We start from the raw sequence: 58,597 nt of genomic DNA, 5'->3' as shown, positions 1-58,597 counted from the left end.
AAGCAGTGGTATCAACGCAGAGTACTGATTACGCTGCGGACAATGTGTATGGTATACCGCTCGTGAATAAAAAAGTACCTGGTCTAATGAAAGATGAAAATAACGGTGTGATTATGACCGAATTTGTAGGGCTAGAAGCAAAAATGTATGCCTTGCGAGTGGATGGCAAGAAAGATACAAAAAAGGTTTAAAGGTGTCAAGAGTGACGTTGTCGCGAGAACGATAATGTTTGATGATTATACGCGGTGTTTGAATGAAGAGATGTAATGACACGTAGTCAGTCGTGTATAAGAAATTGCATGAAGTATACACCATTCGCGAGACAAAAAATTGCTCTAAGTCCTCACGATGACAAGCGGTATATCATACCTGAAACCACTGATACATTACGATGGGGACATTATAAAATACCTTTGTAAATAATATTTGTTGTAATATATATATATATTTTTTATATAAATATGTATATTATATGTATATTTGTATTTATAAAATTATTAGATAAATATATTGTAAAATAAACAGTGTACAGATATTTTAAATAAATGTTTATAATACATTATTTTTATGAATCCATGAGTTGTGAGATTTATCCAGTCCCAACCATTTCACATAAACATCATCGCCTTTTTTCTGCAAAATCTTTTCCACGAGATATACATCGGGATTTGCAACATGATGTAACTCGTACTCGTAGAATCCTCCGGCGACGGAATTTCCGCGCGAATCTTCAAGTATATATGTCGCAGGATTAGTTTTCTGCACTTTGATAATTTTAAATATTTCGGTAGTCCAATTTGGTGTAAAACCTTTTTCGAAGATGATCTTGAATTTACTCACGCGTACCTGACAGCCTACTTTGAATCTTGCCGGAGCAGCAATTTTTACGTTACTGTATATCGTATTTAAAAGTTTTTCGGCAATCTCCGGAGTAACATTGATAGATTTCATGCCGATAGTGCGATGTTTTTGCGCATTGTACTCTGCAACGAGTCGCGACAGCGCGTCGATCCACTTGTAATTGCCATTAAGTGTAAACATTTTCCACATATTGTTCTTTAAAGTACGATTAAATCGTTCCACCACTGAGGCTTTCATAACAGAATACGTCGAGTAATGATTGATGTTGTGTTTTTTTACGAGTTTCTGCACATTTGCATTGTAAAATTCTTTTCCTCTATCGGTTTGTATGTTTCTCGGACATCTCTTGCCATCTCGAATTATCTCGGCGATAGCGTCAGCTGTTTCGCGTCCGCTCTTATTCTTGAGCGGCACGGCCCATGCATACTTGCTCAACACATCGATGACGGTGAGTATGTAATTGTATCCTTTGTTGACTCTTGCATAAGGACGCATCTCGACGTCAGCTTGCCACAGGTCGTCGTATCCACGTACTATGACGCGTCTACGCGGAAAATTTCTTCTCGCTGGAGCGTGCAATTCCTCCATAAACATGTTTTGGAGATGTCGAGTATGTACATGCCGACATAGATTGGTTTGTAAAATTTTACTTCGAGTTTACGTAATTCTACAGCAATAAGATTTTCCGAAAAGATGCTTCTACTGTGGAAATTTGGTTTCGCAATCATTGCCTCTGCACCGTATCTTCCTTCCCAATGTGTGATAAGTTTTACATCAATCCGATTACGCACATTTTCCATCGTTTTGCCGAATACTGCATTATTCATCAATTTATATAAATTTTTTTCAAAATCATTTTTCGCGTGCGTTCTAAATTGCGTATTAAGTTCGATATAATTTCGAAGCCATGGAGATTGCGCGAATTGTAATATGCGATGTATTTTTGCAACGCGAAGGCCGTGACGCGTACATTGCTGCAGGTTGCGGTAGTGTATCACATATCGCTTCTTATCATATAGCGTTGCGAGAAGCTTATCTTCCCGCTTGCCTGGCGGCTTGTCTGATCGAGGCATATTTGTAATAATGTGATATAATTTTCACGTACAGTTCTTTATGTATCTTTTGATGTAGTCTGCGTTACAGCCATTTTATCCAGCGTTAATAATAGCGCCTGCATATTCCTTTCAAGCCTGATTATTTTTTTCTCAATTTCTTTCTGTTGATCTCTCAAAAGCTTGACACTCGCTTCGACATATCGTTTGTTGGCTGCATAATTATCATCTTCCGGTTGCGCTACACGTCGTATCTTGCGCGACCTTGCGTCATAGCCGGAGGCTGTTAGACACAGAGTGTTAACGCGCACGTAATTTCTTAGTAATCCATTCCATTGATAATATGAATTATTATTCGACGTTCCAAGTGATAATCCAAATTTATTAATCGACATTTCGATACCACTAATATTGACAGACTGACTCGTATCGTGGATGTATAACTTATTTTATAATAATACCAGCTTCGTAAAGTTCCTCGATAATCGATAATATTTCATTGCCGTGGGCGTTGTTGCCGGGTTGACGTGAAGCTTCGAGCAATCGCAGACGATCTACCAACTCGTTGGGATCATTCCAATGCACGTAATCAATCTTATTATTGTTTAAGGTCATAGCATGCGGTATACCTTTTCCAGATTTTTTATCAGAGAATAATGGTGCGATTATATATTTATATTTGTATCCCTTGTTACCTAATACTGGATGATTCACATTACCATTTCGTCTGTGCGCATTTGTTCTTATTAATATACTTTTGTAGTTTTGCAAGTCATTTGCAGTATATATTTCATCGTCGGGAATTCTCTTGAAAACCAGCTCGTAAAGACCTGCTGTTCCAACGTATTTTGATCCATCGATAATTATATTATCATTTTTATCCACATCGAAATTTTTATTACCGAGCATCATTCCTTTGTCGATAAATTTAACACCGTATACGTAATCCATCTTGGAATTTTTATCTTGACTCAATATAGCTGCCACATATTTTTGAGCAAGTGGACCCAGGTGATTTCGCAATGAATTTTGACCCTCAGATGTTTGTAATGAATGTTGAATCGATGTTACAAGCGATTCAGGTGAAGTCTCGAAAATTTCCTCGATAGATGTCTTATCATGTAATAATTGTCTTGGTTGTACATCTTGTATCGGAGTAGAAGTAGTTGCATCCAATAATTGTTGCATTCGCCTGCTTTTGATTCGCTTCGGAGTAGAAGTTATACCGCTCAATGATATATTTGATCGCTTTGTTTTAAACTCTTTTTTCTCTCCGAGCATACTCGATGGTTCAATCTTTTCTTCACCAGACTCAACACCGACTGTATTTTCAACAAGCTGTTTCAGAGGTTCAGAGATTGGTTTAAAATGCCTCTCCAATGCATCGTCCTCCTCCATTTTACCAGTTTTCAAGAAACGATATTTTTTGCGGATTGAATCGCTCGTTTTCGCAATCTCTTTCACGATCGTTATTCATCATGTTGCAATTTAGACGTTGCTCGATCAATGTGTCGAAAGCGACTAATTGCTTTGCGGTATTGCAAATTCATTAAATCCTTTTCTATATCGTCCATTAGTCAGCGGACTGTCCTTGTCAATCGTCGCGAATCCATATTTATGTTGCCAACATTTCTGGCAAAAAGCGCGAAAATTATCGTAAGACATATCTGTATTTACGTGATCGTTGTACACATGTTTCAAGTTTGTCCCATCTTGTTTAAATAAAATTAATAAGTTTGCATTGTCACGTATAAGATGCTTGGGTATCTTGGCATACGTTTGACAAAGATAGAAACAGTCGACGCTCGAGTGTCGTCCCATTGCAAAGTACTCTCTTATCATATCTTGCTTGTCGCATGCCACATCATCAAAGATAAAAATAGAATTCGGAAGCGCCTCACTCGGTGGAATGACATCGCTATTATTAGAGAATGTAAAATAACCAATTTCTTCTATCGGTGATAGCAAATTTTCCAAATATTGATATTTCGGTTGTTAAAGCGATTTCGAGTAAACGTACATGTTCTCGAAGCGAACACCATACGGGCTTTCTATCAAACTAATCAACGTGTTAGTTTTACCGCAATTCGAGGGGCCGCAGATGATACCGCGTATAGTATTTGGTAGCATGTTTCCATGTCTGCGTATTTCTTTATCCAACATTAACCGTGTTTTATCGTCGAAATTTGTAACTTTGTAACTTTGATTATCGTCGATTGCTGAACGAACCGCATGTTTTCTCTCGAATGAATAAATGAGTCATGGAGAGCCTATTTATAGCTGCGCGGAACCATGAATCGCTCAGTATCGAAAAAATGTTTGTTCTGCTAACAAATGCTTCCGATATTCACGGTTTAAGCGCCGAACAGCTGCAATTTGTGCCGAAAGCATTTTTATTGCGATACGAAAATCACATCCACTACGTGTGGGACAAGCTTCCGGAACACATAAAGGCGGATCCAGAGATTCAGACCTGTCGCCGCTGTTTCAAACATTATAATCGATCGTGGCAGCAAACGCACATCGACGGTCCAGCGCCGATGATAAAGGATTGCAGCGAATGTCAACGAAAATAGGTAGTGATCTCTTTAATCGCGCGATAAACGCACTTCCGATCGAATTCCATATCCCCGGCTATCAGTTTTGCGGTCCGGGGACTCATTGGAAAAGCGATTGGCTAGAGGTGATAATCGAGGCAATCAAATAATATTACCCATTGAAACATGGAAATCTCTAATGCGGAAACGAGCAGACATTGAGCAGCTAACTGAAACTCCACTATGGATTAGTGATCTGATACTCGAAGCGATTAACATGTATACTTCAAAAATTATAAAAATTACATTATCTGATAATTCTTTGTACATGAAACCATCAACGTTACTACATTTATTCGATTTCGACAAATGTATTGATCATATGTATTCCTGGCTGTGTGAGAATACTCATAGTGTTAATGAAAAATTTAAGCAATTTGTAAATGTATTACAACGCAATAATATCCGCGATGTGAGCAATGCCGCAAAGGCGATACGTGATAGTAATATGTTTAATAGCGAATCACTTATAGATTGTGAATTGATAACTTGTGCTATAAATGAAATTATTTATAATGCTTGCAACAAATAAATTATTTTACTGTTAAACTGTGTTTAATTATTTCTTTCCCGCCCCTGTTCTATATGTATATGAATAGTATGATGTGCACATGCATTATCAGCAAAACTCTTCAAAAAATGATGAGCTAGATGATACTCCAGTTAGAACAGAGAGATGAAGAGAGATGTAGAATTAAAATCAAGAGGGGAGCAACATTATAATATATGTGTCGTGTCATAGAGTAGCAGACTTATACTCGCATGCTCGTGCTGTGCGGTTGCATGAAACTGTATGATATACTCTAATTGAAGGGAAAACGTGTTGCAAACGTGTAGATGCTCCCTAAATCAGATTTTATCGTGCAGTGTGTCCTATTTGCACATATTAAACTGTTAAAAATTAAAACACTTAAAGTGTGAATTCTGCAAGTGCTGTGAAGATGGCAACTCTGATGAAATATATTGCATCACTGGAAAAAGATGTGTTAGAAATTGCTGCTGTGATGGAAAGAAAAAATTTAGCAGTGCGTCCGACTGAAAGTGGTAAAGTGAGTTATCTGTTCTGGGAGTTAGATTGTGATGAATGTATCGACTTGTTAGAAGGACAATGCTCACAAGAACTTTTGACATTTGTAGACCTGACAATAAACTCGAAAAACTTTTTAATTAAAAATTTGCAATCACGGACAGCTCGAATCGCGCGACTTGAAAGAGAAAGAAAATTTCTATGCAAATGTTACTTAAGCATAGATACCAGTGTTCCTGCGCTCCGGTGAATTCAATCGTCCAGATGATACATGGACGAGAAATAGGTTTGAGAAAACGTCATACAGCTACTCTACAAATTCAAATATCTAATAATTTCCTAAAACCCACATAACCCTAAGTTCCGTCTCCGCGGAACCAGGATATCTCCTTGGAGATTTCCCCTGTGATATAAAAAAAAAATTTTAAAAAAAATTAAAAAAAAGATATCGCAATTTCCTTGTGAGCATGGCGACTTCTTTGAGAAGGAATAAATGTAGTAAGTATCTCTTTAAATTTATAATAAATAAAAAATTTTAAAGATTATTAATATTTTTTGTGTTATACAGGAGTCCCGCCCAGCCGTCGCCTCCGCTTGCTGCTTCAAACATCATCACCTCATCATCACCATCACCATCGCTCAACACCGCCCCACATACCCCTATACATTTTATATTTTTATATTATTATTGTATTATTATATTTCATATTTTAAATTTTATATACTTTTTTACATTTTATATTAATTTATATTTTATATTTTATATATTTTATATTTTAAATTCACACACACACAAAATTGTATCATTGCACACACACACCTATTTTATAAATAAACATTTTAAATATTAAATAAATGTATTTATTTTAGAATAAGTCCTCTCTCCCCTTCCTCCTATTAAAAATATTAATTTAAAAAAAATATTATAAAAAAAAGAAATATTTAAAAAATTCTCTCTTACGAACGCCTCTCTCTTTGCGTTCTCCTTCGCTGCATCAGCTCTCGCGCTCTCCTTCGCGTCATCTCGCTACCTCTCATCATCTCGCGCTATCTCTCTCGCTCTTGCGTCATCTCTCTCGCGTGCGCCTCGCGCTCTCCTTCGCGTCATCTCGCTACCTAGCCATCTCGCACTATCTCTCTCGCTCTTGCATATACGCCTCGCTTGCGTTATCTCTCTCACGTGTGCCTCGCGCTCTCCTTCGCGTTCCTCTCTCCCCGCGGACCCCTCATCTAAAAAAAACTTCATGCGGTCTTTCGCGGATTCCTCTCTCCCCGCGGATCCCTCGCGGACCCTAAAATCGCGGACGCTCCCCCTCCCCGCGGACCCCTCGCGGAACCGGTACCAAAATCGCGGACGCTTCCCCCTCCCCGCGGACCTCTCGCGGACCCGGCACCAAAATCGCGGACGCTCCCCCTCCCCGCGGACCCCTCGCGGACCCGGCACCAAAATCGCGGACGCTCCCCCTCCCCGCGGACCCCTCGCGGTACATCGCGGACGCTTCCCGCGTGACGTCATTCCCCCTCCCCGCGTGACGTCATTCCCCCTCCCCGCGTGACGTCATTCCCCCTCCCCGCGTGACGTCATTCCCCCGCGCGCTGGGTTCCCCTCACCCCAACCCCCCATCCTCCTCATTGCCCCTGAGTTAGAACCGGCCTTATATCACTACTGCTCTCCTGAGCGTTACGCGAGAGAGCGGCCTATAAAATCCCACATACCGGCATCGCGCGCTCGACCCCGCCGCGCGCCACAGACAGCATACGGAAATCCGATCTGCGATATATGTAACGCTCTCCCGAGCGTTACGTGAGAGAGCGGCCTATAACCCGCATACCAGCACCAAGCCCTCGACCCCGCCGCGTTCCACCTCACGCGCCGTCGACATCCTCGCACGTCAATATAATCGGGATTTAAAGACCCGGCCTTTTAAATTTGATCAACACGCGACACGAGACAAATATTGCGCATTCCACAAGTCGAAATTTACACGACACCGAAACTCATTTCTAACGGACAATTGTATAAGCGACCAAACACACATACACGCATACATGTACGCACACATTATATGGATACAAATCCGCACACATTAACACAAATTCTCGACCATACACACACACACACACACAGCTGTACTCACGTTAAACATACAATAAACTTTGTTTTTTTTACTTTACGTAAATCACGCCTTGTGCTTTCATGCCGAATTTCCCCCCCCCCCCCTCTCTCCATCTCTCTCTCCTTTCTTATAGGTATATATATATTATGTATATATTTATACTTGACTTTAATTTAATAAATTAAATTTTATATCATCGTTTCTTTGATTAAACTAGGGAATATTTATTTGATGCAATAATTAAGCATTATGACGAAGAGATAAATATATGTATTATAGTCAAAGATCAACTAAAAAGAAATAATAGTTTCATAAGGAGAAAAAACAATATAATTTAAATTAAAAAAGAAATGTTAAAACTTTTCCCTGATGGAAAGGAAAAATAAGCAAAAAAAAATGAGCAGTATATCGTTGTTGGAATCAAAAGGACAAATTATTATAAATCTATTTCATTTAGCTTGTGCATTACATGTTCATATGAATTTATATTGTAGGCATTTTTTATATTTTATTATTTATGTGTTATATTTGTGTATTATATTATATCATTTGAAATATTGTATATTCAAAGAGAGCGAGACGTTAGCCGATGTTTTATTAGGTGACTTTACTTTGTATTATTTTTGGTCTTTGTTTTGATTGTTATTTATTCTTACGACCGTGAATCGAGAGAACCTTCGAAGGTAAAAGCGACAAGTACTCTGCGTTGATACCACTGCTTTAAAAGAATGATTTGATTGGTTTACCACTTAGGAGTAGGGCGCAATCGAGAAGTCCGGATATAAAAATCGCGACTTTCTGAGAAACGACACACACACATTCTCGGATCAATAGATAGGCAACACATCGAAAGGCTCACTCTCTACATCGAAGAACTCGCAATAAACATATATATATAGATATATCACTTGTGATATACTTTAATTTAAAAACATGTTGGCACCCGATTCCTCTATCCTGACAATAATCATATAACCGCACGAGAGTTGTCACCCGCTCCCGTCGAGACAAGTCTACAGTTTCTCAGACGTGGGATACGGAGTCCGCCCTGGCGTTGAGAGAAAAATTTGGCAAGGTAAGCCATTATCTTTTCCGGAGCGCGGTGTCGGGAGTGCGGAGCGCGTAAATATATATGTTGAATTACCGCTGGATATCGGGGGCGTGTTTCGAGAAACTTTACGCGAGCGTTAATTTTTGTGAACGCGTCGGCGTGCAGCGGTTTCGTTCGATTGTTCGGTTCCGGAGAGACATTCAAAATGGAATGGGGAAACGAGATGACGGTAATCGAATTGAAAGACGCTCTTCGTCAACGAGGGTTAATAACGAGTGGAGCAAAAGCCGAGTTAATTAAACGGTTGAATGATCACGATCCGAACGTGTGGAGAGAATTGGAGGCGTCGCGAGAGAGTGCTCAGCGGGAAGTCGAGCCGAGTCCTGGGTGTTCGCGTCGGTCAACGGAGGATGACGGAGCGCCGGCGGCGAGCGTGGAGGCTCGTGCACCAGGGGACAGGAGCTTCACGGCGATGGGCTTGGAGGAACGCGTTGACGCAATGAGACGGGAGTTAGAGTTATTCCGGCGTGAGAAAGAGTGCTGGCAGCGAGAGCAAGATTTGCTGCGGCGGGAGCTAGAGATTGCGAGAGGTTCCCCCGCGACGAGAAGCGCGGCGTCGGAGGGCAGCACAGCATTTACATCGGGTGGCGTTCGGAATATCAAAGAGTTACTCCCGGAGTTCGACGGAACAAACAACACCTTCTGGAGATGGAAACAGCAGCTACGATTATTGATCCATACATATATAACTTGGATGAAAACGCCACCCGAATATTAGTCAGCTCGCGATTGAAAGGACGCGCGCTGGCATGGTTCTACTCAAGGGCAGAATACCTGGTGTTGAGCACTGAAGAATTGCTCAAGTAAATGGAACAGATGTTTGACTTACGTCCGGGCAAGCTTACAATGAGAAGGGAATTCGAGTCTCGGAGTTCGAAGTCAGGTGAATCATTTTATGATTACTATCATGATAAAATGATCCTGGCAAATCAAGTACCGATCGCCGCAGACGAAATCCTGAACTACATAATCGAGGGCGTGACGGATCAACAGTTACAAAACCAAGCCCGCATGCTAAATTGCAAGGCGGGAGCCGATTTACTGAGGGCGTTCGAAAAGATCCAGCTCGAAGGAGGGAAAGGCGAGGCTAAGAGGAAGGATGTGTCGAGAGCTACGAGCGGCAGGAAGGCGGAGACATCGGCAATCGGCAGGACGAAAGAATGTTATCGGTGCGGCGAGGCGGGGCATGTCGCGGCCCACTGTAAACGAGCGGCGACGAATAATAAGAGAGCGTGTTATGTTTGCGAATCGACGGAACACATGGCGCGAGAATGCCCTAAACGTGGTCGGCCTTCGGAGGCATCTGGGAGCGCTGCGCGAGCCGCTACTGCGAACGTCGTACACCCGGTGGATGTATATACGGCCGAAGCCGTATATGATACGCGTGAAAATTACTCCCGAGAGTACAGGGGATAGATGCGCGCACATGGTCGACGCGATGATCGACTCCGGGTCGCCGATCAGTTTGGTGCGTGGCGACGTGATTCCGTGCGAATTTAAGAGCGAGAATAATGAACGTCCGTTTTGCGGAATCAATAGTTCACGGTTGAGGGTCGACGGCGCGTTTGACGGGTGGTTGGACGTCGGCGGCGTGCGTATCAAAATGAAATTTTATGTGGTGCCCGATGGCATGATGGCATTTGACGTTCTCCTCGGGAGAAACTTTTTAAATAATCCACAGATACACGTGACGTTCGGTGAATCGATTAGAATAGCGGGTGTCGAGGAGATGCATGCAATTAATTCATTGATGCATATCAATTGCAGCGACGACATTGTTCGGTCGAGCGATGAATTACAGATCAATCCGGCGATCGGTGAGGGGGCATCGGCGCGAATTCGTGAGAGTTACAAGTCGCATTATCTAGAGAAAAGACAAACGGAGAAAGATACGCCTAATTACGAAATGATCATCGCGCTCAAACACGAGCAACCAATAAGTTCGCGACCTCGAAGATTGTCGTTCGCGGACAAAGAGATACTGCGTAAAATTTTAGATGACTTGTTGGAGAGATCGATTATCCGCCCGAGTGTCTCTCCGTACGCGAGCCCGATTGTCCTTGTCAGAAAAAAAGACGGCTCTTGCCGACTATGTATAGACTACCGCGAGTTAAACAAAATTACCGTACGCGATAATTTTCCGACGGAATTGATTGACGACAATATCGATCGCTTGCGGGGAAAAGAGTACTTTTCGATTCTCGATTTAAGGGACGGGTTCCATCACGGGAAGATGCACGAATCGTCCGTAAAGTATACTTCGTTTGTAACGCCGCTCGGGCAATTCGAATATCTGCGTATGCCATTCGGTCTGGCTAACGCGCCTCGCGTCTTTCAGAGATTCGCGCACACAGTTTTTGATTCGTTGATCCGCGAGAATAGAATAGTGGTTTGTCTCGATGACTTATTGACCGCGACAAAAGATTTAGACGAACATATTGAAACCTTGTCAAGGGTGTTCGAGATAGCCGGTAGAAATCATTTAGAATTCAAACTCGATAAGTGTCATTTTGCTCGGATCGAAATTAAGTACTTGGGATATTGCGTAAACCGGTGCGGTATTCGGCCGAGCGACGAGAACATTACCTCGGCGATTGAGTATCCGATGCCGCGGAATGTAAAAGAGGTACACCGATTTGTTGGGCTGGCAAGTTCTTTCCGCCGATTTATTCCGAATTTTTCATCACTGGCGAAGCCCTTGTACGATTTAATAAAAAAGAATGCGGAATTCAAATTTGAGTCTGTCGAAATTGCGGCGTTCGAGACGCTCAAGCGTCACCTGTCCAGCGGGTCGGTGCTTGCGATTTATTCGCCGCGGACAGAAACCGAGCTGCATTGTGATGCGAGTGCGAGCGGATTCGGCGGCATCCTGTTGCAAAAACAGAGCGATAATTTATGGCGACCAATTTCTTTTTGGAGTCAGCGGACCACATCCGCCAGATCAAAGTATCATAGTTTTGAGTTGGAGTGTCTCGCGGCCGTGTACGCTCTTAAAAGATTTTATATATATCTGACAGGACGAAAGTTTAAAATAATTACTGATTGTGATAGTTTTCGGCTGACTCTAAATAAGAAAGATATTAATCCTCGGATCTCGCGCTGGGCGTTATTTTTACAAAATTATGATTACGAAATAGTTCACCGTCCGGGAAAAGAGAATGAGCCACGTCGACGCTCTTAGCCGCGGCCACAGTGTACTTGTCCTCGAGGGCAGTACACTGGAAAAGACGCTATCCGTTTGCCAGGATAGAGACATCGAGATCCGAGGGATATAAAAGAAACTTGGAAAAAGCGATGCAAAATATTTGAATGCGGCCCTATATGCGCGTATAATTATTAATTATGACTATGACTGTAATTTCTGTGACTAGCGTTAAATTACGTGATAAGAGTTTGTTGACCGGGTCGGTCAATTGTCAGAATGGCCGAGCTGTAGGCATTTTTTATATTTTATTATTTATGTATTATATTATATCATTTGAAATATTGTATATTCAAAGAGAGCGAGACGTTAGCCGATGTTTTATTAGGTGACTTTACTTTGTATTATTTTGGTCTTTGTTTTTGATTGTTATTTATTCTTACGACCGTGAAATCGAGAGAACCTTCGAAGGTAAAAGTGACACCTATCTCTGCCGTGGATTGTCAAAGAATGATTTGATTGGTTTACCACTTAGGAGTAGGGCGCAATCGAGAAGTCCGGATATAAAAATCGCGACTTTCTGAGAAACGACACACACACATTCTCGGATCAATAGATAGGCAACACATCGAAAGGCTCACTCTCTACATCGAAGAACTCGCAATAAACATATATATATAGATATATCACTTGTGATATACTTTAATTTAAAAACACGTTGGCACCTGATTCCTCTATCCTGACAATAATCATATAACCGCATGAGAGTTGTCACCCGCTCCCGTCGAGACAAGTCTACAATATAATATTAGTAATATTTATTTATATTTAATTTATATAATTTTATATTGAATTTATTATATAATATTTAATCCTCTTATTTTTTTCTCTAGATTTTCGACATACAAAAGCAAAGAGAGATTGTTTAACTATCTTTCCATAAAGATTCTATTACACAGTTATTTTAGGTTCTGGCTTTCATAGACATTCCAATTTTATTTTTGGTGACAAATAATGAATTAGCTTCGTGGAACATTGCTTTAGCGAAGAATGAAAAGAATATAAGAAAAAGTCGAATGGATATTAAATATAATAGGAGTACTCCTTTATTTGGTCTAAATGCATTCAGCAATGATATACGAATACCTAACAGTCAAAAGCTAGATGCTAATGTATCCAGTTTACAAATCAACGATGTATGCAGATAACACTCAATTCCATTTATATCATGAGTAAATATTAGACAAACAAGACAGGTGAAAATTCTGAAATACTAGAATTATTAGCAGTTATTAAATTATTACTAAATCCGAATACAAAGCTATATATTTCTATAAATTTTATAGAATTTGTCACAGTTGACAATTAATGATTTATCAATCTATCAATATATTTAACAATTTATCAATATATTTAAACTCATTAATCACAATATTTCAGAAATATAGAGATTATGAAATAATTTAAAATGCAATTTTGTGTGTGTGTGTAAACGTGTATATAATAGTAACAGCAAAATAATGTAAATATATGAACAAAAAAAAAGACAGTTTCCGATGCATTTATGTTCGTTATTGCAATCTAAAATATATGTGATAATATTATATAGTTATATATATATACAAAAACTTAAAAAAAAGAAAAAAGCTAATTTAATATATAATGCAATATAGATTACAATAAAATATATATAGAAATTAGTACGTATATCTAGAATATTTGTAATGACGAAATGTATATGTGTCGTAATACTGTGTTTTACTGCTTATTATATGTATATGCTCAAGTTTACGTTAATGAAATGTTAATTTAAATGTTTGTGAATATTTCATTAAAATTAATATTTGTTTAAATGTATTATTTAAGGCTAAAGAAGAGATGAAGAATAGGCAATAGAAAGAAATAGAAAGAAGAAAAGAAATAAAAGGAAAAATGAAAGAAAAATGAAAAAAGATTTGAAATCAGAAAAGGTATAAAGAATAAAAAAAAGAAAAAAGAAAAAAAAGAGAGGGGGGAAGAAGAAAGAAGAAGCAAATAATATTTAATATTAAGTAATAATATTATCTAATATCATATTAAAATCAGCTGATTTCTGTCAAAAACATTAATCGAGTTTAAAGAATTATAACATAGCATATTATTTAAAACATTATTATTTTAATTTTTATACCATATTATTTTAAAATTAATTAGCAAATTAACACTTTAATCAGCTGATATTTGTCAAAAAATATTAATAAAGTAAAAATTTGAAAACTAAATTTTAAAATAATTATATATTATAAAAATTGAAATAGAAATATGTTGTAAATAATATGTTATAATACCTTATCTGCGATTAATATTTTTTGATAAAAATTAGCTGATAACTATCAAAAATATTAATCGAGTTTAAAGTATTATATTATATTTTATTTAAAACACATTATTATTTTAAATTTTATATCATATTATTATATTATCATATCAATATTATTATTATTATTGATAGGCGTATCATATAAATTGAATGGAGTTAAATTTTTGATGAACATGCTCTCAAACAAGCACAGAGATGAAGTAAACTAACAGATTCATTCCAAAATAATTATCATAATTTTTAGCTAATTAAGGATGAATAATAATTAAGCGAAAAGTTTCTCTATTTAAATTATTTAATAGGTATGCCTTTCGAGTTATCAATTTATATAAAAATATCATTTTTTTATGATGGATTAATTTTAAAACATAATGCGATTTGACATGACCCAAATATTATTTAAAATAAATTCCCCCTTAATTAATAATCCTGCTTAATTAATATCTTCACTTAATTTTTCAATTAAGTATGATGAATGATATATAGGATAAATCTAATTTAAATAACTTCATTTTTGGACATGTCTGACAATGAGTGCATCTTCATCAAAAATTACGTTCCAGCTTAATTATTACTTTATTTAAATTATGTGATATGCCTATAAATCTATGGATTTTTATATAAATAAAAACTTTTTTTACGATGGATCAATTTTAAGATTTAAAGCAATTTGAGAAAACTCAACCAAACTCAAAAAAATTTCAAATTAATTCTATCTCTCTTACTTAATATTACCCTTAATTAGCTGATTAATTATTATATTTGATTTAGGAGAAACAAATATGATCTATTTAACTTCATCTTTGTGCATGTTTGAGTGCATTTTTACCAAAAATTTAACTCCAGTTTGATTATTTTGTTATTCAAGTTATATCAGATTCATCTTAAAACAATTATCAAAGATTACAGCTAATTAATAAAGAATAATATTTAAGCGAAATGGGATTGATTTTAAATTATTTTTGGGCATGGTCAGATACTATCAAATCGCATTAAGTCTTAAAATTAATCCATCGTTTAAAAAATTTTTTATTTCTATATAGGACGATAGATCGATAGACGAATCATATAATTTGAATAACGAAATAATCAAGCAAGAGTTAAATTTTTGTTAAAAATTATCTCAAACATGCACAATGATGAAGTTAAATTGACTAGATTGATCCCAAATCAATTATTACAATTAACCAAAAAATTAAGGGTGAATATTAATAAGCAATAAGTTTCTCTATTTAAATTTTGTGATATAGATATTAATTAAGCATGGGATTGATTTGATTTTATTTTTGGGCGTAGTTAAATGTTTGAATATTTCATTAAAATTTATATTTTTTTAAATGTTTTATTTAAGGCTAAAGAAGGGATGAAGAATAGGCAATCCAAAGAGAAAGAAAGAAAAAAAAATAAAAGGAAAAATGAAGAAAAAAATGAAAGATTTGAAATCAGAAAAGGTGAAATATAGGAAAAAGAAAATAAGAGAAGGAAGAGAGAGGAGAGCGAGAAGGAGAGAGAGAGAGAGAGAGAGAGAGAGAGAGAAGAAAAAAGAAAGAATAGATATTATAGTATTTGGTAATAATAATATTGTTATAAATTTATAATTTAATAATAATATTATATTTAAGTCTATAAAATATGTATATATATATTTTTTAAATGTTTAAATATTATTAAAGTTAATAATTATTTAAATGTTTTATTTAAAGCTAAAGAAGAAGAAAAAAAGAAGGAAGTTTTAAAATTAGAGAAGACGAAAAATGAAAGAGATTGAGAGAGATAGAAAAAAGAAAAAAATGAATAATTATATTAGGTAATAATATTATTTAAAATCATATATGTATAAACATATAGAATATATATACAGTGTGTTCCAAAATTACCGAACACTCTGGAATATTTCTAAGGTTATTTGGAGGCGATTTTTCTTTCGCGAAAATGTCGAAGCACTAATAACTTTTTAATTATAAGCAATTAAAAATAAAAAATTTTTCGCAAACTAAACCTTATAAAAATAAAATACTAACAAAATCACATTTTTCAGTTAATTTCAGGTAGAGTTTACTTTTATAGAATTTTAATTTAAGACTTAGTTATAAAGATACATGTTGGTAAAAATTGGGAACATGCAAAAATCGTCTCCAATAGAGTGTTCGGTAATTTTGGAACACTGTATATATATTTTATATTATAAATTATATATATATATATGTATATATAAAATATTAATCGAGTTTAAAGTATTGTAACATATTATCTAAAATATTAATTGCAGATAAGGTATTATAATTTTTTATAACATATTATTATTTCAAAATTTAATTATCAAATTTTCGTTTTATTAATATTTTTTGACAGAAATCAGCTGATAACTGTGAAAAATATTAATCAAGTTTAAAGTATTATAACATATGATTTAAACATATTGCTATTATAAAACATTACTATTTCAATTTTTATAAAAATGAACTCAATATTTTTATAAAAATGTACTCAATTTTTATAAAAATGCACAAATATGTAAAAAAGATGAAATTAAATTGATCAAATTCATCCCAAATCAATTAGCATAATTAATCAGCTAATTAAGGGTAAATATTAATTAAGCGAGAAGTTTTTCTATTTAAATTATATGATATGCTCACCGATCTATCGATTTATATAAAAATAAAAACACTTTTTTTGACGATGGATTAATTATAATGCCTAATGCGATTTAACATAACCAAATCACGCCCAAAAATTATTTTATATCAATCACATCCCGATTAATTAATTAATATCCTCACTTAATTAGTCAAATAAGTATGGTAAATAATTTGGGATAAATCTAATCAAAATAACTTAATCTTTGGACATATATCTGAGTCCATCTTATTCATCAAAAATTAAGTTTCAGTTTGATTATTTCGTTATTTAAGTTTTACGATAAGCTTATCTATCTATCATTCTATATAGAAATATAAACATTTCTTTGTAACGATGGATCAATTTCAAGATGAAATGCTATTTGATAAAATCTAACCAAGCTAGAAAACAATTTTAAATCAATCTCATTTCGTTTAATTAATATTCACTTTTAATTAGCTGATTAATAATATTATTATTATTATTATTATTATTATTATTATATTATATAATTATTATAATTAATTTGGAATAAATCTGATCAATTTAACTTCATTTTTGTGCATGTTTGAGTGCATTTTCATTAAAAATTCAAATCCAGTTTTATTATTTCGTTATTCAAGTTATATCATATTTATCTTGAAACAATTGTCATAATCTTCAGCTAATTAAGGGTAAATTTTAATTAAACAAGATGGGATTAATTAAAAAATATTTTTGGGCATGATTAATTAACATCAAATCGCAATAAATGTTAAAATTGATCCATCGTCAAAAAGAAATGTTTCTATTTTCATATACGACAAGATAGATCGATATGCCTATCATATAAATTTTATAACAAAATAATCAAGCTAGAGTTAAATTTTTGATGAAAATGCACTCAAACAAGCACAAAGATGAAGTTAAATTGATTAGGTTGAACCCAAATCAATTAGAATAGATTATCACTATTCGTTTACTGACCATTTGATTTTGTTTGATTTTTTATATTATTCAAGTAATGATCGAAGAAAGCGCGCACGTTAGCGCGCGCTGCATGCTAGTTCATAATAAAAAAGGAGCTGTAGACCTGATTATTCAAGTAATGATCGAAGAAAGCGCGCACGTTAGCGCGCGCTGCGCGCTAGTCCATAATAAAAAAGGAGCTGTAGACCTGAAAAGTGCGCGTTTGGAGTCGATATGTATTGCATCTATTATTGACTCTTTTCCGCGTATGTGATTGGCGGTCGTGAGAGAAAGGTGTGAACGTAATCCATAATAAAAAAGGAATTGTAGCCCTGAGAAGTGCGCGTTTGGAGTCGATATGTAATATGTATCGCATCTATTATTATTGATTTTTTTCTGCGTATGTGATTGGCGGTCTTGAGAGAAAGGTGTGGACGTAATCGCCGAATCTGTAATTCGGTGACAGTTTGGTGACATTTCGTGACACATTGTGAGTGGGGTTAATCTTACTTGCAATTTTATTTTTATAAGGGTCATGCTATAGCTGTTATTTCGGGAGAAATTGTTAATTATAAACGAAAAGTTTGGCCGACTTTTTATTTGACATATTTTAATGGTGCATATTGTGAAATGAGACGCAGCATATTAGTTCGTGAAACAAGCATGATATCACCTCTAACAGTATTACTATTTAATCAAGGAGAAACTCAATGTTATGAGGTGATTAAATAATTATACAATTAAATTATGTATATATACGTACACATATATGTACACACATATACATATGAATGTATGTAATAGATAATAATAATTACACAATTTATAATTTGTTCTGGATTTCAGAGAAATAATGGCAAAATAGATATTTTGTAATTAAGATCAATCAACGACATACTTTAAAATTTTCTTGTAATAAAGAGTAAGTATTTATATGTATGTCTTTATATTTTTTCTTTAGTGTGTGTGTATTCCAATTTATTTAAATCATCTATTCCTTTTTAGAACTCTTATTAAGTCTTGTATTTATTTTCTTTTAGGACTGCCGATGTGCTCTTAGAATTTAGGAATATTATGTGGTTACACTCATTGGAGAAGCCAGGAGTTAGCGAACGCGGTGGTGATCTTAATTCAAAACAGATATTTGAATATATATACGTTAAGTCACATGTTTTTTAATATTTTTTATAATAAAACGGAGAGCCATTTTTTTGTTTTTCTATATTTTTAAATGCGTTTTCTCATTTAATGTTCTAATCATTAACGGCGATAATTTGTGATTTTTTAAATCTTAGGGTCAAGTCCAATATATGTATCTTATATTATATTCGTGTTTTTTCAATATTTTTATTACTTCTCGTGGGACTATTTCATTATTTTCGATATTATTTCGATATTCGATAGTATTTTGATATTATTAAATCCGCTTTTTCATTTTTTAATAAGTTTTCATCATTATCGGCAATAATTAATTTTACAATATTTTAGGGTCGCGATTTAGATACCATAACGTTAAGTTTTATCGTGTCTTTTTTAAATGTTTTATTATCGACCTGAGCATTATTTTATTAATGTTTTCTTATATTTTTAAACGCATTCTTTAACATTATAATAGATTTTAATCAACAATAACAATAATGAAATTTTTCGAAATTTTAGGGTCGCGATTTACATATCATTAAGTAAAGTCTTTATATAATATATATATTATATAAGAAAAGTTGCAGGCTTTTATGATTTTAATATACAAAGATTATTTACAGATTATTTTTATACCAAACACAGTAGTAAGTAAGACACACTATGGGGCGTCAAAACAAACCCCCACCACTCACCCTCTGGCGCCAGTGACGTCACTAAACCAGCGGGGGTGCCGTCTCATCATAGGTCATTAACCCAGCGGGGGTCTCGACCACGGTCCCATCACAGGTTAAAGTTGAGGGAGACGAGCCCCGCTCGCGTGCCAGGTAACAATATTAATGTTAGTGACAATGAGAGAAAAGTCGAACATTAGGACGACTGAGACGAATAAAAAAAAGACATTATCGCACTGATTATGATGTAATTTTAATTTTTAGAGGAAACCAAAGTTTGTGTTTCGCAGTAAAAAGGGAAAAGGGAAATGATGGGAAGAAAATACTAAATAATTTTAATGAGAAAAAGTTCACATTTATTTAAATTGGTTTTTTACATAAAACAATATTACTTTATTATATGTATATAAAGTTCAAAATATTTTAAGCACGTTTTTCGCAAAGAAAAATTTTATTTTTTTATTGTTAATATTGAGCGCTTCATGACATCTTCGAGCGTTAATTTTACACGTCCGCGACCGTTACATTAAAAACGCGTATATTAAATTGTTGCACGATATCGAGTCCCCCGGCACTCTGCGCTACCGAACGTACGAGTCGCCAAATATCCTAGCTCGTCAAGTCACGCACTGGACGAAACGATAAACCCGCGGGACCATGCGTCAAATTCGGTGAATCGAATGATATTCCTACGTAATGGTCAGATTCGCACGTTCGTATAGCGTACGCGTAAATTTCGCGGAACGCGATTTCTGGCGCGCGATATATATCTTCGTCTTCAGATAACTGTCATATCGCAAAACTCGCTTCTCTTCCGATTACGCCAAAATTTTTTAATCGTCGTGTATTCTCCGACAACAAATTTATGTATCGAAAATCACCGACCTGATGTTGTTGTTGATTCTCCAGCTGATCTTCTTCGCCTTCTTGAGCTATTGTTGCGTTGACGTGTCGATTCTCCATTTCTTCTTCAGCTTCTTCAGTCTCCGACGTGGTGTTAAGGCAATTTTCCACTTCGGCTTCCTCTACGTTCTCTTCTCTCTCATCTCTTTCCTCGTTATCAGGAAGCTGCGACACTTGTAAGATATCTGCTACATCAAGTATTACTCGTGAGTATTCCCCATCTTTCAATTTTTATCTCGTTTCTAGCCTTCCGGAGAAAAGTAAGGCGTGTAACAGATTTCTAATAAAAACAATTTACATTCGTTTAAAAATTTTAAATTAAAAGTTTTAAAATATTAAATTCGCGCATAAAATGACGAGAAATAAGATAACATTGTTACCTTCATTCACTACATACACCCGGTAGTCGTCATCGCTGTTCTCCACATTATCCATCGTAACGTGTTGTTCTTCTTCTTCCTGCTCTTCTTCTTCTTCTTCCTCCTGCTCTTCTTCTTCTTGCTCTTCTTCTTCTTTCTGCACTTCTTCTTCTTGCACTTCTTCTTCTTGCACTTCTTCCTGCACTTCTTCCTGCTCTTCTTTTTCCTGCATTCTATTTATAAGCCCACCAATCATTGGGAAAGCTAATAAAATCATAAAGATGATATTAATATTTTTCTAAATTTTTACATTTTACTTCCTCATGTGAAACGTTTAAATTTATTTTAAAATATTAACTTACTGGGTAAAAATATTTCAGGATCGGCTGTGCTCACGGTGACTATACTCGCGTTATCATCGTCATCATCAATATCGCTATCTAAAAATAATATAAATATACATATTTCGTAAAATTTTTACATTTTTACTTTTTGCGTTATTTTCTTAAAATTGAAGCTTACTTGATGATAGCGAAATAACTGGAATCGACTCACGTGCATTTTCGTTTAATCGTACTCTCCCTAAAATTTATCATGTTATCTTGGTAAAGAAATTGTGAAATTTCTTAAAAATTAATATTTTATTTATACAAACTTACGTGCAGGTGGTGCCTCGAGCACTTCTTCTGCCCGACGTCTTCGGCCCATTGCAGGAACTATACGCGCAACATTCGCGGGGATATTGTTATCTACAAATTATTGATTTGAAAATTTAGAAAAATTAACAAGTTCTGAGAGTAGTTTTATTGTATTTTTTAAAAAGCACATTTCAATTACCTGCTAAACATCTTCGATAATTCAATAGCAAGAAGCTAATATGTCCTCCTACATCTTCTTCCTCGATCAAATGCTTCGCGCATTCCCATCACTTCACCCGCGAAACGTAATAATCTTTCATCTCCGTTAAAATGTCCCAATCTATATAAAATTGTTAGTACAGTATTTGTACTAGCACACGCGAAACGTTGAAAAATCGCGTAATTTGTCTCCGCCGACTCATCCGACAATTCGGTTAAATATTGCTCGCTGTTAAACCCCGGTACCAAATTTGCTGTTAAATTTACACACTTTGTCACTGTAGCTTTAATCCCCGACATTTTTACACTTAAAGCAAAAATTAACTTTGATTTTTGCCAAAATTGAAACGAGTCACAACGTGTCAAAAACAAGTTGCTCAACGCGACAACGAACTTAGAAAACCATTTTCTCTTTCGCTTCGTAGAATTTATACTCTTTTCCCTACTCCACGAAATAGGGAGAAATTTTCGTTAATATATTATTTGTCCATCTGTATAACATATATTTTAGAGGAAAAAGGCCAATATTCCTCAATATTTTTTCATTCCTGCGTATCTCATTTCTTTTAGAAACTTTTTATTTGTTGCACTATTGAAAATATTTTCTAGTTGAAGATTTATCACAGGATAAATTGTTCAATATTATCTACTTTTATCCTTTAAAATTTATTACTGTTCAATATTATTTTGAAATTGAAAATTAGAAACAGAATTTCATGCTTTCCATCTTACATCATCTCTGCGTCAACATTCCAAGTTAATTTTTTGTATATTGTTTAATTTTTTGTATATTGGTTTCTTTTTTGCGTTTATTGTTATTGTTATTGATTTATTTCTTTTTAAAAGAATTGTTATTTGAAAAACTTTGTTAGTTTTTCTATTAAAAATATTTCCTAAAACCGAGACAACGTAAATAACTGACCAATATTATATATATATTTTTTCTTTTTTTTTTTGCTTCAGGGATTTCTTTTATTTTCGAAGGAAAATTTTAAAAGTCACAAAAAAAAGCAAACATTTATCAAGAAAATTCTCATATACAACAATTACTTTTACTTTTTACAAATCAATATTATCCTAACGTCAGCTTTAACGTTGTCTGATTTCTTTGTACAAATATTTATTACCCTTGACAAATTTTTATAAATTTTTTTGCTCCAGGAGTTTCTTTTATTTTCAAAGAAAAATTTTAAAAGTCATAAAAAAGTAAACATTTATCAAATAAATTTTTTTATACAAAAATTACTTTTACTTTTTACAATTCAATATTGTAACTACAGCTTTAAACTTATCTTATTTCTTTGTACAAATATTTATTACCCTTGACAAATCTTTATAAATTACTATTACTCCGCGTTAACCAGCTGAACGCGACGCGGTACTCTTTGCTCGTACACGTGTAGAAAAACGCAAGCGCGAGTATGCGGTCGCCGCGGGTGTGCTTCCCCCCGGAACGCGGAATAAGCTTATGACCAAGTCAAGCTTTATTTTTAAAAAATATACGCAACACATGTATATATACGAGGGTAAGTCAAAAAGTAAAGGGACAAATAAAGAAAAACACATTTATTTTAATCTATGTGGAAAATTTTTTCCTCGTAGTGCTTCTTTTAATAAACCGAGAAGATGAAAAGATGAAAAGAAAAAAGAAAAAAAAAGAAAAGAAATACTACGAGAAAAAAAATTTTCTTTGGATGAGAAGGTCATTGCAGTGGTGCATAACTGGCTACGCATCCAATCCAAATCTTTCTTCCAGGATGAAATACAGAAGCTTATTAAGTAGTGGATCAAATGTATCGATGTTGGTGGGGATTATGTCAAAAAATGATATGTAAATTTTCCACATAGGTTAAAATAAATGTGTTTTTCTTTATTTGTCCCTTTACTATTTGATTTACTCTCGTACGTTTTTACTCACATTCAATACGCACGCGCACATAATTGTTACTAAATATGTTATGCGATGACTTCTTCATTTATCAACTCGTGAGTAGCATCTAAATTAATCATTACGTGAAATGGACGTACGCTGGAAACATCCGTGGATGTCGATCGTCTGCGGACCTACGGGTTGCAGGAAAACAATTTTCGTGAAAACTTTTCTTAGACAATAAATTCTTTAAATATCGCTAGTAAATTAATCAAAGGATCAATATTGAAAATAATCGACCAAACTAGCACAAATTTTTTACACTTTATTAAAAGTTACGACGTTTCGACCATATGGTTGTGGTCCTTTTCAAGTATACAGTTATAAATGTGAATCTTAGACAAGCATGTTCAAATAAAAGATTCGCTCACACATGTTGTCAATATTAAAGGCGAGAACGTTAAGTCAGTAAGAAACCTTGTCAATAACTGTTTTTTCTTAGACATTTATCCGACACATGTCCGATGTTCGATTCGAAAGAATTTTATTTTATTACGCCGAATGGCAAGATTCGTATCATCGGCTGCAATGTGACACTAGTGAAAGTAAAGAAGTAGAAAAAAGCGAAGCACGTAAGAACGAATGTAATATTTTGCTAAAAACGAAGAAAAATATAATCGAATTTCACGAAGGATTACCACGTCCGGAAGATTATTCCAACGATCCGTTGACTCCAAAATTGGTGATCCACAATTGACGATCTTATGAGGGAATCGTCTTCGTATGATGCTATCGTAGATCTGTTTACCAAAGGAAGTCATCATAAGAATCTCAGTGTTGTACTTATTTCGCAAAATCTTTTCCATCAGGGTCGCGGACAACGTGACATATCTCTCAACGCAAATTACATAGTAGTTTTCAAAAATCCACGTGATCGGGCTCAAATTCGACATCTCTCACGTCAAGTATATCCCGACGATCCGAAATTTCTAGAAGAAGCATACTACGAAGCTACCATGCGACCTCACGGCTATTTATTGCTTGATCTAAAACAATCGACTCCTGACGAATATATCGATTTTGCACGTGCATCTTTCCCGATGACGAATTGCATTACGCCTACATTCCTCGTAGATCGAGTAGTAGGGGAGGGGGAATATAAAAGTGGTATTTGTGTTCACATTTCGTCAGTCTCACAATTTTGTCATAATGGTGACACGTGGTAAGAATATCAAAGCGACTTCGACGACGTCGAAAAATTTTTTCGACAGCGCAATAAAGATCGCTAGACGTTCCATTGGTGAGAGAAACGCTTGTCTTTTAAAAGCTTTGTGTTATTTGAATAAAAATCAGAGAGCAACGTTCTTACGTAACGCCGACAATAAACTCATAAAGTGTATTCAAGAGTGCGTTTTCAACACGCTCAAAGGTAACGTTCCACTTGCTAGTAGCGAAAAGAAAGGTTTAGCCAAACATAAAGCAATCCTACGGCGTATCGCAGTAAAACGCGATAATTTGAAGGCTAAAAGAAAGTTGTTGATACAACGGGGTGGATTTTTACCCTATCTTATCGGACCTATACTCGGTGCTATATTATCATGGATTATAGGAGAGTGAAAAAGAAAAATACAACTTTATATATTTTTTCAAAAAAATACTAATTATAAAAGAAATAACAAATGTGAAAAATAACTATTACACTTGTCACACCAAATAATGGAGAAGGCAAAAAACATGGTTTTGATTTCTACGGAAAATCTCGAAAAAATGCAACGAATGCAGCATCATCAGCAACCGGAAATAACATCGAATCTATCGAATCGAAGGAGAAAAATATGGAGATATCAGATGGAAATAATAATAACTCTGTACGGACTCCGGGAACTCATTTATTCGCGTCTCGACGCGGAGATGTGGCGTATTCTCAATCTCGTGACTCCTACCGACGAAGGCGAGAGATGGAAATTGTATAAGGAAACACTTCGACGTTATCTTCACTTTGTTCGGGAAGCGAAACGATCTCGCAACGATTCGCGCAATGATACGCAAGGCAACGTCGATGTCGGAGATGGCGAGCAGAACGAAGACATCGATATGACGTTATTAAACGAAGATCTCCCGGAAATGGGAACTTCAATTAGCAGTGAAGGAAACATTAGCGAAAGTAGTTTTGAAAAGAAACGTGCTTAAACAGCGGAAATGATTAAAGAAATACTCAACAATGTACCTAAAACTTATCTCGTCAAAGCACACTCACTATTAAAATATTTGCTTAAAATTCCGTCATCTAAGAGATTAGCTGGGATAAACGCAGACTCGTCACTATAGACAATGAAGTTGTAACGGGGTCGAATATTACTGAACTTATAAACGACGCTGTACGCGAGAGAAAAACGGTGAAAGCAACCGGGAGAATTCAGTTTGCGAGATTACTTCGCGACATAAATACGCTTTTCAATCTCATAGAAAATCGCGATTTATTGACTATGTTTGCACGTAAATCTCAGCGTATTAAAAATACGTTGCCGTACGGGAGCTCAACTCCGAAAATTCCGCTCTCACATTCAAAGTTATACAGACGAAAATTAGACGAAACTGAAGAAGACACGGTGTTTTTATCCGTCACTGACGATAGCGATGACGGTAAAACATTAATAAGCAACGAGGATTCACTGACAAAAAGGAAGAAAGGTTTATTTCATTGGAGCAAACTCGAATAATGGAACTCGAAAAATTGTATTACGATCCCTCGCACTACGCAGGCTATTCCGCGGAGAATTTATCTAGAGCTGCTAAACCACATTTTACGCGTAACGACGTCATTGAATGGCTTAAATCGCAAGATACGTACACGCTACATCGTACGACGAAAATTTCCGCGTTTATATTATAACGTGACAAATATCGACGATTTATGGGAGGCAGATTTAATCGATCTTCGTAATCTCAAAAGTTATAATGACGGATGTTCCTATCTGCTGACAATTATTGACGTGCTTAGTAAATTTGTTTGGGAGAACCATTACGTGACAAAACAGCTACCTGCGTGACAAAAGCCTTTCAACGTGTGCTTTTGAGAAACAATAAACGAATACCTGTATACTTGTAAACGGATAAAGGTAAAGAATTTATAGCTAGTCCTGTACAAAAATTCTTTAAGAAAAAGGCATACGTTTTCTGTAGCAATCCCGATATTAAAGCAGCTGTTGTAGAACGATTTAATAGAACGCTCAAGGAGCGGATGTGGCGTTATTTTACACATAAAAATACGCGACGTTACATTGATATTTTACAGGATATCGTTCACGCTTACAATCATACTCGTCATTCTTCTATTAAAATGCAGCCTGCAGTCGTTACGCGGGAAAATGCTCGTATCGCGCGTGAAAATATTAATCGTCGTTGGAACGGTAATGACATCGACAACGTCAACAAGAAGAAAAAGTATCGCGAACGCAAAAAGTTAAATATAACGCTGGTGATCTCGTGCGCGTCGGTAGAGCAAAAGTAGCCTTTGAGAAAGGATACGAGGCAAAGTGGAGCGAAGCAATATTTCGAATTCACCGTGTTCTCGAATGGAGGAAACCCTGCGTATACGAATTAAGTGATTTAGAGAGCGAAATTACGGAATTTTTTACGAACAAGAATTAACACCGGTCAATAAAGACTTACAAGGGGAAGAATTTATCATCGACCGCGTGATAAAAAGCAAAGGACGCGGAAACAATAAACAATTGTTAGTTAGCTGGCAAGATTATCCTTTAAAATTCAATTTTTGGATTCTTGCAGTTTAAGATCTTTGAGTCACAATGAAGGAGGAGCAATTTTACATGATTCTTCCGAGCAATAGTAGTATGAGTTACTTTCCGGAAAATAAAACCACGTGTTTTACCACTGAATTACCTCAACGTATAGAGTTACAGGGGCGATGGAAAGTAGCGCTTGCTGAGATTCAGTTTCCATATTGTTTTTTACATATACGATCAGACGAGAAAGGAATAATCAGGTTTATTGATATTAGTGAGAAGGAAGCAGTAATTAAGGCTGAGAAATCACAACTACCGACGGGAGTTTACTCGAATATGCAAGATATTATAGATGCCTTAAATTTCGCAGCCAAATCTGTTGAATCGCTATAATTTGGCAATTCGATGCTAGCAAAGGTGGTAAAACTTTCATGAAACTTTCCTGTGAAAAAAAGAAATGTTCTATGGTTCATTATGTAAATTTTTCCGAAAAAATTCACAGCATACTCGGATTTGATATACCAGTTACCCAGCGAGAAATGATTGGTCGAATCGACGTCAATTCAACATCAATTCGACCAAATTGACGTTGATTCGACGTCGAATCGACATCGATTCGACCACCATTTCTCACTGGGTAAACGTATTAGGGATCTTGATCAACAGAAAAGTGATTCTGCTATAGCAACTTCTTTGCCGGCAAGATTTTATAATGAAATCAGCAAAGGTATACACAGTAAAGAGAATCTCGATAAACTCATAAGTGGTTCAATTATCCTAGACCTTATGTTGCCTTCATGGGTTTATGATGAAGAAATTTATTCGTTGCAATTTTACAAGCTCTCGCGCAATTATCCGATCATATCCACTAAACCAGCTAGTTTGTTGCGTGCCATTCCCGACAAGCTCTTTGTCTATTGTGACATTTGCGAACCTTACATTATAGGCGATGTACAAGCTCCACTTCTTCGCGTAGTCGCACTCGATGCACGAAATAATTACGCGTTTGCATCCAGTCAAGTAAGACTTTTCTCGCACATGTATTACATTGCATTGCGACGTGTTTTACGTACGATCGAAATAGATATAAGAGATCAACTTGGAAAGAGTATACCATTTGAATTTGAAACGTTGACGGTGACATTACACTTTAGGCGAGTCGATTAAATATTATAAAAATACTCAACAGCTACGATAGAAAAAATAAAAAGAGAAAAAAGCAAATTAATTCCTATTAATGGATCACTATTCGGAATATTACGAGCAATTATAGAACGGGGCTAGTCGTGGCGGCGGAATTCCGCGAATTTTTGTCGGATCAGCCTATCAACGTGGTCACGGTATCGGAAGTTTTCTCGGAGGATTATTCAAACGCGTGCTGCCTTATCTAAGTAAGGGTGTACGGGCGGTAGGAAAAGAAGCTTTACGTGCCGGTGTTAATATAATCGAAGATGTTGAAAATAATACTCCGTTAAAGTAGCAATAAAACATTGTTTTGAAGAATCACGCGACAATCTCAAAAGAAAAGCTAAATAAAAAATAGGTAGTCTGATGAAAGGTTTAGGATATAAATTGGATGCAAAAATGCATGTAGCTCAGTTTCCATTTGGGGCGCTTGATGCGCACATCGTTAAATCAGCGACAACAACGGGACGTAAACGACGACGTACGAAAAGTTCGTCGAAAATCAAGACGCGCGGGAAAAAAAGAACAAAATTATCGAAGAACAAGAAAAAGAAGAAAAACACACGACAGTGAAAAGACTCAAGTCTGCGAAACGACAGAAAATTGGCAAGAAACGCACCGTATCCGATATATTTTCTTAAACATTATTATTTTAAACTCAGCAACAAAAAAATTCTAGAAAATAAGTATGTCTTTTCTTCACACACACTCGAGCGAGTGTTTAAAAAGCAAACTCGATCTCTTTTCTTTACCGCCTACGCAAACTAGTATCGAAAGTTTGCAATGGATTTATTACAATTTACAAGCTTGTGACCTCTCTCTCGGACGACTCACCAATAGAATTCGTCATCCCCGGTCACGGAGAAGAATATCTAGATCTCACACACCCAATACTGAGTCTTCGTATACGCGTAGACCCGTTCGACGTTTCAACGAGAGGAACTACAGGAACAAGCAGCAGCAGCGCCAGCAGCGAAAGCAACGTAGGCCCCGTAAATCATTTACTTCATTCAATTTTCAATCAGATCGACGTATATTTCAATCAAAAGCTCGTGTCGCCTCCAAACAACGCTTACGCGTACCGCGCGTACATCGAGGCATTGTTAAATTATTCTTCACTCGCAAAAACTTCCCATCTAACTTCATGCTTGTGGGACGCGGATACACCCGATCACGTGGACGAATTGTTGGAATTGAAAACAGCCAATCCTGCACTCGTGAGACGCGCTCAATACATCCGCGGCGGTCGAACGCTAGATCTTATGGGTCATCTTCATTGCGATGTTTTCAATCAAGACAAATTCTTGATTAATGGTGTGGAAGTACGACTGAGACTCGTCCGCTTGAAAGATTTGTTTTGTCTTATGGAAAGTAATGGCTCCTCAAAAATTCATATTCTCGATGCCAGTTTGCTTATAAGAAGGACAAAAATTAGCTCCGGAGTATTACTAGCACACGCTAGAATGCTGAGTGAAGTTACAGCCAAGTATCCGCTCACGAAAGTCGAGGTTAAATCATTCACGATTCACAGCAGTTTGTGGGTGAATCTTTAGATAACGTAATACTCGGACAACTACCGAAACGTATAATTGTCGGTTTCGTAAATAATAGAGTGTTTAATGGTGATATAAAATTAAATCCGTTTAAGGTGATGCTGGAGTGACGGCCGAACTCCGATAGGTTAGCACCACACATATCCAAACATATACACGTATACACATATACACACGATAGGTTAGCACCACACATATCCAAACATATGCACGTATACGCATATACACACATATGCGTGAAAATGTTTTTAATATATAATTTTTTTATTAGACTTGCAATCTCACTTTTTATTGTTTACTAATATTTCTTCATGTTAACCCTATCGCGTATACTATATTTTATGCACAGATAAACTGCAGAACTATTTTTATTAAATAAGTATTGTTACGAGCTGATATGAAAGAAGCCGATAACAAAACTGTAATTTTTGATTTTTATATGATTTATATATGGAATTATAGCTAACGCGGTCCGTTTTTATAAGTACTTTAATCGTGGAAAAGGATTTATTGATCTGTATAGTCAATAAAAAGATATCCCAAAATAATCTCTATATTCGCATTCAGTCGGTAAAAACATACCTCCAGCATCCCCTTAACTTCAAAAATTACGGAATAAATTTCTTCTCGCTGTACGTCGACGGCTCACAAATTCCTAATAGACCGTTACAGTCAATTTTCTCGTCGGAAGAATCTCTTTACGTCGAAGCTTATCAAACTCTCTTTTCGGGAACGGGTATCCATTTTTTAAACGAAGGAAATTCTATAGTAGTAGTAGAGATGATTATTCTATAGAAGTAGAGATGATTATTCCAAGGGATATACACTTTTTGCTTTTGATCTTACGCCTGATTTGTCAGCTAATTGCGCCGGACACTGGAATCTCGTGAGACACGGAAGTTTACGATTAGAAGTACGATTCGAAAAAGCTCTCACCGAAACCATTAATTGTATTGTCTACGCAGAATTTGATAACGTGATAGAAATTGACTCGTCAAGTTATCGTTGATTTTTCCGGCTAGATTTTACGTCACTCAAAATAATACTCCGTTAAAAATTTTTTCTCGCATTTTTCTCATCATTCAAAATATCATCATCACTGACATATGTACATTGTAAAAAACATGTAATGAAAAAAGAAACATGTAATGAAAAAGAATTCAGTTTTTTTCGAGACACGAACGTCGTCGGTTCGCAAAAAAAGCACCTCCGCATTATGGATATAGTCGTCGACATACAAGGCTTCCGTGATATTAACGGTGAATTCATTACTAAGGAAGTAGCCGTTGTTGCGATTAACACTGCAATCGTCAGTCATTGGCTAATATTGCCACCGCATCCGTTTGGTGAATTACCCGAAAGAGTAAGACGAGAAAATAATTGGCTCACAAGAAATTATCACGGCATCGAATGGTTCGACGGCGACGTTGATCTAAAATATTTTGCAACGCATCTGCGCGACATTACAAGACACGTGCGTTACATTTATGTTAGAGAAAACGAAAAAGCACGATATCTACAGAATCTACTTTCCAGATATATAAATAATTTAGAAGGCGTATCGCCGGCATTCAAAAATCTATTGCTAGAGGAAGAATACAGACGACATTGTAATCATCACGGATTTCAAAATTTCGTCAACTTTCATTGTGCATTACGCAACGCGTACAAATTAAAATCTTGGTTAGTCGAGCAAAATAATCTTGATACTGACGTCACGTACTACAAATGTCATCCTATTTGTAGTACCCCCGAAAATTGGGAAATAATCACCGACAACAACACCAAGGATTGTACTTTCAACATTGAACCTTTCGAACTAAACCCGAATATTAAAGTACAATCTGATATTGAAAAAGTAGAAGAACAACTCGACTCTGACAAAAACGCAACAAAACAGTCGAAATCAAAGCTTTTGAAAAATATTTGCTTGTTCTTTTCATCAAAAAGAAAAAAATGAACTCACGTGAGATACTACATGCATTGCGTCAACTCAATGTCAATCATGTGGGTGTCTATCCTGCGGACAGAGTTCCAAGAGTATGGACAAGATCAACTGCCATCATTGCTAATACAGACGATCATAATCGACCTGGAGAACATTGGATTGCTTTCTTCCTCGACAAAGACCATACAGCTACATACTTTGATAGTTACGGATTGCCACCTTTGGATCCCAGATTTCTGGTACGGCTTCGTCGAAACTCTATCATCCATCGTTGGAATAATCAACAATTACAATGAACTTTCTCTCTAACTTGCGGACAATACAGCTGTGTATTTTTATATTACATGAGTAATGGTTACGATCTCAATCAGTTTCTTACTCTTTTTATCGAAAATTATGAACAAAATGATCGAATAATCTTACAATTATTTCGTAAAATTTTTCTTCGCGAAAAACGTGCTTAAAAAATATCTTGAACTTTATATACATATAATAAAGTAATATTGTCTTATGTAAAAAACCAATTTGAATAAATGTAAACTTTTTCTCATTAAAATTATTTAGTATTTTCTTCCCATTATTTCCCTTTTCCCTTTTTACTGTGAAACACTCACGTTTTTTCTCTAAAAATTAAAATTACATCATAATCAGTGCGATAATGTCTTTTCTTTATTCGTCTCTGTTGTCCTAATGTTCGACTTTTCTCTTATTGTCACTAACATTAATATTGTTACCTGGCACGCGAGCGGGGCCCATCTCCCTCAACTTTAACCTGTGGTGGAACCGTGGTCGGGACCCCCGCTGGGTTAATGGCCTATGACGAGACGACACTCCCCGCTGGTTTAGTGACGTCACCGGTGCCAGACGCAGTGGTGCCACAAACGGGCCTCGGTAGTATGCGGTAGCATTGGAGGGGATGACGCGCCAACTACAATGCTACGTAACGATACATCCGAGATCGAGTCTCGGCTCGCTCTTTAATTTTTTAAAATGTTCTTTGCTTATATTTTAATATTTTTTTTCTTTTTATATATATATATATATATATATATATGTACAAATATAAAAAATAATAAAATCCATCCACTCTTGGCCAAATATTTTTTTTTATTTAATATATTTTAATAAAATATTTATTTTTAAAAGACATGTACATGTTGGCCAAGAGTGGGTGGATTTTATTATTTTTTATATTTGTTACATATATGTATAAAAAGAAAAAAATATTAAAATATAAGCAAAAAACATTTTAACAAATTAAAGAGCGAGCCGAGACTCGATCTCGGATGTATCGTTACGTAGCATTGTAGTTGGCGCGTCATCCCCTCCAATGCTACCGCATGCTATCGAGGCCCGTTTGTGGCACCACTGGCCAGAGGGTGAGGGTGGGGTTTGTTTTGACCCCACATAGTGTATTACTTACTACTTCAAACGAATACAAGTCTACAAACTTTTCTATTTAATATACATAATATAAGAATGTGTGCGTGTGCGTGTGCGTGTGCGTGTGCGTGTGCGTGTGCGTGTGCGTGTGCGTGTGCGTGTGCGTGTGCGTGTGCGTGTGCGTGCGTGTGCGTGTGCGTGTGCGTGTGCGTGTGCGTGTGCGTGTGCGTGTGTGTGCGCGCGCGCGCCGCATAGTGACCGCGGCGACAGTGTCTATATTTAATATTTAAATACTATCCAAAAATTCATCGCTCGTATATTTCGATGGATTTTTGGCTAATTTTAAAATGTTAAATGTTGATACAATGGTCCATATTCTGGATCTTGTTTTATCGATAAAAGAAAATTCAGAATATGGGTGTATGTCCTATGTCGCCGCAGACCCTATGCGGCGCATTAATTCTTATATCATGTATATTTAATAAAAGAATTTGTACGCTGGTGTCTGCATGGTACCAAAATTTTCTGTAAACAATACACTATCGAAATATATAATGGATGAATTTTTTGGCTCGCCTTTAAGTATTAAAAATCGATACTTTGTTGCTGCGGACCCTATACTGCGAATAAATAAATTATGTATATTTAGTAAAAGAATTTGTACGCTGGTGTCTGCATAATGCCAAAGTATTCTGTAAACAATGTAATATCGAAATATATAAGCGTTGAATTTTTGGCTCGTATTAAAATATTAAAAATCGACACTATTTCGCCGCGGACACTAAGCGTCGCATTTTTATATTATGTATATTAAATAAAAGAATTTTTACGCTGGTGTCTGCATGCAACTAAAATATTCTGCAAACAATGTACAGTCGAAATATACAAGAGATGAATTTTTGGCTCGTCTTAAAAGTAGACAATATGTTGCCGCGGACTCTATACTGCGCATACATAAATCATGTATATTTAATGAAAAAATTTGTACGCTGGTGTCTGCTTGGTACCAAAATTTTCTGTAAACAATGTACTATTAAAATATATAATCGATGAAATTTTGCCTCGCCTTTAAATATTAAAAATCAATACTTTGTTGCCGCGGACTCTATAGGGCGTAGACTTCTACTATGTGTATTAAATAAAAGAATTTGCAGACTTGTATTTGTTTAATAAAAAGAGCCAACAATTCATCACTTATTTTTTTCACTATTACATTGTTTGCATATTATTTTTGTACCGTATAGATACGAGCTTGCAAATTCAATCCGTTAGTAAAATTAATTATTAATAATAAATAAGCAAATAAATTAATAAAAATATAAATAAATTTTAATATGATTTTTTATAACTTAATAATAATTTAAAATTATATCTCAAAGATTAAATGTTAATAACAACTTAAAAATAAAATTAATTTATTTTGACATAAATGAGTGCTTAATAATTGAATTTTGTATTAAAAAGTATATTATTGAGATTTTAGTAATTTAGTTAGTAAACTGAAGAAGCCGCGCGCGCTGCGTGCTAGCCCCTTTCTAAAAAAAGGCATGTTATTGACATTGTTGTTTCCACGATGCTGATTGGCAATCTCTATTCTCGTTGTGCGTTATATTCATAGCATCAAACAGCTGTCGTCAGCTAAGGATTAACAGTTTCACAGTTTTGTTTAAAATAAAGTTAAATAAAATTATAATTATTAAAAATATTAATTATTACATAAAATCGGATAATGGCGCGCGCAAAGCGCGCGTTTGTCTTGTCTAGTAATATATAAATTAGAAGTGTATTGTAGAAATTAGCTGTGTGTGACTTACAAATAGGTCATTGACAAATTATCAAATAGCTTTTAATTATATGTATTTATTTAAACTTAAGGAGTTTTTTCTAAGTCGCTGAATACGAATGAGAGAGCAGAAGAGAGAAAGAGCGAGAGAGAGAGAGAGAGAGAGAGGGGTGGAAGAGAGGGGGGAAGAGAGGGAGGGAGGAAGAGAGAGGGAGGGGAAGAGAGAGAGAGAGAGAGAGAGAGAGAGAGAGAGAGAGAGAGAGAGAGAGAGAGAGAGAGAGAGAGAGAGAGAGAGAGAGAGAAGGAGAAAGAGCAAACGGGACAGAGTTTAGTTAAATATGTAATTAAAATTTTAATTATTTATGTAATAAATAATTATCTAATTTAAGTCGGGTTTAGTGTCATCTTAATCGTAGAAATCTCATTAATCCATTAAAATTATTTTTAAACTGACAATATTAAATTTAGTTTCTATTTTATTAAATGTTTATCTTCTCGACGCGCTAGAACAGCTCAGAGAGATCAGCTAACTCGAGAATCATATCGATTGCGAGAGCAAGAACAAGACCGTTAGTGAAGAACGTGTGCGCGTGTATGCGTGAGCGCGTGGACTCGTATGTGCGTGCGTGTGTGTGTGTGTGTGTGTGTGTGTGTGTGTGTGAGCGCAGATATCAGTTTAATGAACACACGCGAATATATGTGTGCGTGAACGCTTGTGCGTGTATGTATATGCGGATTGTATGCGCGAGCGAAATATACATACAATGTATGTGTATGTACGTATACAAGTACACGGTTAAATATAGGTCGTATGCATGAACGGCCGAGTACAATATATTCGAATGCACGCAAATGCGAGTGTATATGCGAATATATGAGTGCACGGATATATGTGAATCGTATGCATGAACGGATAAATTCAGATGCACACAAAAATATGTGTACGTGAGCGCTTGTGCGCATATACAAGGTATCAGTAACAGGCAGGACAAAATTTCAGGGTGATTCTACATGATAAAACAAAAATCAAGAATCACCCCTTAAATTTTGTCCCATCCGTTGCCGAACATCTGTATATGCGAACGCGTGAGCGGCGGAATACAATATATTCGAATACGCATAATTAATCGTGATCCTGGGTGTTAGGGAATATGCCGAGAGACGAAATCCTCGTCCAAAGCGGAGAATTCTTCCACTTTGAGTTTTAATCGGCGTTGTGAACCGTTGAATAAGGTCCGTATTTATAGTCGTTTTTCAAATCTCAAGAGCGTCTATTAGGTTAAATACTCAGATTTTATGTCTTGAGATACAGACGGTTCAATAATTACATTTTGATTAAAAATTAACTGAAATTTTGAACTGAAATTTTCTCTTGAGTATCTCTACTGAATCGAGGTTACAAACGAAATCAAATTGATTTTAAAAATTCATCTATTAAATCATATCATGTCTCAAATCTGAGATGAGATTTGAGAAACGACTATAAATACGGACCTAATGAAGCCGCGTTTCCACGTTTATTATTAGATATTGGTTTGATGTGCGATATTCGTAAACGATTTAGGATGTACTATGCGGCTGTTTCTCTTTATTTTGATATTTACATTATTTTTATTTAATATCTCTAAAATTTCATGAGGTCCGGTATACTGGTCTCCGAATTTACCTGGTTTCGGTCCTTTTAACAAGAATACCTGATCTCCAGGTTTAAAGGTCTAAGGGTTTATTTTTTTGTCGTAATATTTTTTTGATTTGACTTTTGCTGTTACAATGTTTTCGCGCGCATTATGTTGAATCGTGTGAAGTTGTGTGACAAGATTTATTAAATAGTCTTCATAATTTGCTAATTTATCTTCAGGTGGGAGAAGTTCATTTGACGGAACTCGTGCTATTTTTCCGAAAACTAGTTCGTACGGAGTGTGTTTTGTGGCTTCGTGTACGCTAGTATTATAATTGAACATAGCTAATCCGATCCATCTGTCCCATTGTTTTTGCTCGTTTGCGTATTGTTTTAAGTATTCGCTGAGTGCGTGATGTGATCTCTCCAATGATCCGTTTGATTGAAGATGAAAAGCTGTTGTGCGAAATTTTCGTATTTTGAATAATTTGGCAATTTTCTTCATTAAATCGCTAATAAAATTTCTTCCTTGATCTGTAAGTATAGCTTTCGGCGCTCTGAGCACGCAAATAAAACGGTCTACAAAGGCTTCCGCAATGGTTTCTGAGGTTTGGTCAGGTAGCGGTATCCCCATACAATATTTTGTTAGCTGATCTTGTAGTGTTAAGATATATTCGTTGCCTCTTTCGGTCTTAGGTAGTGGGCCTACGATATCCATAGTTACTTTATCAAGCGAAGTGCCAGGCGTATCTGTGATTATCATTGGTTGTTTTGTCTTAACTCGAACGAGTTTTTTCAGTTGACATTGTAAACATTGTTGTATGTGTTTTTGAACGTCCGATTTCAAATTTTCCCAATAATAATTGTGTTTAATTTTATTATATGTTTTGGTTACTCCGCGGTGTCCTCCTGTTGGTGAGCAATGCATTTCGTCGATTATGACAGAACGCAAATCCTTCGGTGGATATTTAATTTGTCCATTGCAAATAATTATTTTCGTAGTTGAGTTAATAAATATCAATTGTAGTTGTACCTTGATATTGTTCCAGGGAACGTTATTAATGAAATCGGTTTTTGCAATGCTAATTGTTTCTAATTTTAAATTTTTGATAACGTTATTTAAATATTTCAAGGTTTTTAAGATGTGATCTAGAGTTGCCGTAAGGCTTACTCGTTAACAGGTAGCGCGATATGATACTAGTGTTTGTATTTTATGGCCTTGGCTTCGCCCAAGGTAAGAGATCCTAAATTTGGTAGTTCGTTTCGCTCGGAAAGTTTCTGAGATCCTGAGTCTAAAGGATTTCCTTGGGTGTCGACAAAATATGCTACGTTATCTTTTCGTAGGAATAATAATTCGCGAGAATCTATGATGTTGCTTTTAATTATTTTATTTTCGATAATTCTGGGTTTCGCTTTCCTTGCTTTTAGATTTTGATTAATAATGTCTTCTTCGTCTTCTTCTTTCTCTTCGGCGTCGAGGTCCTTGTCTGATGTGTCGTTTTTTTCTTTGTTTTGTTCAATATTATCTTCTTCCTTAGCGGTTTTTTGTTTATTACCTTGTCCTGCAGTGGCTTCTTGTCTGTATTCTGTCTTGTTTAGGTGGATCGTGTATTAATACTTTTTCTGTAGTTTGTATTACGATCGGTTCATTTATTTCTTCGAGTGTAAAAGGTATAGAATCGTTATTGTTTTCGACAAAATTAGCTTCAAATATGGGTTCTTCGTTATCTGAGAGATATAAATGAAAATCGTCTTCCTCTTTTTCTTCTTCGCTATCTGATTCTTCTAACATTTTTGAAATTATTTCTGCATCTTCGGGGTTGTTTGGATTTAAGGTTTTTCTTTCTTTTATTAGTTTACAATCGATTTCTTCAAGATTTATTGGATTTTTTGATAATGCGTCTGCATTTACGTTAGTTATTCCTGCCTTATATATGACATCGTATTCGTATTCGGTTAATTTTAGTCTCCAGCGTAATATTCGCACGTTTGCGTCTTGAGCATTTTTAAACCATAATAATGGTTTATGATCAGTGACTAAGGTAAATTTTCTCCCATATAAATACGGAAAATGTTTGACGCAATATACTATGGCTAAAGCTTCCTTTTCGTATGTGTCATATTTTATTTCGTTATCGGTGAGGGTTCTAGAAGCGTACGCGATCGGTCGGTCTTTATTTATTTCTCCCTGTGATAATATTCCTCCTACTGCTATTCCTGATGCGTCTGTGGTTAAGATAAATGGTTTCGAAAAGTCAGGATATTGCAATACAGGTTCTTCACATAATTTTTGTTTTAAAATTTCGAATGATTCTTCTTGTACGGCTGTCCATTCAAAGCGGGTGTCGTTTTTCAGTAAAGAAGTAAGTGGTTTTGCAAATTTAGAAAAGTTCGGTATGAATCGTCTATAATAACCTGCAAGTCCCAAAAATTGTTTAATGTTCTTCGGTGTTTTGGGTCTCGGAAATTGTTGTACTGCTTCTAATTTTTTTTGATCAGGTTTCACTCCATCTTTGCTAATTACGTATCCTAAATATGTTACTTCATTTTTTAGAAATTCACATTTGTCTGGTTGTAATTTTAAGTTGGCTTTACGAAGTCGCTCTATTAATGCGTTATATTTTCGTTCATGTTCTTCTAGAGAAGTAGCATAAATAACAATATCGTCCATATAGACAAATAATTCCTCGCCTTGTAATCCAGTCAATACTAGGTCCATTAATCGTTGAAAGGTAGCAGGTGCATTTTTTAATCCGAAAGGCATTCGATCGAATTCATAATGACCGAAAGGAGTGGTAAATGCTGTTTTATGACTGTCGGCAGGATCCATTTTTATTTGATGGAATCCGGAAGCTAGATCACATACTGAGAAGTACTGTGCTCCTCCTAATTGATCCAATATATCTACGATGTTGGGTAATGGATAAGCGTCATCGATAGTTTTGTCGTTTAACGCTCGAAAATCGAGAACCATTCTCCAGCGTTTGTTTCCCTTCGAGTCTTCTTTCTTTGGCACGATCCATATGAGCGTATTATAAGGTGATTGAGACGGTTTTACGATGCTTCCTTCTAACAGTTCTTCTACCTGCTTGTTTATTTCTTCTTTGTGTAATTGCGGGAATCTATACTGACGAGTGTTAATCGGTCGAGCGTCTATAATGGTTATTTGATGTTGTAAAACATGAGTAGCGGTCAGTTTTTCTCCAGGAACATGAAATCGATCTTGACTGTTTGTTATTAATTTTAATATGTTCTGTTGTTCTTCTTTATTTAGATGTTCTAACCGCAGTAATTCCATAATTTGAGTAAATCGAGTTTCCTTTGGTTGTTCGGAAACTACTAGGCAATTATGTAAATTGAAATTTTCTACATTAACTCGTTGTTTTTCTTTGTGTTTTGACTCTCTTCTTCGTGGAAAATTTTTTATAATTTCTTGAGACCTGTCAAATAAGGATGCTGAAATTTTTTCAGACGGTTTATGTTTATTCTCAAATGTTTTATTATTTATTTTTTCAATATTTTTGTTATATTCTTGAGTTTCTCTTAGAAGATTTTCCATTGTAACTTGAGAGGTTTCTAATTCATTTTCATTATTTCTAACAGATAATCCAGTTTTCGGAAATGTAAGTTTTGGAAGGGATAAACGATCCTTTGAATTTTTGGAAAAAGGTTGTGTCGAATTATGAAATGAGGTTTGGTAACTTCCCTCTTCGGAATCGACGGAGCTAGAATTTTCTGACAAGGTTTGACATTTTTCCTTCGAAATTCTAGGAATTTTTTCTTTTGGGAGATTTTTATAACTTTCTTCTCCAATAATTTCTGGATTATCAAAATTTTGAGAAGAGGTTTGGTAACTTCCCTCTTCAAGGATTTCTGGATCATTATAATTTTCAGGAGAGGTTTGGTAACTTTCCTCTCCAAGGATTTTTGATTTATCATAATTTTCAGGAGAGGTTTGGTAACTTCCCTCTTCAAGGATTTTTTATTTATTATAATTTTCAGGAGAGGTTTGGTAACTTCCCTCTCCAAGGATTTTTGATTTATTATAATTTTCAGGAGAGGTTTGGTAACTTCTCTCTTCAAAGATTTTCGATTTATTATAATTTTCAGGAGAGGTTTGGTAACTTCCCTCTCCAAGGATTTTCGATTTATTATAATTTTCAGGAGAGGTTTGGTAACTTCCCTCTCCAAGGATTTTTGATTTATCATAATTTTCAGGAGAGGAGGTTTGGTAACTTCCCTCTCCAAGGATTTCCGATTTATTATAATTTTCAGGAGAGGTTTGGTAACTTCCCTCTCCAAGGATTTCTGGATCATTATAATTTTCAGGAGAGGTTTGGTAACTTCCCTCTCCAAGGATTTTTGAATTATTATAATTTTCGTTTAAATAATTTTTATTCCCTCTCTTACTTTTAATTTTATTCTTTCCTTGAATCATTATTGAAAATTCATCCTCATTGTCTCTAAATATCATCGTATCTTTATCTTCATGGTCCGTGTTAACGTTAGTCTGGTCGTTATCTGACCCCTCTTTCTTGTTATCGATAATTTCGATATCGTCGTCAAATAGTTCGTTCAGTGGTTTTAAACGGAGTGTCGGTACGCGAACTTCTATTTCTTCATCTAGAGTGCTTATGACATTTAGATATGCTTTCCAGAAATATTTTCTACGATAGTATCTCCTAGGAAAATTCCATGTTCTATTTTTAATTTCGGTATATATCCTATTTTAATCTCAGAGTTCTCTATCCTCACAAAAAATAGCGATTCTGATCTTGGAGATACTATTATGGTTTCCGGGGAGAAAAAGGGCACATTAATTCCGGAAATATCTAAATGTCCTTGAGCGTAATCTATTTTTGAAAAAGTTTGTTTGAAGAAATCGTTTCCTAATATTCCGGATTGTGGAATCGGAAAATCATTGGCAACGATATAAAATAATACCGGTAATTCAAAAAGTGTTAGTGTAATTTCTCCTAGGGTATAAACAGGATAATTGTTTATGCCATTTAATTTTAAAATATTCGAATAATTAATACTTGTATTTTCGGGCACAAAATTTTCTTTAATTATATTCGGTCCGGATCCCGTGTCTAACATAAAGATTATTTGAATGGTAATTTTATCGATTTCGACCTGTACCGTAGGCGCGACTATGTTTGTCGAGGCTTACAGTTACGGGCCTGATTTCGAGTTCGTAGTTATTTACTTGGCTTGCCGCTGCACGGATGGGTGTGATGTTCGCTCGGCCCCCGATTTTACACCCGATGTCGAGGGTCCGTTGTAGTTTCCCTGCTCTTTTTCTTTGCGGCGATTGTTACTCGTAATTCGTAATTGACATGTATCGAGAAGATGGCCTTGTTCTTTGCAATATCGGCAGAATAAATTGTATTTATGTGTTGGTATTGGATTGATTTTAGAGCGGCAATTTCTAGAGATATGGCCATAATTGTTACAAGTTTGACACACGATATTAGTATTGCGTTCATTTTGTTTCTTCCAACAATTATTAGCCGAATGACCGGATTTATCGCACCATTGGCAAATTACTGAAGATTTATTTGTTTGTTGATTAAAGTTATTCTGTCGACATGATTTTGCATTATGACCAATCTTAGAGCATAATTGACAAGTAATGACCTTTTCCTGAATTACGTTAATTGATTGTCGAGATCGTGGGTCGCGTAACCGACATTTATCTGCGCTATGCCCGCGTTTTTTACAAATTTGACAGATTAAAATATCCGTTCCGGTGTTTCCGAAAGGATTTTGATTTTGTGGTGAAAGTTGAGTGAGTTTTCGACAACTACTTGCGGCATGCCCTTCTTTATAACAGATTTGGCAGACTTCTCGAGATAGATTAACGGGTAGCGGTGAATTTTGACTTGATTTAGCGCCTTGTCGTAAATCTGTCATTTGTTGAAGCTCTCTTTCTATTTTTAACGCGTCGGCCACGGTTTCCTGTACGTTTAGGTCTCGCGCTATTCTTTGTTCTATTTCGGGTTTTAGTCCTCTAATAAAGCATTTACACATATCTGTTTCTATAATTGCTTTTATATCTTGTTCAGGCATAGCGTTCCCTGAGCTTCGAAATGCCTCTAGTATTTGTTTTCCGAGAAGTTTAACCCGATTCGCGTAAGTGACGACATCTTCATTATTTTTCTGATAAACGCAACCTAATTCTCCTTGTAATTGGTAGAAGTTTTTGGAGGGACCGTAAATTTTTTTCAAATACGTTGTTAATGCAGCTACGGTATTAAAATCTTGATAGTAAAATCTGTATAGTACGACGCGCTTCCCCCACTATTCGCGTTCTTATAATTTTAGCGAATTGACACTCTGCCTCTTTAGGGAGCATAGATTTTGCTTCCTCGCATCCCTCAATAAAATAATTTAGTGGGGTGTTACTACCGTCGAAAAAGGGAACGGCTTCGACCGCGTTAACGTTAGCCATGTTTATTGGTGGACCTCCGGATTCGCCGTTAGAATTATCGATATTAATTTTGAAAATCTGATTTTTTGAGTCAATAAATTCGACTTGGTCGGATTCGTCGGGTAATTCACTTATTTCGGTTAAATTAGAATCTCCTAAAAAATGTACGTGTCGAGGCGTAGATCCTGTGAATTTTGATTTAGATTCACGTGTTCTGTGTGATGTTTCTAACGCGGTCTTGTAAAGTTCATCTATTTCGTCTTTGTCCGTTGTGCTTCTAGTCCCTTTACTCATTCCTATTCCCAAAGATCGCACATTTCAATCCCGGACGAGCCCCCAATTAAACGTATGTTACGTCCTGGCCTGCACGAAGGAAAGGCCGCTCGAAGGTCGTAACAGCGTTTTCCCGAAATCGGAGTGATTTCGGGTCGAACGGACTGTCTGGCTCTTTTGCAGGTCAACGACTGGATAGTCGCTTTTACCTGGCTTATCTCAGGGGTCCGTTCGTCGGTCCTTTTCGGTAAGGGAATTAAATCACTTTTACGCGGGATAGGACCTTGTGCGATCTCGGGGGATATATGAAGGAACGCAGGGGTTTAAATAAGACTTTAAATTCGCGTAATGTAAATAATTATCATTTATTCAAAAAAATAAAATCTTAATAATATTCGGAGAATTAGACATTTGAATTTGTGGACATGTATAAACAATTATATATGAGTGTGTGTGTAACGTTGATGTGCTATGAGGCGGTTGAGGATTCGCGTTGGCTTTTGATCGTCCCGTTTCAATCGGAGAGCGCGTTTCAATGCTCGACGGGCAGCGATTTCCACTACTTATTAAGTTTAGTCGCGATTCCGGGGATTTATTCACTTCCGTGTGGGCGAAGGTGTAGGTTGACTAGTAGCTGGTTGTTGAGTCCCGATGGTCACAATATATGTTTAATGCGAGGATCCAGTATGAAGTGCGTAACTGCCACGACGTAGGCGGAATTAAAGAGAGCATTCTTGGAAGATTCGCTGCTTTTATACTATTCGTCTGCCCTTCTTATAGGGCAAAAGGCGTCTTCTTTTCTTGTGACTCATAGTCATACGTTCGGTGTTTAATCCCTTTTGCGCAACGTATTGCTCTCTTGTATGAAGGGTTCTTTCCTAATTCTGATCTTTGGTCCGCTGATAGCGTGTGTCGATCGTGATATTTCAACATTACCTATGACTTATTGATCAAAGTGTAGGTTTCGTAATCTCACCGGTCGAGTTGTTTCACAATTGTCTTTCTCCGTTTAATTCTTATAACTAATTTCGGTCTTATAATTAATATGTTCGCGGAACGCGAATCTGCGTAAATCGGGGAGGAGAAAAGAATCGTGCAGTCCACAGGACGTAACACAGGAAAGGGGTTTCGTGAAACACAAAACGCGGATATTTAAACATATACTCGTCAAAAAAATTATCGCACATTATACACACACACACACACACACACACGATGGGCAAAATCCGACCAGCAACTTCCCCCTAGTGCCCATCGGATAATGCTAATGTTGGCGGTAATTGAATATATAGGCAAAAATGCATAGGTAACTTTGATACGCCGTAACTTCGCGAAAAAAAATCGTACGGTATTCAATTTTTTTTTAATTTGTAGAGAAAAGTCCATATTTTACGATAGTAATGATGATATTTGCGAAAAAAATTTAGTACACTCCGTAGAGTTCGTCAAACTATGCAATTTTTTGAAAAAAAACACGTTCCTCCTTTTAAAGGGATGGAGAAAGGGGGAGAGAATAAAATCAAAATCGAACGAAAGTTCCTTAAAGTAGAGACTTTACCCTTTAAAACAAAAAAAAATTTTTTGAAATACGACAATTTTTCGCAGAGATACGCTTATTTGAATTTATGCTAAATTTTGATATTAATTACACTGACAAGGGACATGTCACAACTGTCCGGAACCGATTCGATTCTTCTTCAAATATGTTGTTAAATACACAAATCTAAAAGACACGTATTTTTTTAATATCTGGTAAACTATAAGAGGTAGAAAAAAAAGACGTACAACAAATTTTAATGGCTTGAAGAGTATTTTAAAGTTATATGAACAAAATTTTTTTATTTTTATTTTTTTTTTAATACCCCCACCACTTAATTTTTTTTTTCAAATTTAAAAAAATTTTTTTAACTAATTTAAAGCTTATTTTTTTCCAAATTCAACCATGTGTAATAAAGTTATGTTACGAAATATCATTTTCGAAAATTAATTATAAACGCTCCCGTATATACACTCATCCGTGCTATGTGCGTAAGTAATTACCGTCGAACAATAAGATATATAAAAAATGTTTATGTATAATTTTTATTTATGTTTTCTATGTATTTATAACTGCGTATTGTGTATATTTAGATTTAAAAAAATATATATTTGCATTTTATATTATTCACTCATTATATACATTACAATAATGATATTCGACAAAAAAATGTTTCAAGCGTAATGACTTCTTGCACCAAGAACATTTTACTACAGCTATATTATTGCAACCTTCGATTTCACATTTTGTTGACGTTTCGTCTAAACTAAAGTGTACTGGATTTTTAAATTCGTCTGGTCTTTCATTCGTATAACCACTTTTAAACCACGAATATTTAAATAAGTTTTGATATCGTGGGGATGACAATTGATTATGTATCAAAGATTGCAATTTTATTATATTATTTCGTTCATGTAAATTTATATTACTTTCCAACAGTAAAACCGTATCTGAAAATCTTTTAGCAAAATTTTTCCAAATTCTGAATCCATAAACATCTAATGGTTGTATTTTCCCTGTAGTTCCTTTCGGTATTATCATAGTAGTAATATGTGTTCCTGGAGGTGTTAAATCCGAAATAGTATTGGGGCAATGTCCAGTCCATGAATCAATAAGAAGAACGCTATTAGGATCAATGTTTGCAAAATAAGCTTCTTCTAACCACATTTTAAAATGATCTGTATAAAATATAAATGTTAATTTAATAATTTTTTATGACTCTTATTAAATTGTTAAATGAAATAAGTTTGTTAAAGAAAGTAATTATAAAAGGAAAATACCTGATGTCATTTTACCAGATTTCGATGCTTTTACAATAACATTTTCTGGTTTAAATAAATTTTCTTCTACTCTTGGTCCAAATTTACCATTAGCTTCTTTTAATACAATAAATAAAGGTGACAACAAATTGCCATTACAGGATATTATTGGTTGTATCGTATATGAATGGGTTGTTGATGATATGGATTGCACGACACGTTCTACTTTTTTTTCTCTCTGGTTAGGCAATGATCTTCCAGAATGAATTTCTAATTGGAAACCACTTTGATCTGAATTGTAAATATTTTCAGATCCAAACTGTTCAATAAGAGGTTTTACTATTTCCAGAAAATCATCAGCTGATTTTTGCAAATCAACAGAATCTTCTAATGTTCTTCTAGTGACAAACTTCGTAACTTTTCTTGAAACAATTCGGTGAGACTTCTTGCTATCCAACTGTGAGATGCTTTAAATATAGGATTTAAATTTCCTATTTCTTCTTGAGCTTGTAAAGCACATCTTTTTAGATCAATATCATGAACCATGAATCCTGATTCAACAGCTGCAGTAAATTTATCATGTGTAAATTTGGAGATGTAAGATAATTTTTCTATACGACTTCCACCTGATTGTATTTGTTCTTCCCATCGCCTTAACTGACGTTCAGATGAAACTCTTCTAAATTTACTTTGTACTACTTTTAGAGGACGATTCCTTTTTTTGTCATTACTGTTTTCATCAGTGTCCCGATGTCGCCAATACTCAATAGCTCGTCTTTTATAAGAACTATCAAAATTTGTATCATCATTTGAACAATGAGGATGAGAATTTAAATTATCTTCCATGCTTCTTCGTCATCTTCAATTATTTCAAAACTGTAATTTATAAGGTTCTTCATAATCGAGATATATTTCTTCCGTTACTTCCACCCCATTATAATGAAAAACGCTATCCAGCAATATCTTTTTTATGTTTTCCTTTAATTCCACTTCTGCTTCAGTTACTGGCGTTTCTGTTAGATATATTGAATTTATTGACATTAATAAAAGTCTAACAACGTTAAGCGGATTGATAATCATATTCAAAGATGTTAAATTTTGCTTTTTATTGCAATAGAAAAACAGTTTACACAGATATTATTACAACGACTACATTGACTGTGAGAATTATGCTGCTACATGAACAATTTATATTAACTTATCAGAAACACGTAATCACATAATCTTATGATTCATTTAACGTAAGATATAAAATTTGTTTATGCCAAATATTGCGACATCTATTTATTTGCAAAGATTTAATTGTAAAAATTATAACTTATCTGGAACACGTACACATAATCTTATCTTATGATTCATTTAACGTAAGATATAAAATTTGTTTATGCCAAATATTGCGACATCTATTTATTTGCAAAGATTCAATTGTAAAATAATTTTATTATAGAATAAAATTGTTTTTAATTTTTATAGAAGAAATTAAATATTAAAGAAATAATAAAATAACTGGAGGTATATTTAAAATAATTCTTATTAATTATATTTAAAAATGTTTTTAAAAATTTAAATATACACAAGACGCAGTTATAAATACATAGAAAACATAAATAAAAATTATACATAAACATTTTTTATATATCTTATTGTTCGACGGTAATTACTTACGCACATAGCACGGATGAACGTATATACGGGAGCGTTTATAATTAATTTTCGAAAATGATATTTCGTAACATAACTTTATTACACATGGTTGAATTTGGAAAAAATAAGCTTTAAATTAGGTAAAAAAATGTTTTTAATTTTGAAAAAAAAAAAATTAAGTGGTGAGGGTATTTAAAAAAAAATAAAAATAAAAAAATTTTGTTCATATAACTTTAAAGTACTCTTCAAGCCATTAAAATTTGTTGTACGTCTTTTTTTCTACCTCTTATAGTTTACCAGATATTCGATCCAAAAGAAAAATACCGTTTTTCTTTAAAGGGGTGTTTCACCCCTTAAAACTCAATATCCGCACATATAAAAAAATACGTGTCTTTTAGATTTGTGTATTTAAAAACATATTTGAAGAAGAATCAAATCGGTTCCGGACAGTTGTGACATGTCCCTTGTGAGAAAAAAATACTGTTGACTCAACAACATTTTTGTAGTTAAATTTTATTTTATTAATTCAATGATATTATTGTTGATAATAATATCATTGAATTAATAAAATAAAATTTAACTACAAAAATATCAATGATATTTTTTATTACAAAAACGTTGTTGATTCAACAGTATTTTTTTCTCAGTGTACACGCACCGGCATTAATGGTGTGCGGCGTTAGATGTGTGCGAATACGTATATGACAGCCGAAAGTCATAACACGTATGTCGCGTTACGTATGTGTGCGTATGACTTTCGGCTGTCATACACGTATTCGCACACATCTAACGCCGGACACCATTAATGCCGGTGCGTGTACGTGTTGCGATAATTTTTTTGACGAGTGTAGATAAGTTTATTCAAAAACAATAGAGAAATCGAATACAATTGGAACCGCGTTCATATAAATATTGATATGTGTGCTTATGCGGATCGCTGCATATGTCGGCGTATATTTTCGATGTTTGATACGTAAACACACATTCGATGCGTGCGTCTAAGCCGTGATGTTTTCGGTCCTTAAATCATCGGGCTTTTAAATGCCTCCCTCGCACGCGATTGTTTTGTTGTTGTTTTGACGCGTGATAACGACGCGTGTCTAAAGCCGCGCGGTCGATTGCGCGGTGAATCTGCAGCGTGTATCGCATGGATCCTTCTTAAACGTATTAACGACTTTCGCTCCTTCCGTTGTTGCCCATCGCAGACGACCACCGCGTCGTGGAACCATGAATGATTCGCGGTGACGTGCGGCTCTCTATCTTTCGTCTCGTGGCGTCATCGCTTCTATCAACGGCACGCGATTGTGGTAAATGCACACGAACATGTGTTGTCTTCGTTCATTTAGACCAAAGTTTCCCAAACTTTTTTGGCTCATCGCCCCTTCTTCAAACAATATTTTCAGTGCTTCCCTCGGAAAATCTTTATCTCAATCTTAACTAATAATAAAATTGTAAGCGTAGTTGAAATAAAACAATTTGGAACTAAATAAGTGTTAAAGGTATGTATTAAAATAAAATAACAAAGAAATTGCAAAATAAAATAACAAAAAAATTGCACATAAACATGTAAGATTGCTCACTATTATTAGTAATTTCATCAAATATTAAGTAAATCTGTAAATATTAATAAAATTAAAAATAATTATTAATGAAAAGGATGAACCTGGTGTGTTACCAATTTGTTTATGTTTGGCTCTATATTTGAGCTACTGCTCGTTACACAATTCAGAACCAGTCTAATAGTGAATTAAGATTTCTCACGTATTTATAGTATTGTACAGTGAACTTGATATAACATGCACAGTTTCCTCTCGCTGTGCACTGGATTTGTAAGAACCTGCGTAAGTCGAAAGTGCGCACAATTACATACATGCTAGCGCTCGTTTGTTAAGACCTATCGTCTTGTTTTTTAGACCAATCGGTTAAAACTTGTATTTTGTACGTTTTCTTGTAAAATAAAGCATGCCTGACATTATACAACTGTTGTTGTCAATATGTATTAATAGTTGTTACATATGATTCTTGTGATACATAATTGTATGTTTATATAATCAAGTGGATAAGAGTTTGCTTATGCCCTATCTACATCTAAGGATGATCCTACTCGTGGCTCATCCGACTGCTTCCGGTCGTCTATGGCTACGGTCGAGAATACACTACGAATGCTTTGAAACATCATTCTATCTTTGTTCTACATTCCAGAAGAATAAAGATAGAATAATGTTTCAAAGCATTTGTAGTGTATTCTCGACCGCAGCCATAGACGGGCGAAAGCAGTCGGATAAGCCACGAGTGAGATCATCCTTAGGTGTAGATAGGATATTAAAAAAATACTTCAACGCCTCCGTACTGCCCCTAAAGCGAACAAAACTCCCTCAGATCCCTCCAGCGTCCACAGGAGGGCGGTAGCGCCCACTTTGGGAAACTCTGGTTTAGACAATAAAGGGGCAAATCGGTATACGCTTGTTTATTGTCTCTTATTAATGATTTCGAGTTTATGCCTCTTGATTTATGACTATCATTATTTTAATACCACCGTTCAATGTTGAGATTTTTTGCAAATTCGAAAAGATTTCCGGGATTATCTGAACCTCACATAATTAATGCAAGCTCGAACATTCCACTCGCCATGTTACCATTCATAAAATTATTAAACATTCTCTGGGTTGGCATCCATTTAAACAGCATACAAAGACTCATATACCTGGTGATATGTCACGACGTTTAAATTTTTGTGAATGGCTTATTGAACACATAAGTTTATTTAAAAATTTAGTTCTATTCTTTTGCTGTAACGTACCAGATGTTGTCATTTACTTGTAAATTATCGTCATACTAATTTACTCAGTTTATGCAGGTGAATTTCAATGATGCCGGAAATGATATATATTTTTGAAAAGTATTCTCTGGTCTGACGAAGCAGTTTTTGGAAGCGATTAATCCATAAACAGACATAATAAGCATTACTATGCAGAGCATAATCCACATGGCATAAGAGAAACAAACGTTCAAGACAAATGGACTGTGAACGTGTGGATGGGAATAGTAGGGGTTCACATTATTATGCAAATTTTCTGCTCTATCGGCTCCATGAACTGGAGGATGTGCCACTGGCTAATTCAAATGATGTTCCAACTAAAATACAAATAATGTTCCAACAGGATAGACATCTCACCCACACTTCTCTTTTAGCGAGAAACATTTTAAATCAAAAATTTCCCGAAAAATGCATCGGACTTCATGGTCCTCAGAATCCATGGCCATCACGCTCTCCAAATCTCACACCCATAGATTTTTTTGTGTAGAGTTTTTAAAAAATAAAGTATATTTTTATATACTTTATTTTTTAAGAAGCCCTACACGAAAAAATCCATGAGTGTGAGATTTGGAAAAATATATCCTGCCGAAAAATGCGGAAATTTTAAAAAATAGAATACAAAACGCATGTGCAGAGATCACTCTACTAAAATAAGTGAAAGAAAATTTCATGCGCAGAATTGTTTTATGTTTAGAGGAAAATGGTGGCCACATTAACCATTTATTGTAATTTATTATATTTAAAGATTAAAAATATTTTTATTCAAATTTATTTAATATTTTATTTACGTTGTTATTTATATTATTAAATCAAGTTGGATAGGCAATAGAAGAGCTGACGCAGTAGATAAGACGCATATAAACAAAATTAATAACAAAATTAATGTTACGGATTAATGCTTAAATAACGAGTAAAGTATAATTATGAGTGTAACGGATTAACAGTATAATTACGGACTTTTCGAACCGTTTTTAGCTCATCTTCAGCGTAATATAAATACTCTAATACAAAAATAATATAAAAACTAAAGACCGTCATAAAATAGATATGTAAATAAAATTAAATCATAAGTCATAATATAAAATCAAACAAATTGTGCCCATTTTAACACGGATTGTATTGAAAGCGATATCAAAGTGATTAAATTCAGCTTATATTCTATAGAGTGCGTCATTCCCCGGTAACAAGCCGGACAATGTAGTGCTTGATGGATATTAGTAAGTTTGGCGAATATCTGTTATAAGCCATGAGTCGTGCAGATGTCTAGAAATCAAAGAATTTTTTTTTCAATAACGAGTGGAATGATAAGTATTGCGGTAACCAAAGAAATAAATGCGTTACACTTTTCCGTTTATTTAATATATTTGATATTACTTTGGTAAAGACGTACGACTATTAAAATTATGGATAAGTTTCGTAAGACGATTATTAAAGGCAATTTAAAAGCGAAATTTCTGCGCAAATCGACAATAACTTGATACTTTTGCATCTAATCGTAAGTCAGTTTTTTAAGATTTTGGAAAAAAATTTAAATATCAGAGATCAAGGACTTTAAACAATCAAAGAATCTTTTTACAAAAAAATTGCTATATACAATTGGAACTTAAAGAAATACATTGTGAAATAAGAACGGCGCGCATTCATCTTTTTAAATTGTGTAAGACTATTTACTGTTCTATTCCGGTCACAGTCACTAACTCTTTCTTCGATAGACAGTGCGAGTCATTACATACCTTTCCTGTAAATAAACGTACAAGGCTAGATAGGAAGTTCAATTATCTGTTAACAAAGCACACACGGGAAGAATGCAATATTAACTCGATTCATTATTTTTACAGCTCTTCCTGCTCCCATCATAATCCGATCGACGAGGGGAAATTTAACTTTATTTGCTTAAATCTAATTTCTCACCTAAAACTCAATCCCATGAGGTTAAGATTGGTTCTTTTAATGACAGCCAAGTTTATATACAACAAATTAAAGATAAATGGTTTGTGAATTTATCATCGACTTCCATTCCTGCAGAAGTCCAGAGCTTACTTCAATTAGGGGAAAATTTTTGCTTACCCATTACTAATAAATGCAAGCTTACATTCAAATTTATTAAAAACGTCGAAAACAATCTAAAAAAATTCCTACCTAATGTACAGTCTTCCATTAGAAGTCGTACGGTAAATCTCAAAGGCAATCTTCCATCGTATTTAGTTCCTAAGAACAACATACATTCTGAGATCAAACTATTATTAATAACCACCAAACAATATTTAAACAATAACCGGAATATAATTCTCATACGCGCGGACAAGGGCAACGTCATAGTTGCTCTTGACAAAGATAAATATTTAGAAAAAATGTTTGACATTCTCAACAATAAAGACACGTACAAAATTGTCAACAAAGATCCGACAAAGAAATTAATTTCTAATTTACGTGATATATTATCGAGATGGAAGAATTCTGGATTTAAATTTATATGCCTACACTTTATATATTTTTAATATTTTAATTTCTGCTGAGAGACTTCAGTTTACTCTTGATATAGCTGAGAATAATAATTTAAATTTTTTAGACGTCACTTTGATATATGAGACTAACTTTCTGATATTCGATTGGTATCACATACTGACCTTCTCGGGAAAATAGTTGCACTTCTGGTCCCAGCACCCCTCCATCATAAGAGAGGTATGGTCATAAGTTTAATAGATCAAACGCATTTTATTATCGCATCCGCGTTTCTATTCAAAAAATTTTGACATAATAATTGAGATTTTATTGGACAACAACTATCCTTTTAATTTTATTTTTACAACTCTCCACGAGCATATAAAAACTTTGATTCACAAATTCAAATTAAAACAGTTAAACTCTATTGATATGACTACAGATACATCCTCTTTTTTTACTATACGATACGTTCCTCCATTATCAGACAAAATTGCAAATACTGTTAAAGATTTAAATATCAAAATCTCTTATTATGATTTCAACAAATTGAGTAATATGATTAGAGTACATTAGAGTACACAAAGATCAGCTTACGCTATCTTCCTGTTGTTTATAAAATTAATTGCAACGATTAATTGTAATTAATTACGCCTCATATGTACGTTGGCCAAACGGGAAGACAAATGAAAACAAGAATATTGGAGCATCGCAGCCACATTAGGAGAAACATTACCAATCACTCTGTAATTACAGACTACAGATTAGGTTTTAATCTCGAATTTAAATGGGACAAAGTGAAGATCCTCGATCAAGAGTCTAATTTAAATAAAAGACTAATTCCAGAAATGGTTTACATAAAACGACAAATAGTTTAAATTTTCAGACAGACACGGAGTGCTGTCCACCCGATCGAACTCTATCGATTCCAGTACGAATCACTATACATCCGAAAACATACATTAGTCTTATTAGCTCATTTGCGATGTGCGGAACGTGACTTTGCGCTAACGTCCCAATTCTATCAATACAATCTGACTTAATGCATTATTTTAACTGTGTTAACTGCGATCCGAATCCGTCTGATTTTTCGTTTTCTTTTTATTCTGTATTTTTTTTTTTTTTTTACCCAGTTTGACAATTTATTTCTTTGGTTACCGCAATACTTATCATTCCACTCGTTATTGAGAAAAGAATTTCTAGATATCTGTACGACTCATGGCTCATAGATATTCGCAGATATTCGCCAAAAAACTTACTAATATCCATCATGCACTACACTGCCCGACTTGTCAACCGGGGAATGACGCGCTCTGGAAACGTAGAATATAAGCAGAATTTGATCTGACATCGCTTTCAATACAATGTGTAATACCGTGTTAAGCTAAGCACAATTTGTTTGATTTTATATTATGACTTATGATTCAATTTTATTTACATATCTATTTACTATTTACATATCTATTTATTATTGACGGTCTTTAGTTTTTATATTATTTTTATATTAGTATTTATATTTATATGCTGAAGATGAGCCAAAAACGGCTCAAACCGTCCGTAATTATACTCCTAATCCGTTATACTCGTAACTATACTTTACTTGCTATATTTAAGCATTAATCCGTAACATTAATTTTGTTATTAATTTTGTTTATATGCGTTTTGCCTACTGCGCCGGCTCTTCTATTGCCTATCTAACTTGTATTATTTGATAAAGAACCTATTAATATAATTTATTTGAACTATATCATTAAATATATATTTTATACATATTATTAAATTTCACAACTGTTCACTATGCTAAAGTCATAAAAATCGATTTTGCTTTCCTCACTCCCCACTGAACTCGCATTCTGATCTTATTCTGCGAGCCCAGCAAAGCATGCCCCTGTCAGTAAACAAATAGGCAACCCGACTTAATGATATGTATGTTACGGAAACACTCTACTCCAATGTAAAATGTGATGCACGCGCATGCGTGTGTAAGTCTGTGTCAGTAAATACAAGGATCCTACGGTTCGTCACTCCGTGATAGTTATTTCAAATCCTCTCTGCTGTGTGTGTGGGTATGTGTGTGTGTGTGTGTGTGTGTGTGTGAGTGTATGTGTGTTGTGTGTATGGAGCATGCGTGCGCACCCACATCCACACTTACCAACACACACGTACACATGCACACACGCACGCACGCACGCTCCACATTCATAGACACATACACACACACACACACACACACACAGTAGAAAGGGTTTGGAGTCATTAACTACCGCGGGAGTAACGAACCTTGGGATCCTGATCTCTGCTAATACACACGCACACGCGCATTACACTTAACATTGACGTAAACATACGTCATACATGATGTGCAAAAAATCCGACCGAGCAACCTCTCCATTCGCCATACATGATGTGCAAAAAATCCGACCGAGCAACCTCTCCATTCGCGTTAAGTACACCTAATACGAATGCCGACGGTATTACTAAAAATCTTGCAAATTGCAGGGATGATTATAAAACCCGATACCTCCCCAGTGAGAAATGGTGGTCGAATCGATGTTGATTCGACGTCGAATCAACGTCGATTTGATCGAATTGATGTCGAATTGACGTCGATTCGACCAATCATTTCTCGCTGGGTCGGCTCCTAGGTATAGTATAGCAATGTTTTTTGAGCCATTTTAAAGGGGAAGATTCCCACTTCAAAACCAATGTAATGATATTTTTGGACCCATTCCTGCTTTTTTCATGGATAACTACAAAGTCATGAAATTTCCAAAATTTATTCACGATCTGATTTTGGCTTTCACAACAAAAACAGTTCGATGAGGCGGACAATGCAATCTTACTTACCTTTAAAGTCGAGGCTATACCCGTTAAAATGCGTCCAGAAACGTTGTCTTACAATCTCTTTATGATAAGCTGAGATATGGCTTCTTAAAATCGGTAAAGTTTGCAAGTTTTAAAGTGCTCCCCTAATTGTTTTGCGTAGTGTAATTTGCACTGAGACTTCATTCAAAATACTTTAAGATGAGATGTGTGTGTGTGTGTGTGTGTGTGTGTGTGTGTGTGTGTGTGTGTGTGTGTGTGTGTGTGTGTGTGTGTGTGTGTGTGTGTGTGTGTGTGTGTGTGTGTGTGTGTGTGTGAGCGATACGAGCTTCGAAAAGAACGATATAGATTGCGAAAGTGCGATGTGAAACACGAGAGTCGAAAGCTGACAAAATTTTTAAACAGAGCGTTAAGAGAGAATAAGGTCAAAATCGTTCAAATATACACAGTATAGATGGTTGACGCTCGGATCAGCTGAGTTTAGCTAAAGAAAAATAATGAGAGAAGCGTGATAAGACGAGCGGGAGTCGAAACCGTATGCAGGATTCACACTGCTTCCGACGACCGATGTACGACATCCGATATCCAATAACAGAGCTTGTTTTCTAGAAATTCTAGCTAGAGATACTTTATCGTATAATGCTCTTTGTCGTACAAAAATGTTCATCAAGATTGAACTTTTTCGTACGATTTTGCACATCAAAACCAGTCGTAACGATACATGTATCGATGGAACGTTTAGGAAGAATAGTTCCTATCTAATCAATCATAACCAATTTTTGCTATTAGATAAGTTATGTTTTTCTAAATGTTCTAAATATTCTTCTATGTTGATCTTTGACGTGCGAAATTATTCAAAAAATAATATTAATTAATAATATTGTATAAAATTTATACAAATTTTATAAGTTACACAATTTATTTATACACAATGGATGATATAGTAAGTAAATAAATAAATAAATAAATATATATGTGTTTTGAAAACGTCTCGACAAGGATTACAAGAATATGCAATAAAAAATAGGGGGTTCTGTATAAGAAAACATCGATAACCTTCACTTGACCTTAAATAGGTTACTCAAGGTCAAGTCCATACTTTCATCATCTGTCCCCCTTCAAGTCCTACAACTTTTGTCTGAAACATTTTTCCATATCTAAAGCCGTTTCCGAGATAAAGAGCCTGGGTCAGACTTTAGAGACATCCTATATACATATATGAAAATAACTTACATTTAGAATTATATTTACTTCACTTATATTTATTTATAAATTTATATTTAATTTTTTATATTTGTGTTCAAGCATTTATATGCAGATTGTGGGGAAATAATTGAGGATGAAAACCACGTATGTGAATTATTAAATGAGAATACAGAAAATTGGAAATTGAAGACAGTACTTTATTCTGAAGTTCAAAATATTGAGGAACTAATTATAATGAAGTTTTCAAGCAATCACCATTGTGGAATAGCAGTCTTCCATATGAAAAGCGGGGACCATCTACGATAAAATCTTTATAGTCAAAAATTGAGAAAAAATTAAGTAAGTTTTTAAATTTTTATTTAAAAAATCTATTTTTATAATTTTTCACAAAATTATAACCTTATATCTTTTTAAGACTTATGTCCAGGAATAACAAGCATTAAGTGACGTAATTTACGAGACACATATGCAAGAAAATTAATTGAACAAAACAAATATATTTCAAGTGGAAGTGTCGCTGCAGCTAAAACAAAGCCATCATGGCCATAATTTGAATTAATGGGATTTTTACGATCAACAATAACACGTAGAAAGTTTGTAAATTATTTTACAGTTATTTTATCTTTAATTATATAATTATTATTAATTATCTTTAATTATAACATACTTATAGATGAATTATTTTTCAGGACATTCAGTAATATAAAACCATCTGAGTCTTTTACTAATGTAGATAAACATTCCGTAAAAGAACCATCAGAGATAAACTTTACTTGTCCAACGACTTCCAGAAGTAACATTTACAAAAAGGATACTTCTTTAGAAGAACAATATCTAACATCAAGTTCTGATACAAATAATGTAGAAAATGTAGGAAAGAATTTACAAGAAAACTGTGATCCTCAAAATTGATATAATTTTAAATCGATTACTCCTGATTATTCATTAAAACGAAAATATGTTATAAATTTGGAAGAAACTAAAATATCAAAACAGTCTTTAAGTGATAATGCAAATATAAAAAATGTTATAGCACCAGGTATGACTATTTTACATATAAAATTATATCTAGAAATATGTTACATTCAATATTTTTATTTGGTATATATATTTATAATTTTCTTATTTATATATATACGAGGCGCATTTTTAAAGTAAGGTCCGATTTGACGACCTTCTCAATACGCATGTACCAGAAAATGTTCAGTTCGAGCCTTAGAGCATATAGATATAGATATGGAGGGAGAATACTGGTCTGAAAGTGTCCACAATATCTATGCGAGAGAGAAAGGTATAAGTTCCTATTC

General features: G+C 34.9%; 2 protein-coding genes and 2 pseudogenes across 3 annotated transcripts; 3 read left to right on the top strand and 1 right to left on the bottom strand.

Annotated features, from left to right (window-relative positions):
* The first annotated feature begins 29,003 nt into the window (after positions 1-29,003).
* LOC145945629 (uncharacterized) lies at positions 29,004-31,132 on the top strand. Its single transcript, XM_083054684.1, has 4 exons — positions 29,004-29,060; positions 29,377-30,111; positions 30,691-30,859; positions 30,984-31,132. Exons 1-4 carry the CDS (start codon positions 29,004-29,006, stop codon positions 31,130-31,132), a joined length of 1,110 nt encoding a protein of 369 aa, XP_082910810.1.
* Positions 31,133-31,312: 180 nt separating this feature from the next.
* On the top strand, positions 31,313-32,283 carry LOC145945662 (uncharacterized). Its single transcript, XM_083054736.1, has one exon. It carries the CDS (start codon positions 31,340-31,342, stop codon positions 32,081-32,083), a length of 744 nt encoding a protein of 247 aa, XP_082910862.1. The 5' UTR covers positions 31,313-31,339; the 3' UTR covers positions 32,084-32,283.
* A 13,280-nt stretch (positions 32,284-45,563) lies between these two features.
* On the bottom strand, positions 45,564-47,751 carry LOC145945248 (uncharacterized; annotated as a pseudogene). The gene is made up of 2 exons (XR_014426807.1): positions 46,379-47,751; positions 45,564-46,276 (listed from the first exon to the last, which is right to left on the bottom strand). The product of XR_014426807.1 is annotated as an uncharacterized LOC145945248 (transcript).
* A 9,264-nt stretch (positions 47,752-57,015) lies between these two features.
* On the top strand, positions 57,016-58,202 carry LOC145945628 (uncharacterized; annotated as a pseudogene).
* The last annotated feature ends 395 nt before the right edge of the window (positions 58,203-58,597 follow it).

This window comes from Prenolepis imparis, unplaced genomic scaffold (genome assembly GCF_030444845.1).
Source record: "Prenolepis imparis isolate NDT839.2.m4 unplaced genomic scaffold, iyPreImpa1.0 SCAF_14, whole genome shotgun sequence".
NCBI lineage: Eukaryota > Metazoa > Arthropoda > Insecta > Hymenoptera > Formicidae > Prenolepis > Prenolepis imparis.
This window is presented reverse-complemented; position numbering and strand designations above follow the sequence as displayed.

Bases quoted from the DNA above. Each gene is read 5' to 3' on its own strand.
- LOC145945629 (XM_083054684.1), top strand. From the start codon at position 29,004: ATGCGCACATCGTTAAATCAGCGACAACAACGGGACGTAAACGACGAC. The intron at 29,061-29,376 runs GTTCGTCGAAAA...ACAATTTACAAG, and splicing joins TAAACGACGACGTACGAAAA to CTTGTGACCTCTCTCTCGGA. The intron at 30,860-30,983 runs GTATCCATTTTT...CTGATTTGTCAG, and splicing joins AACTCTCTTTTCGGGAACGG to CTAATTGCGCCGGACACTGG.
- LOC145945662 (XM_083054736.1), top strand. From the start codon at position 31,340: ATGGATATAGTCGTCGACATACAAGGCTTCCGTGATATTAACGGTGAA.